Source organism: Triticum urartu, chromosome 5A (genome assembly GCF_056163025.1).
Source record: "Triticum urartu cultivar PI428250 chromosome 5A, HENAU_Tu73, whole genome shotgun sequence".
NCBI lineage: Eukaryota > Viridiplantae > Streptophyta > Magnoliopsida > Poales > Poaceae > Triticum > Triticum urartu.
The window spans coordinates 62337345-62409433 of NC_141877.1; the positions used below are offsets into that span (position 1 = coordinate 62337345).

At 44.6% G+C, this 72089-nt stretch overlaps 2 protein-coding genes across 2 annotated transcripts; both read left to right on the forward strand.

Moving 5' to 3' along the window:
- The first annotated feature begins 12436 nt into the window (after positions 1 to 12436).
- Positions 12437 to 19989, forward strand: VPS34 (vacuolar protein sorting 34). Its single transcript, XM_087525509.1, has 18 exons — positions 12437 to 12754; positions 12845 to 12932; positions 13753 to 13849; positions 13986 to 14144; positions 14244 to 14453; positions 14674 to 14852; positions 15152 to 15299; positions 15502 to 15597; positions 16258 to 16393; positions 16538 to 16659; positions 16755 to 16949; positions 17067 to 17237; positions 17910 to 18047; positions 18194 to 18348; positions 18864 to 19007; positions 19098 to 19242; positions 19343 to 19500; positions 19606 to 19989. Exons 1-17 carry the CDS (start codon positions 12604 to 12606, stop codon positions 19478 to 19480), a joined length of 2472 nt encoding a protein of 823 aa, XP_087381635.1. The 5' UTR covers positions 12437 to 12603; the 3' UTR covers positions 19481 to 19500; positions 19606 to 19989.
- A 1476-nt stretch (positions 19990 to 21465) lies between these two features.
- TPR3 (Tetratricopeptide repeat (TPR)-like superfamily protein) lies at positions 21466 to 27015 on the forward strand. Its single transcript, XM_048672404.2, has 8 exons — positions 21466 to 21724; positions 23638 to 23731; positions 23820 to 23870; positions 24488 to 24661; positions 25000 to 25179; positions 25373 to 25492; positions 25861 to 25994; positions 26614 to 27015. Exons 1-8 carry the CDS (start codon positions 21585 to 21587, stop codon positions 26687 to 26689), a joined length of 969 nt encoding a protein of 322 aa, XP_048528361.1. The 5' UTR covers positions 21466 to 21584; the 3' UTR covers positions 26690 to 27015.
- Positions 27016 to 72089: the final 45074 nt, after the last annotated feature.

A 72089-nucleotide genomic window follows, 5' to 3' on the forward strand; every position in this document is an offset into this window, starting at 1 on the left:
GTGCGATATCCCCACGGTGGGCGCCAACTGTCGTGGGTTTGTCACGGCAGATGTCCTCGTGAAAGGACTTAGTTGTGGAGCCATCGCAACGGGTTAGCTTAAAGGGGTTAAACCGGACAAGGGGACACGGGAGTTTATACTAGTTCGTCCCCTTCAATGAAGGTAAAAGCCTACGTCTAGTTGTGATTGGTATTGCTAGGGTTTCGAAGGCCAGGGAGCGAATCCGCTTTGTCTGGCTTTCGAGTTGTTGTTGTCTGTCCCTAAACCGCGGCCGGGTCATTCCTTTATATACATAGGTTGACGCCCGCCGGGCTACAGAGTCCCGAAGCCGGTTTATAAACGTATCCGGTTCGGCCTCTCTCTTTCTATCTTACTATACAAGTTACATGACTAGGCCGGTTTACATTTACATACTGTAACTCGCCTTTGGGCCCTCTGTAAAGCGCTAGCATCTTTACGTCTTCATGGGCTTCTAATCTTCAAGGAGTCAACCCGGCTACATAAGGTCAGTTTACCTCCAGTAGTAATATCCCCAACAGGTAGGATTTCGAAACAACGAATGAATTGATATGATAACGAAGGAAGAGAAATCTAGAACAAACCACCGTAAGAATTAAAAATGAACGAAGAAAAGATAAAGAAACACCGGGAAGAATTAGCAAATGAACGAAGATGCTTGAGAGAATTTAGATGCAAGTGAACAAAGAGATTCCGAGCTGATTAGAGAATACTTGAATGAAGCACCGGTAAGATTTAGAGAATGAGAGCTGAAAGCTGAGAATGAATAAACCCGAAATGATGGCCTCCAAAGAATCAGACTGAAAAGACTCCTGAACTGCTCCAGATGGGTGAAAAGAATTCTCACAAATGAAAACAATTATGAGAGGATGGCATCAAGCTTGAACTACACATCTTGAGAGAACGTGTAAGATTTGGAGGAAAAACTCTTCTTCGGTCTTCAAATGTTGAGAATGACGATAAGAAACACCACCATGAGTTGTTGAGGCACTCCAGAATGAAAATTAGAAAGGTTGAACCAACGATAGAAATAATTTGAAAACGATCTTGGAGAAGGCATTTGACTGATGATAATTCATTCTTACGTCAAACTTTGAAAGATTTGAGAATAGCTCTGGTAAAATTAGAAGAGTCAGGTAAGATCCTGGAAAAAGACCTGTGGGTTAGGGCCCACTCAAAAGAAACACCGTTGAACGATTATTTGAAAGGGAAATTGCACCAGTAAGAATTAAATGGCTTGAATGAGATAACAATCTCGAAAAGGCTTGAACGAATACAGAGTGGAAGCATGAATCTTCGAGATATCTTCAGCACTCCAGAACAAATGAATAGCAAGGAGTGGATGATTAAGAGGTGCACCGGCATGAGAAAGCATTTGAAATGAGGAAAAGGGATATGATCAACACCAAAAGCTCGATTTGAATCCACCGAAGAAGATAAAAGAAACGAAGAATGATGAACTTGAAGCTCCGTTAGTATCTTCCTGAGAATCACCGGATAAGAATATTGACAAAAAAGAATAGAGAGACTTCACATCAATAAGATGGATACTTGATTAAGAAATCTGAGTCCTTGAAGAAAAAGGGTGGGAGGGCGGGAAAAGAAAGGCAGCTTGGGACGGAAGAAATGAGCACCGTTGAGAAGAACTAATAATTGATCTTGCGGACGTTGAAAATGATCGGATCCACTTGAAGAGAAGCACACCAGTTGAAAAGGATTGACATGAAAATCTCGATTATCATGAAGGATTAGTATTCCCATAGAAGTATGAGAACACCGCTTAGGAAAAGTATGGAATCAACACTTGACATTGAAGCAACTCGAATACCACAAGAAAACAAAACAAAGGATTTGGCTTGCAGGATCAACCGGTAACAAACATATGATAGATCCCATATCGTATCATGTGTCTATTGGAAGGATATCCTACGATATACTTGAATTCCCACTTATAAACTCCCAAAACTTTCTGGTTATACAATCAGGTGTTGGGGATACATGGGAAGCATAATATCTCACCCAAAACTAGCAAATCCTACATCCAGCTGTATCCATCCCTCAACACATAACCAAGAAACCTTCAGAAATCGTGTACCTCAACCTTCGAAAAGCATCCGTCATACGAGTTATGGCAATACTCCCAAACTCCCGCCCCAGTACTGGGTGGCGTCGAGGTTATCTCACCAACAACTGCATAAAAGAGATTTTCGATGTCGGCGAACTCAGGTATTCCAGAACTGCAACGATAAAATTGTGACGACAACACCTCGGAGCTCAACTCCCCAGGACACTGCCACAACCCTAAATGTCAGGAGGCACCAAGAACAATGTTCTCATCACAAAACCATCGAAACGATTCCAAGATACCCGCGTGATCCTAAAAAAATTAGTGAAATTTGAGAAGAGAAGAGTTAAAACTCTACGTCAGGAGGCCTCACCAGAGCAACGAAGGGACTGAGGAGTAAAAAGAATCCTACTCTTCGATATATATAATCCTATAAGACTCAAAACATTTTTCTAGACTCAACAACGTCAGCGATTCGATCAAGCAGGGGGCTCCTAAGTCGGGGAAGGCTCTGATTACCAACTTGTAACACCCACGATGCGGCTATATCTCCCACGTGTCGGAGCACGACTTAGAGGCATTACTGCATAGTAGGCATGTCGCAAGAGGGGTAATCTTTACACATCCCATGTATTGAACAAGAAAGGGATAAAGAGTTGGCTTACAATCGCCACTTCACACAATACATAAATATAGCATACATCATCCAGAATACAATCAAGGTCCGACTACGGAACCAAAATAAAGAAACACAACCCCAAATGCTAGATCCCCAATCGCCCCAACTGGGCTCCTCTACTGATCATCCGGAAAAGACACATAGTAATGGCCTGAATCCTCGTCGAACTCCCACTTGAGTTCGGTAGCGTCCCCTGCACTGGCATCATCAGCACATGCATCTGTTTTGGAAGTACCTGTGAGTCACGGAGACTCAGCAATCTCACACCCTCGCGATCAAGACTATTTAAGCTTAAGGTAGGGAAGGGGTAGTGAGGTGGAGCTGCAGCAAGCATTAGCATATATGGTGGCTAACATACGCAAATGAGAGCAAGAACAGAAGCAAAGCACGGTCGAGAAGCTAATAGTGATCAAGAAGTGATCCTGAAGCTACTTACGTTCAAGCATAACATGAGACCGTGTTCTCTTCCCGGACTCCGCCGAAAAGAGACCATCACAGCTACACACGTGGTTGATTCATTTTAATTTAAGTTATGTGTCAGGTTTTCTACAACCGGATATTAACAAATTCCCATCTTCCCATAACCGCGGCCACGGCTTTCAAAAGTTCAAACCCTGCAAGGGTGTCCCAACTTAGCCCATCACAAGCTCTCACGGTCAACGAAGGATATTCCTTCTCCCAGAAAGACCCGATCAGACTCGGAATCCCAGTTACAAGACATTTCGACAATGGTAAAACAAGACCAGCAAAGCCGCCCGAATGTGCCGACAAATCCTGATAGGAGCTGCACATATCTCGTTCTCAGGGCACACCGGATGAGCCAGACGTTGGGTTGGCATAGATCCTAGTTGCCCAGGGGGCGCCGGACATCGCTCAGGTTGGACCAACACTTAAAGAAGCACTAGCCCGAGGGTTTAAAATAAAGATGACCCTTGAGTCTGCAGAACCCAAGGGAAAAAGGCTTAGGTGGCAAATGTTAAAACCAAGGTTGGGCCTTGCTGGAGGAGTTTTATTCAAAGTGAACTGTCAAGGGGTTCCCATAACACCCAACCGCGTAAGGAACGCAAAATCAAGGAACATAACACCGGTATGACGAAAACTAGGGCGGCAAGAGTGGAACAAAACACCAAGCATAAGGCCGAGCCTTCCACCCTTTACCAAGTATATAGGTGTATTAAAGTAAACAAGATATAATAGTGATATCCCAACAATAACCATGTTCCAACATGGAACAAACTTCATCTTCACCTGCAACTAGCAACGCTATAAGAGGGGCTGAGCAAAGCGGTGACATAGCCAGACAACGGTTTGCTAGGAAAGGTGGGTTAGAGGCTTGGCATGGCAATATGGGAGGCATGATATAGCAAGTGGTAGGCATCGCAGCATAGCAATAGAGCGAGCAACCAGCAAGCGAAGACAGAAGTGATTTCGAGGGTATGGTCATCTTGCCTGAAATGAACTCAGAGTTGACGAAAGCTTGATCCTCGTAAGCGTACTCAACGGGTTCCTCGATCACGTACTCGTCTCTCGGCTCTACCCAAAGCAAGAACACAATTAAAGTACCAACAATCAATCACGGTGCAATGCGCAAGCAACATGATGCAAAATATGGCATGATATGCGAGATGTGATATGCAATGCATATGCGTGCTCCGGAAGAGAAAGATTGAACAAGGAATCAAATTGGCAAACCAAGTGTGCCGCTGGAAAGATGAGTTGATTTCGGTCGAAATCGATATAAAGATCACCGGAATCGGATGCACGGTTTGCAAATGGCAAGCAAAACAAGAATGGCACAATTCTGCGATTAACAGCACGACGCCAACTAGAATGCAACAAGAAACTAAGCTACTGCACTCCAACATAGCAATAAAGCACATGGAAGTGATCTACTCAAAATGCTTGACAAAAGATGAACACGGAGCTACGTCTAAATCACACAAGAGCAGGTTCAAACAAGCATGGCAAAAGAGCAAAAGATATCAGCTTCACAGACTTAGTGAAAATACTAACATGCCAGAAATTAACATCAGGAAGCAATGTTTAGAGCAAGCAAACAACATGCTACAGGAATAGAACATAGCAAACAAAGGCATGGCATGAATATGCTCAAAGCATAGAACAAAAGTCCCTTATTGACCATAAGCCAAAAAGGATTAGCAGATATGATGGCACCCATGTAAACATAGCAAGTTTCGTTAACTGATTCAGACTGCAGAAAACTGAGCATGGCATAAACAGAATTGTGAAGGCATCTTTGCGAGCTATATTCACTCAACACAAGGCATTGCATGACAATAAGCATAGCATCAGCAAGAAGACATGTTCAAGAAGCTAACCAAGGCAATAGCAGGTTTATAGCATGTATGGATCAACTAAAACAAGCATGGCAAAATTGATTAACATGTAAACAATCTGCCAGGAACATTTTGTAGCAAAAGTATAGCAAGATTGAGACATGCTAGGGCACTCCATAATTGAAAAAAGGGGCATGGATGGATAGAGCACAACCATATTTCCAAATCATCCTTACTGAAGCAACTCAAATGAAGCATGTATCTCACTATAGCAACATGGATACATGGCATAAAAATAACAGCAGAGCAATGACTTAGTGAAATTCTAAGTCTCTGAAATCAGCAATATCACGAGAGCTACTTTTCATGCTTGCGCTAGTCACCACAAAGATCACAAAAAATACATGGCATACACCCCTATAAAGATGGCATTGCATAGATCAAAACACATGTAGAGCTCATGCCCATACGCAACACACAACAAATGTAGCAAAAATGACAAATCCTCATACTTTGCTAAGAATCAACATCTAGCATTCTATAGCACTCTTGCATCAACGATTTAGGCATCAAGATGGACTCAAACAAGCATGTCACAATGGAACAAAATGAAGAGCACATCATGATGAACATTTTGATATATAATGCGCATGAAACGGAGCTACGGATGAGAAGTTATGATGCGATGAATAGGGTCTGAAAAATGTTAGGGAAAAAGGACTTAGACGAAAATATACCCTCCGGATCTCAGATCTAGGGTTTGACTTTGGAACGGAAACCGAGGTTTGTCGGAGATGCGCCGGAGTTGGGGCCGGAGTTGGGGCCGAAGACGGAGAAGGAGACGGCCAGAGAGGTGGTTCACCGGAGGACTTGCCGGAGACGGGGAACCGAGGAGGCAGCGCGGGCAGCCGGTGGCGCAGGTCGCCGCGGTCCGGATCGACCAGAGGAGGTCGCCGGTGGCGCAGGTCGCCGTGGTCCGGATCAACCAGAGGAGGTCGCCGGCGGCAGGTGCGGGCTCCTGCCGTGGCTCGGGCGCCATGGCGGCTGTGCTCGCCGGCCGGGGCGAGGGAGGTCCTTGCGGTGCGGGGCGGAGAAAAGGAGGCGGCGACACGGGCTCCCGGGCGGCGGGGATGGCGCGGTCAGCGACGAAGGCGAGCGGTGCGGTGGCGAGCGACGGTGCAGGCGCGGCGGCGGCGCTAGGGAGCGGCGGCCGGCGGCGAACGGCGAGGCGGCGGAGGCGCGAGGCGGCGACGCAGGGGAGATCCGGGCGGTGGAGCGTGGGGGCCGATCCGGGCTTTGGCGGCGGCGGTTCGGGCCCGTACGGGCCTGCGATGGGCTTCGCGGGCCGGCGGCGCGGGGACGGCGGAGGAGGACAGGTGGAGACTCCGGATTCGCCGAGGAGGCGGTGCGGACATGTCCGGCGGCGGGGTGGACATGTCCGTCGGCGGGAGGAGGAAGAAGCTAGGGTTTCGTCCGCGAGATTTCGGAGGGAGACACATATTTATAGGTAGGAGGAGGTAGGAGTGTCCAAATGGAGTGTACTTTTCGCCCACAAGATCGTGATCCGACGGCGGAGGACATGGAAGAGGTTTGGATGGGTTATTGCGCCGTTTTGAAGGGGTGTTGGGCTGCAACACACACGAGGCATTTGCCGTTCCCCGGTTATCCGTTGGAGCATCAAACGGACTCCAAATGGCACGAAATTTGACAGGTGGTCTATCGGTGGTATACCAAGGCCACTTGAAAAATCTCGGTCCAATCCGAGAAAGTTTAACACCCGCTCACGAAAAGAGACAAAAGGGGGCGCCGGAGGACGTAGGAGTGTCAGATTGCAAAACGGACAATGGGAAAAATGCTCGGATGCATGAGACGAGCACGTATGCAAATGAGATGCATATGATGACATGATATGAAATACATGACATGAACAAAATGCAAAACGAAAGACAAAAACCCAACCACGAAGGGAAACTCATATCGCATCTCCGGAAAAGGCAAGAATCGGAGTTACGAATATGGAAAGTTGTATCCGGGGTGTTACAAACTCCATGGGAATTATTTTCAGAATAAATAAAAAATATTGGGCGAAAGAAGTACCAGAGGGGGGGCACCCGCCGTCCACGAGGGTGGGGGACGCGCCCTACCCCACTGGGCGCGCCCCCTGCCTCGTGGGCCCCCTGGTGGCCCTCTGATGCCCATCTTTGGCTATATGGAGTCTTTCGTCGAGGAAAAAATCATAAGCTAGCTCACGGGACGAAACTCTGCCGCAACGAGGCGGAACCAATCTAGGGCTCCGGTGGAGCTGTTCTGCCGGAGAAACTTCCCTCCGGGAGGGGGAAATCATCATCATCGTCATCACCAACGATCCTCTCATCGGGAGGGGGTCAATCTCCATCAACATCTTCACCAGCACCATCTCATCTCAAACCCTAGTTCATCTCTTGTATCCAATCTTTGTATCTAAACCTCAGATTGGTACCTGTGGGTTGCTAGTAGTGTTGATTACTCCTTGTAGTTGATGCTAGTTGGTTTACTTGGTGGAAGATCATATGTTCAGATCCATTATGCATATTAATACCCCTCTGATTATGAACATGAATATGCTTTGTGAGTAGTTACGTTTGTTCCTGAGGACATGGGAGAAGTCTTGCTATAAGTAGTCATGTGAATTTGGTATTCGTTCGATATTTTGATGAGATGTATGTTGTCATCCCTCTAGTGGTGTCATGTGAACGTCGATTACATGACACTTCACCATTGTTTGGGCCTAGAGGGAGGCATTGGGAAGTAATAAGTAGATGATGGATTGCTAGAGTGACAGAAGCTTAAACCCTAGTTTATGCGTTGCTTCGTAAGGGGCTGATTTGGATCCATATGTTTCATGCTATGGTTAGGTTTACCTTAATACTTCTGTTGTAGTTGCGGATGCTTGCAATAGGGGTTAATCATAAGTGAGATGCTTGTTCAGGTAACGGCAGTACCCAAACACCGGTCCACCCACATATCAAATTATCAAAGTACCGAACGCGAATCACATGAACGTGATGAAAAATAGCTTGATGATAATTCCCATGTGTCCTCAGGAGCGCTTTCCTTTATATAATAGTTTGTCCAGGCTTTTCCTTTGCTACAAAAAGGATTGGGCCATCTTGCTGCGCCTTATTTACTTTTACTATTTTTTACCTGTTACAAATTACCTTATCACAAAACTATCTGTTATCAATAATTTCAATGCTTGTAGAGAATACCTTACTGAAAACTACTTATCATTTCCTTCTGCTCCTCGTTGGGTTCAACACTCTTACTTATCGAAAAGGCTACGATAGATCCTCTACACTTATGAGTCATCAAGTACTGGAGAGTTACGGGAATTTGTATTGAGCCTTAATGGGCCATACGGAAAAGGAGAGAAAGGCCTCAAGGGTGGTCGCGCCCCTTCCCCATGGACTGGTCCGAATTGGACTAAGGAAAGGGGGCGCCCCCTTCCTTCCTTCTCCTTCTCCCTTCCCTTTTTCCTATTCCATGTAGGATGTGGAATCTTACTAGGACTAGGGAGTCCTAGTAGGACTCCACACTTTGGGCGCGCCCTATGAGGGCCGGCGTCCTCCTCCCTCCATCCTTTATATACGTGGCCGGGGGCACCCCATAGACACACAAGTTGATCATTGATCCCTTAGCCGTGTGTGGTGCCCCTCCATCATAATCCACCTCGGTCATATCATTGTAGTGCTTAAGCGAAGCCCTGCGACGGTAGCATCATCATCACCGTCATCACCCCGTTGTGCTGACGAAGCTCTCCCTCGACACTCAGCTGGATCGAGAGTTTGTGGGACGTCACCGAGCCGAACGTGTGCAGATCGCAGAGGTGCCGTACTTTCGGTACTAGGATCGATCGATCGTGAAGAAGTACGACTACATCAACCACGTTATCATAATGCTTCCGCTTACGGTCTACGAGAGTACGTGGACAACACTCTTCCCCTCTCGTTGCTATGCATCACCATGATCTTGCGTATGCGTTGATTTTTTTTTTAAATTACTATGTTACCCAACACCATTACCATCTTAGTGGCTACCGATTGTCATCACCCTGACCCATTGTGTTATTGAACAACGTTGGACCAACATTAGTGATGCTCGGCCACACATGCGACCGGAACAAGGGTATCACGACTGAAGGGCATGGCCGCTAGGTTTGTTGTGGGTAGGTGCCCGTGAAACAGGGGTAGATTTTGGATAAATCTAAATTAACTGATATTTGTATTTGAGAAAATGCATATCCGTATTTGAAACATCCACATCTGAAATAAAATGGAATGGAAGATATCCGGATATATTTGAAAAATACAAACACAAACATGGTACGGAACTTTAACACAAATGTAAACATGGAAGTGGATATATCTGTATCCTGATAATATCTCATGAGCTAATTTAAGCAATTCTAGCCCAATATGCCAATATCCAACATAAAAGCTTAACAAGTTATCAATTTTACTTTATTATCTGATTAAACTTAGGAATAATTATGCATTATAGTAGAATTTATTCATAAACCTGTTCATCATTGACTTGTTGTATGTTGCAACTTGATTATTTTGTGTCACATAGCTATTGACTTATTTTCTTTAAATAATATATCATTGTTATTCGTATCTGTTTTGAATCAAGTAAACATCCGATATATATTTGTATATTGGAGCAACATTCGATCCGCATATGTATTTGTATTCGCATTTGTTTAGGAAATCCTCTATAACACTAAGCTCCCTAATTTTAAAGAGCCGACATTCAATTAAGGTCTTCAATTAGAACTGGGTCACCTGATTTTTGACTGGATCAACAGTTTCTCAAAGCTCTCTCATTCAAATTTTTTATATTATACAGTATGCTTCCTAATTTTTATAGCCTCACAATTAATTGAAGCATTCAATTTAGAATTGGGTTTCGCTGTTCACTGGCGTTAGAGAAGCAAACTTGGCCGTCTGCTGGCTCCCTCTCCTCTCCTCTGTTCCAGATCATGCACGCGTGGGAGAAAAACAGTCTGGAACTTCATTGGTCATCAACTACCGCGTTGTTGCCGCGCCGACCGAGAAGGTCATCTTCATGGAGTTCTCGTCGATGTCGACGATCGCCGAGTACGTGACCGCTGTCGGTGCAGCGAGGCAAAGAGCGAGAAACCTGCGCCGACGTACTGCATGACATCAATGGCGAGGTCAAAGTAGGGATTAGAGATCACCGTGTAGATGATCGTACTGGCGTGGCGGAGTCTGAGAGCTAGAAAGCTCCCCTGAGGTACTGCACCACATCGATGTAAGGTAGGGGATTAGAGATCCCGCTAATCATGTACTAGAAAAATAGATCCCTAGAAGTTTAGAAGTCCCACGTGCATGATTTTGTATCAGAAACGGTTTATTCTTTCGGTTGTTGTTTTATAGTAGGTATATGTATATAGATTATTTTAAATCTCGACCGTTAATCTTTTATTTATGATTAACATAAATTAATGGATATAAAGGCGTGACCTATGAAGAACTATGAAAGGCACCGTTCTTCAATATTATTAGGTAAAGATAAAGATTATGCATTGCAGCACTCCCTCCATTCCTAAATATAGGTCTTTTTAGATATTTCAATAAAAACTACGTATGAATGTATATAGACATATTTTTGAGTGTGTATTAACTCATTTTGCTCCGTATATCGTCCGTATTTGGAATCTCTAAAAATAATTATATTTAGGAACGGAGGGAGTAGTATTTATTATTATAAACATGTCTACCATTTGACTTATTGTATATTGCAAGCTGATTATTTTGTGTCACAAAGCTATTGACTTACTTTATTTAAAAAATATGTCACTATTATTAAAAGGCTCTTTGATGAAAGGGATATCTCTATTGCTTATGTAAGTAGGAATCAGAACGTTGTTAGCCACACACTTGCTGCTTTCGGACGATCGGAAGGCCGAACTACAGTTTGGTTGTGCTCTGGACCTGCAGACGTTCCTCTCCTATGTAGGAACGAATATTCCAACAGTTGAGCAATGAAATCCTATTAACCCCGCAAAAAATAGTATGTCACTATTATTATATCCGGTTCGAGTTGAGTAAACATTCGATATATATATATATATATATATATATATATATATATATATATATATATATATATATATATATTCGTACTGGAGTAGCATCCGATCTGCATATGTATTCGTATTCGTATATGTTTAGAAAAAAAATGAAACATGAAGTGGTGAGAGCAAGAGCAACTAATTAACGAGCGCTCCTTTGGGAGCCTCGCAATGATCAGCGTCACTTAGAAAAAAAAATTGCATGAAAAAATACGTTTTTTTTCTTTCACGAGAGTCATGGTTTTGCTTCCGTGAAAGATACAGTTGTGCTTTCACGAGAGTCATGGCCGTGCCTTTCGGAAACAAAAAAAATGAGTTTCTTTTCTTTTGTGAGAGGCATGGTTTTGCTTCCGTCAGAGGCACGCTTGTACTTTCGCGAGAGTCACAGGCATGCCTTTCGGAAACAAAAAAAATCACGTTTTCTGTTTTTTTCTTCTGCGAGAGGCACGGTTTTGCTTTTGTGAGAGGTACAGTTGTGCTTTCACGAGAGTCACGACCATGCCTTTCGGAAAAGGAAAAAACACATTTTCTGTTTTTTTATTTTCGTAAGAGGCACGATTTTGCTTCCGCGAGAGGCACGGTTGTGCTTTTGCGAGAGTCACGACCGTGCCTCTCGAAAACGAAAAAAACACGTTTTCTGTTTTTTCTTTCCTTCCACGAGAGGCATGGTTGTACTTTCGCGAGAGTCACGGCCGTGCCTCTCGGAAACGGAAAAAACGCATTTATTTTTTTCCTTTCGCGAGAGACACGGTCATGCGTTCGCGGGAGGTACGGGCGTGCCTCTTCCGGAAAAGAAAAACTCGTGCTTCCGGGACGGTTTTTTCGTCTGGTTTTTTTGTGAAAAAAAGTTTGTCAAAACCTATCAACATGGCATCTAATTTTAAAAATTTCGACACAAGGAATCAAATAGTGAAAACATTTCAAGATTTGAACGCACGGTTTAAGAAATAAAACATTTTGAATAAATGAATTTACGAAAATAAAAATAAAAACTCTTATGTTGCGACAAGTGGCGCACATGCAGCGCGTTACTTGTCGTAACCTGAGGAGGTGGGAGTGATTTTTTTTAGGGGATTTTTAGTGATTTCGGGTGAGAGCACTATCCAAGGCCGTTTCTGGGCTATTGTACTTTCGTGAGGAATGATTGAGCCCAACATATAGAACCGTGAGGTGCTCTTTACGGGCACGAAACGGCAAGCCCGGCCCACCCAGGAGTCCTGTGTCCTCTCCGTCTCCGTCTACAGCACTTCTCCGTCCGTCTCCTTTTCCGCGAGCCGAGACGAGGCAGCCCGCACGCCACCTCCCCGCCGTGTTCCCCCGGAAAAAAAAGAAAACCTCCTCGCCGGCCCGACCTCTCCGTGCCCCTCGATTCCCCACCTCCGCTCGCCGGCCGTCCCCCCGGCCGTCCATGGCGGCGGCGGCCGTCGGCATCAGCAGGACCAGCGCGGCGGGGGCGGGAAGCACCAACAGCAGCGAGTTCCGCTTCTTCCTGTCCTGCGACATCAGCCTCCCCCTCACCTTCCGCGTCCTCCAGGCCCCCATCCCGCCCCCCGCTCAAGGCGCCCACTCTCGCTCCCTCCCCTCCCCCTCATCCCCAAAATCTCTCTTGTAGTGTTCACTTCTGATGTTCCTTGTCTACTTCCTCGCAGATGGTCTCGACAAGAAGGTCTCGGAGCTCTTCGTCGAGTGCAAGCTCTACATCGACGGCATCCAGTTCGGCCTTCCCGTCAACACAAGGTACTCTCGCTCTGTCCCGTCTCTCCATACGATCTGTATATACTAGACTAGATGGTCTGCCGAAACATGTGGATGAATAATCTTTGTTGAATGTGAAGTTGCAATCTAAGATAAATTCCCCTGGAATAAATTCGGTAAACTGAATTAGGAGGCCCATTCACAAAACACAAACGAGAAATCAGTGTTTTAGTCTAGATAGCACGGCTAAAGACAGCCATGTTGAAAGATGCAAGCTCATTAAGCAAAACTTGGACAATTCCATGTGTCAGTAATGGTAAGTGTTGATTCAGAACATTACAATTTGGAAGGAAAAGAAGCTTCAAAATCAATCTTGGAAGCTAAAAAGGGATTTAAAAGAGTTAACTAGGAAGTGACAAAACACAAAAGCATTGGAGCGATTGCACACTAAAGCGTGCTAAAAGTACATCTAGAGGTCGCTCAGTAGAGAATTTCACTACACACCATAACATTTTTATTAACTTGTGATTTCTCCTTCCTAGATGTAAACATAAAAAAACATAGGTAATTATGTGAGGATGTATAAATGAATACATTTCAGGCAATAAAAAGTGTTTCAACAATGGTGAGCAGTAAGCATATCTAGGAAAAACAATTTAGAAGGATTTGGAATGGCATACGTTTCATACAATATTGAAGAGTACAGCAGCCAGCAGGTTAGGTTACTGTTAGACTGTAGCAATCCAGAAACTACAGATCTAATATGATATCGTCATTATTCTGTTACTTACCAACCAAAAGTATGCAGTTACCTCTTATTCACATCGCCACCATTAGTAACTTCTTGTAACCTTGGTGCCAGGCTCGAATCTTCAGGACCGCCATACTGCTGGAACGAACTCATCACGCTGTGCACCAAATACAGGGACCTAACCTCCCTCGCGCAGCTCGCATTCACGGTATACCGTCTATATCTATCACGGACTTAGATGATTTTGAATTATAACAAAACGAAACTATCTTGACAGGTTGATATAACTCGTTAGTATGTTGTTTGACTTTTGAACTGTGCTTTTGTATTGTTGATTGATGTAGGTTTGGGACGTGTCATCTGGTGAGGGCAAAAGTGTTGTTGGTGGAGCCACCATATTTCTGTTCAACAGCAAGAAACAGCTTAAAACAGGGAAGCAGAAGCTGCAGCTATGGCCCCAAAAGGAGGCAGACGGAAGAGTACCTACCACAACCCCTGGCAAGGTGGGCAACCTTTTTTTAGGATCATCAATCTCTGCGTCTGGTGTTTGCTTCTATCACCTCAAGGCGAGCTTAACTTTTCGTATCGGTTAGTACCTGTAGGTTCCTAAGAATGAGCGAGGGGAGATTGAGCGGTTGGAGAGGCTCGTTAACAAGTACGAGAGAGGGCAGATACAACATGTGGATTGGCTGGACCGTCTGGCCTTCAGTGCGATCGACAAAGTTAAGGAGAAGGAGTGTGAAAGGCTGGAGAATTCTTTCCCGAGCCTGGTTGTTGAATTCTGTAGTTTTGAACACAGAGTTGTCTTCCAGGTTAACATCGATGCTCCGTTCAGTTTCTATGTGTCTTGTCTTCATTCTGCATGTTTCCATTTTTTCGTATGTGTGTTCTTTTCATTTTCTGGTAACTGTTCATAGATAAAGGAGAAAAAAATCTTTTCGAAATGTTGAGTAATCTGATATTTATTTAAATGCAAGAAATTTCATATAGTGATGTTCACAATAAATTCTACTCTGATTTTTTCCTGCTCAGGAATCTGGAGCGAATTTCTATGCACCAACCCCTGTATCATTATCAAACGAGCTTGTTACTGTGTGGGATCCTGAACTTGGACGAACCAACCCATCTGAGCACAAGCAGTTAAAGCTTGCCAGGAGCTTGACTCGTGGAATAATTGATAAAGATCTGAAACCGAGCTCAAATGAGCGAAAGTGAGTGCAAGCTGCAGTATGTTTTCTTTCATTTGTTGTTTCCCTGTCACCTTATGATCTTCATGTGGTACCACCATCATGCTGTAGTAGCACTCAGAGAATAGAAAGTCCCATGATGAATGCTGCTAATTTCAGTGGTTGCTAATATCTTGATTTTCTCAAATGAATTAATGAGGCAAACACATTTTTATGTTACCTGCATGAATCAGAAGTGGCAAGAAGCACAATTCAGGTGCTTAGCTTAACAGGAATATACAATTGTTGGTTTCTAGCTAAATAACTTTGTGCTTTGTGGGCAGGTCACTTCAAAGAATCATCAAATGTCCTCCTACACGGACTATACTGCCAGATGAGAAGCAATTGGTGTGGAAATTCCGTTTCTCTTTGATGTCTGAGAAGAAAGCTCTTACAAAGTTTCTCCGCTCAGTGGATTGGAGCGATATCCAAGTTAGTAAAAATATCAATAACTCAATTGATTGTTATACTTCATATGTGCATCAGAGGAAACCAGGGGATGTTTCTTTGCTTGCATGTGCTCTAAAGGACCTGGCAGACTGTTAAATTTTTTGGAGATACTAAATCCACATACCTCGATCTAATTTATAAATTATCTGGCAGCTTCTTATGTTTAGTATGTTATAATGGGCAGGAAGCTAAACAAGCTGTTGAATTGATGGGAAAGTGGGAAACAATTGATGTGGCTGATGCATTAGAGCTTCTCTCATCAGATTTTAAAAGCGAGGAAGTAAGCTATCTAGGCACCTCTGTCTGTGCTTCTGTTTTTAATAAATGTATGTGGGGTTGTTTTTGTATTGCTTTTTCATTGATAGAGGCTTTTGTTTGTTGCCCTTTCTTCTGTTAACTGAATTAGTCACCAATAATTATGCAATTCCCATTCTAGAATTTTTTGTGAAAAAACGTTGGTATGACATCTAGAAGACATGTGTTCCTTTTGTCGGGTCTGTTTATTCAGTTTTGCCATCACTTACACACACTTCTCTCATATATCGCTTGCTCTGGTGCAGTAGAGACACTGTCTGCTCTTTTTGTCTTGTATATTAGATTTTTGTAGCCGTCCTATTCTGTGTTTGGGATTGGCATGTTATATGAAAAATATTACTGGTGCTCTGGCTTCTTTACCTAGAGTACAAATTTGAGTTTTATTTTTCTATTTAGCCTGTGAGCTTTCATTTCTTAACCTTCTTTAAAAGAACTTTCTCCTGCATCGCTACTAGCACATTTTTCTTTCCGACCAAAAAGGTTTTCTTAAGGTTATAGATGATTCTCCCACCTCTTAGTAACTAAACAATGATCGAGTAACTAGTCCATGTGACTCTGGGTGACAGATTTTATCATCTCATGCCCTCCTAAATATTATATCCTAAGTTGTATTTTTTGTGCAAAGGTCCGTGCTTATGCTGTGAGCGTACTTGAAAGGGCTGATGATGAAGAATTGCAATGCTACTTACTCCAGTTAGTGCAAGCTCTTCGATTTGAACGATCGGACAAGTCACGCCTGGCACACTTTCTTGTAAACCGCGGTACGATCTATCCTTCTAATTAAATTCTACAATGAATGTGATCATGACTCCATTTGTCACATCTGGTTACTGTGATCAGCATTTCTTTGTTATGTGACTACTGAGAAAACTCAAGCATGTGTTATGATCTTTTGTTCATTTCAGCTTTATCAAACATTGAAATTGCTAGTTTCCTTCGCTGGTATGTGGTTGTTGAGCTCCATGATCATGCATATGCAAAACGATACTACAGTACGTATGACATGCTTGAAGATGAAATGATGAAAGTATGTTCCCTTCCTTTTTGGACACATCATGTTAGCTCTATCCTTCCTGTTCCTGATACGTAATTTTCATTATGTACCATTGTTTCTGTTAACAGATGGTTGCTAGGGAGGATGGCGATGAAGATGGGTTTCGACTGTGGCAGAGTTTATCACGCCAAACGGAACTCACTGCTCAATTATGTTCTATTATGAAGGATGTAAGAAATACTCGTGGTAATGCAGAAAAGAAAATCGAGAAACTGAGACAGTTGTTATCAGGAGTTCACAGTGAGCTTACCCACTTTGATGAGGTAAAACTTGTTACAAATGCTCACATTTACTGTTCTTCAATGCTAGAAAAACAAGGATTGTGTAGATTGACTTGTCTTAGTTGCTTGGATTGACTAATTCTGATAAATCCTTTCCAGCCAATTCGTTCACCATTAGCACCTACACTTCTCCTTACTGGTGTTGTGCCTCAAGAGTCGTCTATATTCAAGAGTTCCTTAATTCCATTGCGCCTTACATTTAAGACGGCAAATGGGGGAACGTCCAAGATGATTTTCAAAAAGGGAGATGACCTCCGCCAGGATCAATTGGTAATTATTCAAGTCTGATTCTCATTCAGTGGAAATCATTTTTGGCTTTTGTTATAGTCTGTATGTCGGCATGTATCACCATCTTTACATACTGGATCTTACATTCTGAACTAGTGGTTACATTGTGATATATTCCTGTGAAGCGGGCCAGTCATATCTTCAATCCTTGCTAACTTGCCACTTCAGCTATAAACAAAATTGAACATTACACATTGTATGTGATTGCATGCTGTAGACTTGAGTCTTCTTTCAAAGGCACATAACTGTGTCCAATCATTGTTTTAAATCAGTGACACTTTCTGCTTAAGCATCGATCTTAGTTCGCTCTTCTGTGTTACTCAGTCATGTTGAGAATACGGTGGTTATAGTTCCTACAAGAATACTAACCACGAGCTGCATATCACATTTCTGTTTTTTTGGTGCATGTATATGTAAATTTCAATGCATAGATAGCCTATGTTTAGCATAGACAGCATACCATTGTATAAATAGATACATCCTTTTTACAATAGTGGAGCTGCATATGAGGCAACATGCAGCATATAGATGCTTAAAGATATGGTGACCGTTCATGTGCTATTATTTAAACATTGGTCTCAGTGTACATCTCAGTACCTACCTACTTGTATGGAAGGTAGGGATATCATGACTAATTCGTGATTCACTTTGTAGGTCATTCAAATGGTCTCTTTAATGGACCGATTGCTCAAACTAGAAAACATGGACTTGCACCTTACTCCATATCAAGTTCTTGCAACTGGACAGGATGAAGGGATGGTTGAATTCATTCCTTCCAGCCCGCTTGCACAGGTAATTTGAGTATTTGAAGATCATGGAAGGCAGTAGCTGTCAGGTTTTCAGAAGACTGGTTATGTTTTACACAGTAACAAAATTTTCTACATATTGTAGATTCATTCTGAAATAGTTTGTTGATTTAAATTGTTGTTTGTTCGCAGATTATATCAGAACATCGCAGTATTACAAGTTACCTGCAAAAGTTCCATCCTGATGAAGATGGTCCTTTTGGTATAACTGCCCAATGCTTGGAAACTTTTATAAAAAGTTGTGCTGGTTACTCTGTCATTACATACATTATGGGTGTTGGAGACAGGTTGGTGCCTTCTCTTTTTTAAGTATCTGTATAAGAATAAGATAGCTAATCCTTTATGCTTAGAAATGAATATACAGAAGCATTTATTTCAGTTTTCTGTACATTCAGCAATCTTCAACTGTGGTGCTGCATGTCCAACTCCATTCATTTTCATTTAGAGGAAACTGAATTTATTCGAGTGCCCCACTTAATTTTTTTTTCTTGATTACTGTTCAGTGATGAAAATGGTTGTTTTTCATGTACCATTTTTTAAGGATTATATAGCTCAACTAGGTGTTTACTAATTGTGACCGATATTCTGATTTATAGCGCCAACAAGATGAAAATGCTCCTCATTCTTGTAAATCTGTCTATTGTCAGGGTATTTCTGTAGAAATTTTTATCAATAGCAAGGGTCTGGTTGGCTGACAATGGCATCCAGTTCTTTTTTCCAATCCTTTTGTCAACATGAGCTATATGCAGTTTGCGAGGAATAACAAATGGCTGATTTCCCCTCCCTCTCTGTTTCTCTCTAGGCATCTAGATAATCTTCTCATAAGAGATGACGGGTGCCTTTTCCATGTGGACTTCGGTTTTATTCTGGGTCGAGATCCAAAGCCATTTCCACCTCCAATGAAACTATGTAAAGAAATGGTCGAGGCCATGGGTGGCACAGAAAGGTAATTTGTTGATCCGTTCTGTCAATACTTGAATTATTATTCATTTGCTACAGCTCTTTGAATCGCTGCAACTTGCCTTTTGGATCTCAGCCAATACTATACAAGATTCAAGTCCTACTGCTGCGAAGCATACAACATTTTAAGGAATAACAGCAGCCTTATACTGAATCTCTTCACGTTGATGGAAAGATCAAGTATTCCAGATATCTCTACCGAGGAAAATGCGACCCTTAAGGTAATTAAATTGGTTTTATGAGTGGATTTTTTTTCTTCACAAAGAGCAGAGCGGCCTATAATCACATTTCGTTTCCCCTTTTATGGTGTGCATTGATCAGGTTCAGGAGAAATTCCGGCTGGATCTGGACGATGAGGAGGCTATACATTTCTTCCAGGGCCTTATCAACGATAGTGTCAGCGCATTGTTCCCTCAAATGGTTGAGACCATCCATAGATGGGCTCAATATTGGCGATGACCACTTCTCGTTTGTATTGGGTGAGTTTGGTGACGATGCCTGGCTTTGACATGATATTATCGCATAATAACATGCTCTTGCAATGGCCACTGATGACCTCCACTCTTTTATTTAATCTTCACCAGCTGCAGCGGACTATTAACAAATAACAACAGATGTCAAGCAGAGACTGAATGGTAAGAGGAGACGAATGCGATAGATTTACAGCATAACGTGGAAATAATGGACAAATGAGCACACGTACTTTATTTCCCCGTTGGACACTTCTAACTTACGAAATGCAAATTTGTGAATATGTCTTCTTTATGTAAATCGTCCTGTGTGTGATGTAATTAACAGGACAGTGGAGTGCAAATTTGTGAACATGCTAGCATTTAACTTGGTATATGTGTGATGTAATCAGCATATGTAATATGTGGTGGCAATGTGTTGATATAAGCCTAGGAAAAAAATGTAACAAGCGGTGCTTATTCTACTTTACCAAGCAATTGAGTGCTCATTCGTTGCCATCCGGAAAAATTCCTGAGATATTTGCTCATGCCACGTCATTGTTTCTTCACCGTGAAAAAGAAGTTGACGACTCGGTAGGTTATAGGCAGGTTTGTTGATAACCTGAGTGGCTTGCAGACTACATGCGGTGTTTGGCCTGAATGGTTGCATCCACCATTTGTTATGCCTGAATGGGTCTCACCAGCCAAGATGCAAAGTCCACGTCAAATACGGATTGTTGGATTTGGAAGGATCTTGAAACAGAGAAGAAGAAGAAGAAGAAGAAGCATGATCTGGTGAAAGTGCTTAGCGTTGTTTGACTCAGGAGGATAACAAAAGCTCAGAAGAGCATAAGCAAGAGAGCGCATTATCCGGTTCCCCCGTGTACATAGCGCGTTGAAATAAATACAGAGTCAGCAACAATTAATATGAATCAAAGGGAGTGGCAATAATCACAACTACCAGCACTAGATAACAAATCAGATTAACCACCGATTTGTTTGTCTTATCACAAATAACATGTTTCATTCAGAAGTCACGACAAGCGGCAAATAGCTAATAATCTTTGCATGAAGAACAACACACGGAAAAACACCAGACGGCAAAATAGCTAATAATCTTTGCATGAAGAACAACACACAGAAAAACAAATTTCACACATTTTGCTGGCTTGGTCTGTTGGTAGTTTGGCCTAGGATCTCAAGTTCTACTCGACCCTGGGGCAACACATCCATCCTTGCAGCGAGGTCCTCTCTCGCTTGGAGGTCTCGTTGTTGGCTGTCGACAATAGGAGACATGGTGGTGGCATTCCCGTCATTGCCATACAGGCGGGGGGGGGGGGGGGGGGGGAGGGGGGTTAGAAGGTTGCGGTGATGACATACCCATACCACTGACGTCGGGGAGGGGGACTGTTCTACCTTCTCCTGTCAAAGTGCCAAGGCTAGAAGCGTGATGATGGTCTCCCTTTCGGGTGAGATGCATCATTGTGGAGCTCCAATACCTCTCGAGAACCGGCCTTGTGGTTTTCAGGTGAAACCCTATGATCCAACTTACTTGATTGGACGATGGCATCTTGTCCCACGTCGCTATCTTCTTGGGACGTCGTTTTGGAAGACCTTCATCCTTTTTTATGAATTCCCTGTGTAATGGAATTGCGGTTAGCAGGATATCGACAGGCAATGTTGGTTGCTATCGTTGTGACTTGTGTGACAACGATGTTGATGATGCACAATATTCCGAGTTGTATCAATACTTCATAGTCAAGACTGAACTTGATAAACCAAATACATCCTTTTGAATTGTTTGGATTGCTTATCACATGTGTCGCGTGGTAAACCAAATACATCTTGTAGGTTTGAATGAACGGAGTAATACAAAAGAAGCTTGCAGTTTGAATCCAGTTCAAAATTTGCAGCTCCATGGCTACTCGCTACCTAGTGTACACTTTCGATGTGTGCGTGTGTACGTGTTAGAAAATGAAAAAAAAGAGGCAAAACTAGTCACGTGCTTTCTAGCCCGAGGGAAAAAAATGGAGGACTAAAAACTGAAAGAAGACGAGGAGCTCGCGACCCCAAAACCCTAACCCCTGCAACCCTCGGCGGCGGCGGCGGCGGCGATGGCGGACGGAGGCGGTGGACGGGCGGCGGAGCTGAAGGACCAGGGGAACGAGCAGTTCAAGTCGGGGAACTACCTCAAGGCCGCCGCGCTCTACACGCAGGCCATCAAGCTCGACTCCGACAACCCCACCCTCTACAGGTGCCCCCTCTCCCTCCCTTCCCATCTCCGCTCGTTCAGTGCGCGAAACCCTACTGCTCTGATCGATCTCCTCGGGCGGAGATGAGTTGAGATCGTGCGTGCGCTTGTTTGGTCAGCTGGTCAGATGGAATGAGGAAATGCGCGGCGTTAGCACATATGTTGCGCTGTTGTGGATTTAGGCTTTGGGATCGATGTGCCCTGAGGTTTGATTTGTGTGTCGCCGTGTTGCCGCCTGCCGAGCATTGCAAATTTCCATCCTATGAAGTATGAACCAAATGACATCTTTTTTCCTATAGGAATTGAGACACATACCATCTCATTTCCTATGGTTTTCCAATTCCTATAATATTCCTAGCATATGGACCAAAGGAGGACTAAATTCCAGAGCTTTAAACATAAATAGCTGTATTGGTGTTGAAACTACATTAACAGCTAATAAGCCTTTTGTGGTGTTGTTTCGATGTCAATGGAAATTAGCTTGTATGCTTCCAATAATCCGATGTTAGCGATTATTCACATTCCTGCGATATAGCCCGTCGATACACAATGTTTGCTGTGCTCTACCATGCGGCAGATTTAGTGTACATGTGACAAGACAAACCATTTCCAAAGTGCCTGTTATACAAGCCAAGACACAGAAAATATTCTTTCTGTCATTTCCTTGGGAAGATTTACTTCTGGATGCAACTAATATTCACAAATGTAGGAAAACCTTCTATTCCCAGCACCTTTTGCTCCAAGCAAAAAGATGTGACTTCTTCAGTTGTAATGTATAAGCATTCTAAGAGTCCTTACTTCGCATAGCCGGTTATGATTAGGTTATACCTTACATGGTATTGTTGTTGTGGAAGCAGTGCTGTTGATTCTATCACAAACCCACACTTTGCCTGTTTGACATAGATTGCAATATGACTATGAGGCCCATGATGATCGGTGAGAATGAGTGTGGAAGAAAGTTAAGCAACCCTACTAACTGATTTAGGCAGTCAGCACCTCAGCCCTCAGGCGAGAGACTGAATCCTAAACCATTCAATCACTAGGGGCGGGCAATGAAACTGCATTGAAAGAAATGAGGAGGATCTGTTATTGCATATAGATTAAGGAAGCAATCAATCATGTCATGTGATGTGTGCTAGACAAATCATTTGGTATTCTGTTTGAGAAGTTAAGTTGGGATCTATTATTGACAGAAATTCACAACATAACTCAGAAAACAAAGCTAATAAATTTGGTACCAATATTGACAATAGGCCATTTTTACAGCCTTACATTAGGTACTATTCAGAGTTGAATTTGTCAAAAGGAAATCTTGACCTGTGTTATGAATGTTGATTTGAAATTTTGTGACATGTTAGGTACCAATATTATCTGTGTCATGTATATAGTTTTCAGAATTTTTTGAAACTTTAAAGGATGTCAACTGGGACTGGGTCACCTGGTGCACCAGATATTCTCCCAGACAGTCAGTTAGAGATACTGAATCCTAAACCATCCAATCACGAGGGGCAGGCAATGGAACTACATAGAGGGAAGCGAGGAGGATCTGTTATTGTGTATATAGATTAAGGAAGCAATCAATTATGCAATGTGTTCTAAACAAATCATTTGGTAAATTCTATTTGAGAAGTTAAGTTGGAATCTATTGTTGACAATGTTTTTCTAGGCTTACAATAATGAAACGATTTGGGAGCTGACAAAATTTGGCAACGGCAACTTGAGGGTATCTATGCCGCTAAGCAGGTGTCAAATTAATTGGTCTGAAATCTCAAAAGGAAAAGAAAAAGGTCTGAGAGCCAAGCCAACTTTCAAGTAGTAAAAAGCAGGCATTAAGTTGGAGAGTTGTGATGTATTGATTTTATTGAAATAAACTTTTTGGAAACTTCTGATATCCTTTTTATTTAAATCACTGCCAGCAACCGAGCTGCTGCATTTCTGCAGCTGGTTAAGCTTAATAAGGCACTTGCTGATGCTGAGACGACAATAAAACTGAAACCAGAATGGGAGAAGGTATAGAAATGCCAAATCGCATTCTGCTTCACCTACTGTCATTTATTTTGCTATCAGGCTTTACAGCCTAACTTCTTCCACAATACAGGGTTATTTCAGGAAAGGATGTGTTTTGGAGGCCATGGAGCAGTATGAGGAGGTTAGAGTAAAAGGCGAATGACTTGCTACTTTTGATCGACAGGGGAGAGGGATTTGGTCACACCCTCTCTTTTTCCTTAATGTTCCGCAAAGTGTACACTTTGACCAAGTGTCCATGTCAACTATGTTGTAGCAAGTTGAGAAACAATCACATTAAAAAATTCGTGCTTTAAGTAGTGTTTCTATTGATTGCAAGTATGAAAAATAAAGATCTGAGGATGTAGATCAGATGACTACTCAGTTGATACCCTTTGTGGTGAAATTGATAAATAATAGGTGAACCAAGGTCTTAAGCTTTTTGAAAATGTTGTCTATTTCACTATATTACGTTATACTTGCTATTGTTCCAAAAAATATAAGATGTATCTTGTTCTTGAATGTGATTATTTTGTGTTGAGGTTTTATATGAACCATACAATGGCATTCCTTTATTGTTGCTGTTTGCATGCATTCACTTACGAAGCCTGTTTTTTGTGGCCAAATTGTTTAACTATGCCCATGTTCTCCTTTATCTGACCAAAATCTGGAAATTATCTGCTCAAACTGTATATTTCTGTATTGAGATGAACCAGTGTTAAATTCATAACTAAGATTATGTTACGTTATGTTCTCGTGCAGGCAATATCTGCTTTTCAAATAGCTTTGCAGCACAATCCACAAAATACAGAAGTCGCGAGAAAGATCAAGAGGCTTACTCAGTTAGCAAGGGAACAGAAGCGAGCTGTTGATGTGGAGAACCTGCGTTCCAATATTGACATCGGGAAGAACTTGCAGTCATTGAAAAAGGAGCTGGTGAGTTTTTTTATTGCAGCCATTGCTACCCTCATAAAAGTGCGGAAACAGGAAACAAGAAGTTTTATCAGCAAGGCATTCCGTGAATAATCTTTTCAATTCCTTTCTATTTTAATTTCATGTTTATACACTTTTAGCATGCCAATTCAGATGCACTTGAATACACTTCTCAAAATTCAAATATGCATACAGATGCACGTCGTAGATTAGATCACGTGCATAAAATATTTCGTGCTATGAGTTTGATTGTTGCATAAATTACAGAAGATATTGACATCTGTTGTAGACAAAACATGTCCTGTCATGTATGTTTCATGATTTATGTATTTCCATTGCAGGCTACAAAGTATGGAGATGCAGAAATGGGACAAAATATATTCTCATTTGTTATCAGTGTGATTGAAACAGCGATTAAGGCTTGGCATGACACAGGAAAGGTGGATGCAAAGGTCAATTTTCTTCTTGATGATCAGAAGACTGACACTGAAAAATATGCCCCAGTGGTTAACATTGAGAAGGTATTATGCTGCTTCAGGACTCTTTGCTCTTCTGCTTCTCAAACTTATACGGCACATAAACAATTGAAAGTCCTAATGTTTTATAGTACTAAGGATCTGTTTTAATTTGAGATTTCTATTTGTTAGTTCTCCATTATAACTTATATCACGAATTTACAACTTATCAACTCTTATATTTTCTCTTTTCTGGCAGGCCTTTGAGTCACCCCATACCCATGGCAGTTGCTTTGCATATTTGCGGCAATACTCTGAGGAGTCTTTTTCAAAGGCTGCTTGCATGGTAGCACCTAAGAGCATCATCTCCTATCCACAGGTTTGATTCACCTCTTCTCCGTGTTAGTGTGATCTGTGTTTCTATAGTGTGATGTTGTGTCCCTTGAACCGGTAGTTTTTCCTTTTTACAATTCATTATGTTTCATCCTTGATAAGTAATGATATCATGCACGGTATCTTTGGTGCTATAATGAACAAGATGGGACTAACATGACCACAGGTTTGATTCACCTCTTCTCCGTGTTAGTGTGATCTGTGTTTCTATAGTGTGATGTTGTGTCCCTTGAACCGGTAGTTTTTCCTTTTTACAATTCATTTTGTTTCATCCTTGATAAGTAATGATATCATGCACGGTATCTTTGGTGCTATAATGAACAAGATGGGACTAACATGACCCGTCATATGCAGGTCTGGAAAGGTCAAGGATCAAGAAAATGGAAGCTTGACCAGAGTGATGGATTCTTTGTACAATTTGAATCACCAATTTTACGGAAGATATGGTTTGTTGCTAGCACAGCAGAGAAGGGACGAGCATTGTGCAGGTAATTCTCCTTCTTCAGTCCGAAGATCCATATATGTATTCATCTACCTGTGACTTGGCAATTTGAAAGCTGCCAAGTCAAAATCTTATCCGAATATGTCTCTATTGTAGATCCTGTTGTCATGATTGCCTATTTATTAATGTTGCTTGTGCTAAAGTTTTGCCGATCCTTTAAGATTCCTCTTAAATTCAGGATAGGGATCGACAGCATTAGTAAGTCAACACGGCAATCAAATAATCAACTAGTTGTACCACCGCATTATTAATTTTTGTTAGCAAGGCTCAAGCAACCCAGGATACGAACATAATGCACTCACATGGATATTCTTCTAGAAGTCTACCGGTATTTCTACATGCTTAAAAAGGAAACTGCTAGCCTTCCATTTTTAGCTGGCATGTATCCAGTTACGCATTGCAATCTTGTGATGCTCAACAACACCTTTCTTGTGAACTTTAGATGCATCTGCTGTTGCACCGCTAAGTGCTTTACAACCTTGAGTTGATGCCTTTGGGGGTTGCTTTCGCAGCCTGTTGGATAACCATCACTCTTGCCTGCCCTTTATGGTAATCACAAGCTTTAATAGCGTACCATGCCTCTTCTTTGGCACTTTTTTTGGCAGGAGCCCTGAGCCCTTGGACATTACCATCCACGAGATCCTTCCTCGTATATTCAAAGAGAACGAAACCAGTGCTTGAACGACAGGTGCACCGTCGACGAGATCTTGATTCCACCACCCCTGACTGCATGATCTGTATTGCTCACGGTGGTTTACGGTTGAGAAGGGGGCAGGTTTTTTCTCACACAGGAAGAAGTGAATGCCATATATCTTGTAAACCGACGATCCCTGTGTCGGTGTTTTGTACACCCAGGCACTCCAATTTTGTTGCTGTGTGGTTTTTGCTGTATGCAGTGTATACAGGATATGCTGGGGTTATATGCTAGTAGTTGCATCTCTTTCGTTCGTGAAAAGATTTATATTCCAGGATGCATTAGATGCTTGTGCTCTGATTTTATTGTGTTATGGCTGGCCTCGCACTTTTTTTAATAGATATAAGTCCCACAGTGTTGTGATGTAGAAGCATACCGAAATTCTCTCCTGATCAATCTGCATGGATGGATAGATAATGATGAAACGGCACCCTAGAAATATGGCAAGTGATGCATCGCCATCCGTTGCTTTTCAGGCGCATGATGGTTTGATATAAAGATAGTAGAGCCGTACCCGCATGGAGAGCTAATTAAACTTAACTAAACCCGTGAGCAATTTGGTGATATATATGTATTGGATCTTTTGTCTAAATCATGAGATACTAGAGTGCGTGTGTAAATTGACTAACTAAAATGTGTACAGCTGCAATGATTAGCATTTCGCGTCCAAACTATATACCAGCACTATATATTCGTACGCCATTATAATCTGGCCCCATCTAAGAATAAGATGTACGTGGATCACTCCAGTCGGCACGCAAAATATTTTGTACTAATTATGATATAAAATAGTAGTATGTCAAGTCGGTATCTGGTTAATCATTGGGGAGGTAGCAAAGCATTAGCATGAGCCTTTCTCCATACATGTAGAAAGGCAAGCCTGAGCCTGAGATGTGGCACTACTGTCTGTGTCGATTAGCTGCTGCTGCAAGCGATGGGCGGCTGCTTTCGGCGGCCGCCCTCCTCTCCGTTCCCGCCATGCTCCGTTTCCGGCGAGGCGAGAGCGACGCCGCCAGCGAGCGAGGAGCATGTGACCAAGCCAGGCTCGCTGGATGGATGGTAAGTGTAAGCGTGACGGGTATTAATGGGCGGCGTGGCGTGGCGAGGCGCGTATTTACGGTGTCACACGCGACCGATGCAGCTCTGCAGGCTGCTGCAGGCACCTACACCGTCGCCCAGGCCTAGGGGGAGGGGAGGGGGTGAGCGCTTTCGCTGTAGTAATGGATGAGATCGCTCTGTTCCGTTCAGTTCACCCAAGATCCACTCAAGATCCAATACAACCGGATCGGTGCCAGGGTCAGGACAAATTACACCCAAATAGTACACGATCCATAGTTTTCTTTTGTGTGTCTGTGATAGAGAGTGAGAGTTCAGTGACATGCCATGTGTGCACACAATACACGTATCCGTGTGTGCGCTGGCGCTAACTGATATATCGATGCATCGTTTTTCTTTTTACGGAAAAAATAGTACCAAGTAGGAGTACATCATGGATTCATGGACGATGTGCGCGTAGAAAGGACTGTGCGCACGTTACGTACCATGCGTGGACGAGAAAGAGAACAGGAATGTGGGCAAAAGCATGAGAGGACTCGAAGCATCGTAAAAGAAGACGCATGAGGCATCTGCATGCGCCGACGCGACACTGGCCGCGCCGGCCAAACTCGCCGATGGGTTTATGGATGCCGCGACGGGCGACGTGACCGCGGCTGCGCGCCGGCCGGGACGGTGGATAAAACGAGAGAGAAAAAGGTACACCGTACACATGCACGCATATGCCGCGAAAGTACGCACAACACAACCCGAACACTGATCCAAAGTAAAAAGGCACGCAGGCACAACACAACGCAAACACATCCGTCCGTGAATGCCCATCCGTCGATCCATCAGAAACTCAGGATCGTTCGCATGATCATCATGACCGTCAGCTTTAAATTTCGCTCCTCCTTTTGACGCAGTCCCGCTCCTTTCACGTTCTTCTTTGCTACTCTGCTTTCTTCCATGTCGTAAAATGGTAATGCGACCCCCCCCCCCCCCCCCCCCCCCAAAAAAAAAACAAAAACCTTGCGAAGCCGAGCACGAGGTGAGATTAGGCGAGGTGTCTGAATGCCGCACGACCTCATGAGATAGGTACACTTCTGCAAAAAAAAAAGAGAGGGGTTATTTTTCTTTTTTCAAAGAAAAAAGTACATTTTACTATCCTGAACAAAATTGGTGGTTCACATTACCCCTTGATCTATTTTTCGGTTCCTTTACCATCCCTAAACAATCTCATACCGGACAAAAAAAACACCCTAAGTGGTTTACCCAGACCGGATGGTGACGTGAACACGGTCAAAGGTGGTATTTGACCTGCGGGTGGGTCCCACTCGTCAGTTTGTTTTAATTCTTTTTAAAGAAATAGAAGAAATAGCAGCCGGCCGCAGCGGCGGCAGCCGGTGCGCATGGAGCCGGCAGGCGGCCGGGCCGGCGCCGGGGAGGGCGGAGACAGCATGCGCCGAGCGGGGAGGCCGGGCGCGACCAGGCGCGTGGAGCGATGCGGGCGCGGCCAAGCGTAGAGCGGCGCGGGGCGCAGACGGGTTCGCACGCGCGGGGACAGAGCGGCGTGGAGCGGCTTGGGCGCAAATGGGGCTGCACGTGCGAGAGCGGAGCTGGGAAGGTCGGAGCTGGCAGGCAACCGGGGACGACGGTGCAAGCTCGAGGAGGAGGCGTGGCGGCGCAGGCACGCAGCCGGAGCGGCGACGGGACGGATGGCGGCGGAGCCAACGTCGCGGAGGAGCGAGGCAAGGCCGACCGGGGCTAGCTCCTTCGCGCGACGGCAGATCTGACACGAAAAGAGAGGTGAGAGAAACTTGACAAGGGGCCCCACCTAGATCAAAACTGCCGTTGACTAGTGCTACGTCAGCAACGGGTTGAGACAAATCAACCAAAAGGATGTTTTGCCCGATTTTGGTTTGTTTGGGCTAGAAGAAGTCGAAAAATAAATTAGGAGGTAAAATGAACCATCCATTTTATTCAGGGTAATAAAATGGACTTTTTTCTTTTGCGAATAACCCGTCCACGGTCTATATGGTCACACCGGCTCCACGTGGGAGCGGCGGCATGCCTTCAGCCCCCTGATCTATTCGGTGTTTGTGGTGGGTCAAAGCCCCAAAAACCTGATTGTAATTTCGGTTTTCTTTGTGGAGCTTGTAAAATTGGCACTCTTTCATACTGTATATTTTTTATTTTGCAAAAAGTAATGTATATCTTTTCAAAAAAAATGTACATTTTTTTTGAAACAGAAAAATGTACATATTTGATAGGATAGATATTGACACTTTTCTCTATAAATTTGTTTAAAGAAATGCAATTTTCGCTTTTTAAATAATATGTATGCACTACATCATGTAACTGAAGGATGATCAAAAGAGATGACTTGTGGGTTACCATTGAAAGAAAAAAAGTAAAATAAAAGAAAGGACGAAGAATAAAGGGGCAACTGCGATAAAAAGCTTTTTCAGTTCTACAGTGATATCAAATCTCAATGAGACAAAAAAGTTATATTTCTCGTTTCTTTACTTCCTCTCGTAAGAGGTGGCTAAGGCGAACTCGTCCCCTCCAGGCTTCATCGACAAGTTTATGGTTCATTTCCCTTCTGCCTACAGCTTCGGCTGCCAATGACGGGTAGGAGAATCCTGATGCCTCGACTGCATCTAATAGTTCAGGTTAAGGTTTTTTACTCCTCAGAGGGTGACACTTCTTCATTTAGTTGGTGTTCCAGGCTACAATCTTGCTTGAGTTCGACTGTATGTACAGAGTGGACGAATATTCGTTGTACATTCCTATCATCTTCTTGGGGTGATAGGTTAGGATCTTTCACCGTGTCTACACAATGACCAGATCTGATGCCAAACACTTCAGATTGATTCAATTATTCAACGATGACAACTACGAGTATAGGGTGATGGTCCTTTGGAGCCACATGCACGGAGAGGTCAGGCCGCCTCGGTACAGAAGCGACGACAAAGACTTAGAGCATCTACAGCCGCTCTTGGCAAATTCGACCCCTCAAACGCCCACGAACACGATCGGACGCGTCCGCAGACAGTGACCGGTCATGCCTCAAATTTGGTGATATGCATCCGAGTTTCTTACATTTCATCCCCTAGATCCATACAAACCATGCAAATAAACCTACACACTACGCGACGCTAGCCACCACACTTCATCGTCGGAGAAGTCCACGACGTTGGTGAAAGAATCGATATGGTTGACCAGAGGGGGGGTGAATAGGCAACTACCAATTTTTAACTTTTCTTTATCAAATTAAACTTTGCATCAAATTAGGCTATCTAGATGTGCAACTAGGTGAGCAACCTATATGATGCAATAACAACAAGCATACAAGCAAGCAAGAGAAGTAACACTAAAGAGCTTGCACAAGTAAAGGTAAGAGATAACCAAGAGTGGATCCGGTGAAGACAAGGATGTGTTACCGAAATTCCTTCCTTTTGAGGGGAAGTACGTCTCCGTTAGAGCGGTGTGGAGGCACAATGCTCCCCAAGAATCCACTAGGGCCACCGTATTCTCCTCACGCCCTCACACGATGCGAGATGCCGTGATTCCACTATTGGTGCCCTTGAAGGCGGCGACCGGACCTTTACAAACAAGGTTGGGGCAATCTCCACAACTTAATCGGAGGCTCCCAACAAAACCACGAAGCTTCACCACAATGGACTATGACTCCGTGGTGACCTCAATCGTCTAGGGTGCTCAAACACCCAAGAGTAACAAGATCCGCTAGGAATGAGTGGGGGAATCGAAAATCCCTTGATGGAAGTGTAGATCGGGGCCTTCTCAACCACTCCCGAGCAAATCAACAAGTTTGATTGGCTAGAGAAATAGATCGGGCGAAAATGGAGCTTGGAGCATTTAATGGAGCTTGAGGGGGAAGAGGTAGGTCAAAGGGAAGAAGAGGACCCCCTTTTATAGTGGGGGCAACAATCCAACCGTTGCCCCCACCAACCAGCCCCGCACAGGGCGGTACTATCGCTAAGAGGGGGCGGTACTACCGCTAGGTTAGCGGTACTGCCGCTCCAGCCAGCGGTACTGCCGCGCAGAGAAGACTAGTAGGGAATATGACCCAACGCGGTACTACCGCGGTGGTAAGGGCGGTACTACCGCTCCTGAAACGGTACTACCGCCTCTACAACCGCAACTAGTGCCACAAAACCCGACACGAGAAAAAGAGCCCTCGAGTCGAGGCGGTAGGAGCCAGACAGCCCAGCGGTACTACGGCAGCGGGGTCACGGGCGGTACTACCACTGCGGAGCGGAACTGCCGCTTGTGACCCTTCGGCCGTACTACCGTTGGTAGTGCGGTACTACCGTTGGGACACAGAAGAGAGAGAGGATCTCTCCAAAGAGGCTGAGGACGAGGCAGTGGTGCCAGGCACCCCAACGGTACTGCTGCTGTGGAGTCACGGGCGGTACTACCGCTGCGGAGCGGTACTGCCGCTTGTGGCTCCTCAGCGGTACTACCGCTGGGTTGCGCGGTACTACCGCTGGGACCCAGACAGGACAAAGAAAAGGGAAGAGATCTCTTCAATGGAATGGAAGAGCTCGGAGGGTGAGAAGCTGATGTGTACATGTTGATTCCACCCAAGCAATACCCCAGCGGACCCCCTCTTGATAGTATGGTGCCCTCTACGCAACTAGTCCACCGAGAGAGAAACGAAAGAGCTACACCGTCTTGAAAGACACTCCGAAGGGAAGAAAACATCTCGTGCCAGGGATGAATTTGTGAACTACTCAAAGCACATGATTAGTCTGCAAACATGTTGTCATCAATCACCAAAACTACCTTGAGAGAGATATGCCGTAACAATCTCCCCCTTTTTGGTGGATTGATGACAACTAGGGATTTGCACAAGGAAAAGATATAATCGTAAGAAAACTAAGAACTACAAAATATAGACGGGCTCCCCCAGAATGTGTGCGCCTAGAAAGAGGAGAAAAAGGAAAGCAAGACACACACATCCGGATCAACACTCCCCCTATATTTTATAGTCCAACACACCTAAACACAAGATATATGAGAGAAGAGTATATAACAGGACAAGCATGCAACTCATAATATACTACAGTACTGAATAGACATAAGTAATAAGGTAGCGATAGGGAGCATATGTCTCACACCATATGTCTAGAACTTAGGTCTCACGGGCACCAAACCAAACCAAACACAAGAAAACATAAGACGACAAGACAACAAAACGACAAACTCAAAGCTCGGCAACACAAATCCCTACACTCTCTCCCCCTTTGGCAGCGAGACACCAAAAAGGGAAAAGAGCGACGCTACGACTCCAGGTGATGGCAAGCTGAGGATCTCGAACATCATATCTCAGCATGATCGTCTGCATCTCCGTCGTTGGTCGAAAACTGCTCGGCGTCGGAGTCGGTCCAAGGGCAATGCTGATGAATCCACTCCTCCTCTTCAGTGATCTGACCCTCAGATCCACTGGCAACTGTCGCTCCCATCTAACGCATGAGCTCCTTGTGGCGCACCCTGGCATGCTTCTCCGCCACATGAGTCATGTACTGACCATGAGACTCCATGCAGAAAAGCTTCTTCAACTTGTGTTTAAGCTTCTTCGCCCATGAGGGTTCAACACTAGAGGGCCCAAGATCCTCCTCGTGATCATCAGTGGCTGCCCCACCCTCGGTCTCCATGGCAGCAGCAGCAGCAGATGGACCCCCGGATTGAGGTGCCGGGGTGACCCAATTGTCCTTCTTCCTCAGACGCTTGATCTCATGGGAAACCAAGTCTCCAGTTTCCAGCAACACTCTGGGATAGATCTGTGCCCAGGCCCTCTCAATGAGCCTCATGATGAATGGACCATATATCGGGCACTTGCGCTCAGACACGACAGAGAGAAGTTCAGACCACATGACATGAGAAATATCCAGGCTCTGTCCAGTGTTTGCTTTCTTCTCATGCTGACAGAAAAGGAGCATGTCCACGAGGTAAGAGCGGACCATATCCAGATTCCCGATCCGAGGGAAGAGAGTCTCACGGAAGATGCGATGAAGAATGTCCAGATACGGAGACAGCTCATAGGTTTTCTTCTTAGTCACTGGGTGAACTTTCACAGTGCAGTAGGGCCAAAGGGCTTGCTTGTGGGTGGACGTAGCATTGCGATGAGGGCGGAAACCGACTGGAGTCTCAAGCCCGTGATCCACCACATCAAGTAACTCCATGAAAGCCTTCCACTTGACGAAAAGCAGGTTGCCATTGGTCATCCATGTCAGAGTTCTGTCGACATCCGTCCCAAGATGAACGGTGGCAAAGAATTGAGCCACCAAATCTGCATCGAAATCCTTGTTGAATTGCATGATCCTGAGAATGTTCAGCTGAGTGCACATCTGAAGGGCTTCGCCAAAGTACTCCGGGTCCTTCTCCATAGCATCAGTGTTAATGGAGCGAACATCAACAAAGAGATTCTTCTTGGCCTTGATCACATCAAAATAGATGGCAAACTGAAATCGGTTCCAGAATGGGCGGTTGACCAAAGTGGGTTCTTGGTCCACCTCATAGGGATTGCGGCGACGCCTTTCCCAAAACTCCTTGTTGGTCATCTTAGTCACAGTCTTCCCCTTTGGCTTGGTGACGGATCTCTTCGAGTGCTAAGGAGGTGGAGGAACACTTGCGGATGCACTTGCTGGAGGTGGTTGGGTGCTAGAGGAACCACCGGCTGGCTCAGAGGTGCGATAGCGTTTTGATGTTGCGCGCCCGGGGTTGATATGGCGAGCTTGATGCTCAGGATGTTCATCACCTGGAGCCAAACACAAGAACACGCAAAACAACCATAAAGAACGAGTATAAGCCAACAAACACAACAAAAGGATCAAAGAAAATGCAGGAATATGATGGAGCTTGGCAGGCAGCGGTAGTACCGTGACATGCTCGTGGTAGTACCGCTCCAAAGAGAGCAGTAGTACCGCTCGAGACGGGGAAACATCAGTTTCTTGCTACCGTGGTCAGATCCGGCACTACCGGCCTGCCAAATTCAAAAATATTCCTACCAAACTCTAATCAAGATAGTCTAGTTGCCTTCTCCAACCTACTCAAGCCTAGATTTAGCCAAAAATCTAGAGATGAAACCACCATTGCCCCTAAGAACAAGATCTGAAAAACGAGACAAAAGGAGAGAAGGAACGGGGGCAATACCGGCATCCATGGCAAGAGAACGAGGTGGGGATCGACTCCACCGAAGGAAATGGAGAGGGATGCCCCGGAGACGGAGATCCGCCGGAGCCCTCCCGCGGCGAGAGGAGGCTGGAGAGAGGAAGAGGAAAAAGAGGGCGAAGCGAATGGGTATGGGGGAGAAGAAACCTCCCCCTGCCCCGATATAACCCCCTGGTCCCATCCCTCCGCGGTAGTACCGCGCTGGGGGAGGTAGTACCGCTTATAAGCGGTAGTACCGCGCACCACCAGCGGTAGTACCGCCCAGTACGCCACGGCAACCAAACAACACAACTTAGCTCGAGGAAGAACAAAACAGCAAGAAAAGAGAGCACACCAGCAAACGGCCAAGACACACCTCTTCAAGAGAGGGCGGTGGTCGAGGCCACCTATGTTTGAGTCAAGAGGTATGGCGCCGCGAAGATTTTAACCTTGAGCCCATGACCAAAACTTGTCTTTGAAACACAACTACCATCAAACAATGGCTAAAGAGAAAGACTTGATCAATTTATGCATAATGGGGGGAGGGAGAGTTCATTGAGAGAACACCACTCCCCCTATGTCCATGCCTACACCTAAACTAGACAGCAAATTGAGCGTGGTGGGGTGTGCAAAGGTTCAAGCCACATTGCTCGAATCAATGATATTTAGCTCATGCCTTAACTCGCGAAATCTTGCTTCATCCAAGGGCTTCATGAAAATATCTGCAAGGTTGTCATGAGTGTTGACATAGTTGAGCTCGATCTCTCCTTGCCTAATGTGATCCCGGATGAAGTGATACCGAATCTCAATATGCTTCGTCTTGAAGTGTTGCACCGGGTTGAGAGAGATCTTGATGGCACTTTCATTGTCACACCAAAGAGGCACTTTGTCACAAGTGACATCGTAATCCTTTAAAGTTTGCCTCATCCATAGGAGTTGTGCACAACAACTACCGGCTGCTACATACTCCGTCTCGGTGGACGAGAGAGACACACAACTTTGCTTTTTGGAAGACCAACTTACCAAAGAGCAACCAAGGAATTGGCACCCTCCAGAAGTGGACTTCCTATCCACTTTGTCTCCCGCCCAATCGGAATCTGAGTACCCTACAAGCTTGAAGTTTGATCCTCTTGGGTACCATAAGCCAAAGTTTGGGGTATGAGCCAAATATCGAAAGATTCATTTGACTGCCACATAGTGACTTTCCTTAGGTGCGGCTTGAAACCGTGCAAAAATTCCCACACTCAACATGATGTCCGGTCTAGATGCACAAAGGTAAAGCAAGGATCCAATCATGTAGTGATATACCTTTTGATCCACCACTTTACCATTGGGGTCTAAGTCAAGTTGGCACTTGGTGGGCATTGGAGTGGAAGCCGGCTTGACGTCACTTAGCTTGAATCTCTTGAGCATGTCTTGAGTGTATTTGGATTGATTGATGAAGGTTCCTTCTCTTCTTTGCTTCACTTCGAACCCTAGAAAGAACTTCAACTCTCCCATGGAGGACATCTCGAACTTTGAGGTCATGAGAGCGGCAAATTCCTCATTGAAAGCTTTGTTAGGAGAACCAAAGATAATATCATCAACATATAATTGGCACACAAACAACTCCCCTTTGACCTTCTTAGTAAAAAGAGTGGGGCCGATTAGCCCAACTTCAAAACCACGGTCTTGTAACAACTCGGTAAGGTGGTCATACCACACACGTGGGGCTTGTTTAAGGCCATAGAGTGCCTTATCGAGTTGATACACATGATCGGTAAAGTAGGGATCCTCGAACCCGGGGGGTTGCTTGACGTAAACCAATTCATTAATAGGACCATTAAGAAAAGCACTCTTCACATCCATTTGTTGTAACTTAAAGTTATGATGAGAAGCATATGCAATCAACATGCCAATGGATTCAAGACGAGCAACAGGAGCAAAGGTTTCACTGTAGTCGATACCCTCGACTTGGGAGTAGCCTTGTGCTACCAAACGAGCCTTGTTGCGAATGATAATCCCATGGGCATCTTGCTTGTTCTTAAATATCCACTTGGTTCCTATGACATTGTGATTCCCGGTCAGTCTTGGCACCAATCTCCACACTTTGTTGCGCTCGAAGTTGTTGAGTTCTTCATGCATGGCATTGAGCCAATCCGGATCTTCTAGCGCCTCATAGACCTTGTGGGGTTCCACACAAGAGACAAACGCGTGATGCTCACAATAATTTGCTAATTGTCTACGAGTGCTTACCCCCTTTCTTAAGCTTCCAAGCACATTCGTCATGAGATGGTCCTTGGTGAAGAGCTTGGAGGCAACCTTGGCGGCACGACGCTCTAATTCCTCCTCGGGGGTGAGACGAGTGGTCACTTGATCATCTTGAGCGTCGTCTTGGGCTTGTTCTTGTTCTTAAACTTGCTCGGAGGAGAGAACTTGACCTTGGGCATCACTTGATGTGTCAACACCGTCTTGAGCATGATCTTGCCCTTGGTCATGTTCTTGAGGATGAGGGCCTTCATGTTGTTCTTCGGAAGTGTGTGGGCCTTGGGTTGGTGATGGCTCCACTTGAGTGGATCTTTGTCCTTCTCCTTCGGCCACAAGGGGTTCCTCAATGGGTAGGATAAAGCCAACACCCATTCTTCTTATGGCTTGGGGAGGAATTTCATCACCTACATCACAAGTGCCACTTTGCTCCACTTGGGAGCCGTTATTCTCATCAAACTCCACGTTACACGTCTCCTCAATAAGTCCCGTGGATTTATTGAGGACACGGTAAGCATGAGAGTTTGTAGCATAACCAACAAATATGCCTTCATAAGCTCTAGCCTCAAATTTAGACAACCGAACACCTTTCTTGAGAATGAAACACTTACACTCGAATACCCGGAAGTACTTGAGGTTGGGCTTGTTACCAGTGAGTATCTCATATGGAGTCTTGTTCAAGCCCTTGCGGAGGTAGAGCCGATTGGATGCATGACACGCGGTGTTGATGGCTTCGGCCCAAAAATTGTACGAAGACTTGAACTCCGCCATCATGGTCCTTGCCGCATCCATCAACGTCCGGTTCTTCCTCTCCGCAACACCGTTTTGTTGAGGGGTGTAGGGTGTGGAATATTGATGCTTGATTCCCTCATCACTAAGAAACTCATCCAAGGTGTAGTTCTTGAACTCGGTGCCGTTGTCACTTCTTATTGTCAAGATCTTTGCATTGTGTTGACGTTGTGCTTCATTTGCAAAGTCAATGACGGTTTGTTGGGTCTCGCTCTTCCTCTTGAAGAAATTGTTGGAAATATGCCCTAGAGGCAATAATAAAAGCATTATTATTATATTTCCTTGTTCATGATAATTGTCTTTATTCATGCTATAATTGTATTATCCGGAAATCGTAATACATGTGTGAATAATAGACACCAACATGTCCCTAGTAAGCCTCTAGTTGACTAGCTCGTTGATCAACAGATAGTCATGGTTTCCTGACTATGGACATTGGATGTCATTGATAACGAGATCACATCATTAGGAGAATGATGTGATGGACAAGACCCAATCCTAAACATAGCATAAGATCGTATAGTTCATTTGCTAGAGTTTTCCAATGTCAAGTATCTTTTCCTTAGACCATGAGATCGTGTAACTCCCGGATACCGTAGGAGTGCTTTGGGTATACCAAACGTCACAACGTAACTGGGTGACTATAAAGGTAGACTACGGGTATCTCTGAAAGTGTCTGTTGGGTTGACACGGATCAAGACTGGGATTTGTCACTCCGTATGACGGAGAGGTATCACTGGGCCCACTCGGTAATGCATCATCATAATGAGCTCAAAGTGACCAAGTGTCTGGTCATGGGATCATGCATTACGGTATGAGTAAAGTGACTGCCGGTAACGAGATTGAACGAGGTATTGGGATACCGACGATCGAATCTCGGGCAAGTAACATATCGATTGAGAAAGGGAATTGCATACGGGGTTGCTTGAATCCTCGACATCGTGGTTCATCCGATGAGATCATCGTGGATCATGTGGGAGCCAACATGGGTATCCAGATCCCGCTGTTGGTTATTGACCGGAGAGTCATCTCGGTCATGTCTGCATGTCTCCCGAACCCGTAGGGTCTACACACTTAAGGTTCGATGACGCTAGGGTTGTAGGGATATGTATATGCAGTAACCCGAATGTTGTTCGGAGTCCCGGATGAGATCCCGGACGTCACGAGGAGTTCCGGAATGGTCCGGAGGTAAAGAATTATATATAGGAAGTGCTCTTTCGGCCATCGGGACAAGTTTCGGGGTTATCGGTATTGTACCGGGACCACCGGAAGGGTCCCGGGGGTCCACCGGGTGGGGCCACCTGCCCCGGGGGGCCACATGGGCTGTAGGGGGTGCGCCTTGGCCTACATGGGCCAAGGGCACCAGCCCCAAGAGGCCCATGCGCCTAGGGTTCACAAAAGGGAAGAGTCCCACTAGTGGAAGGCTCCTCCTAGGTGCCTTGGGGGGGGGGGGGAGGGAAACCTCCCTTGGCCGCCGCCCCCCTAGGAGATTGGATCTCCTAGGGCCGGTGCCCCCCCCTTGGCCCTCCTATATATAGTGGGGGAAGGAGGGCTTTTCAGATAGGCCTTTGGTTGCCTCCTTCTCCCTCTCCAACACCTCCTCCTCCTCCATAGTGCTTGGCGAAGCCCTGACGGAGTACTGCAGCTCCACCATCACCACGCCATCGTGTTGCTGCTGGAGCCATCTTCCTCAACCTCTCCTTCCCTCTTGCTGGATCAAGAAGAAGGAGACGTTACGCTGACCGTACGTGTGTTGAACGCGAAGGTGCCGTCCGTTCGGTGCTAGGATCTCCGGTGATTTGGATCACGTCGTGTTCGACTACCTCATCCCCGTTCTTTGAACACTTCCGCTCACGATCTAAAAAGGTATGTAGATGCATCCGATCACTCGTTGCTAGATGAACTCATAGATGGATCTTGGTGAAACCGTATGAAAATTTTTGTTTTCTGCAACGTTCCCCAACAGTGGCATCATGAGCTAGGTCTATGCGTAGTTCTTCTTGCGCGAGTAGAACACAATTTTTTGTGGGCGTAGATGTTGTCAACTTTCTTGCCGCTACTAGTCTTATCTTGCTTCAACGGTATTGTGGGATGAAGCGGCCCGGACCAACCTTACACGTACGCTTACGTGAGACCAGTTCCACCAACTAACATGCACAAGTTGCATAAGGTGGCTGGCGGGTGTCTGTCTCTCCTACTTTAGTTGGAGCGGATTCGATGAAAAGGGTCCTTATGAAGGGTAAATAGAAGTTGACAAATCACGTTGTGGCTTTCACGTAGGTAAGAAAACGTTCTTGCTAGAACCCTACTTCAGCCACGTAAAACTTGCAACAACAATTAGAGGACGTCTAACTTGTTTTTGCAGCAAGTGCTTTGTGATATGATATGGCCAAAGTTGTGATGAATGATCTATATGTAATGTATGAGATGTTCATGCTATTGTAATAGGAATCACGACTTGCATGTCGATGAGTATGACAACCGGCAGGAGCCATAGGAGTTGTCTATATTTTCTGTATGACCTGCGTGTCATTGAGAAACGCCATGTAAATTACTTTACTTTATTGCTAAACGGGTTAGCCATAGTAGTAGAAGTAATAGTTGGCGAGCAACTTCATGGAGACATGATGATGGAGATCATGATGATGAAGATCATGGTGTCAAGCCGGTGACAAGATGATCATGGAGCCCCAAGATGGAGATCAAAGGAGCTATGTGATATTGGCCATATCATGTCACTATTATTATTTGATTGCATTTGATGTTTATCATGTTTTGCATCTTGTTTACTTAGAACGATGGTAGTAAATAAGATGATCCCTCATAATAATTTCAAGAAAGTGTTCCCCCTAACTGTGCACCGTTGCGACAGTTCGTTGTTTCAATGCACCACGTGATGATCGGGTGTTTGATTCAAATGTTCACATACAACGGGTGTAAGACAGATTTACACATGCAAACACTTAGGTTGACTTGACGAGCCTAGCATGTGTATAGACATGGCCTCGGAACACAGAAGACCGAAAGGTCGAGCATGAGTCGTATAGAAGATACGATCAACATGAAGATGTTCACCGACGTTGACTAGTCCGTCTCACGTGATGATCGGACACGGCCTAGTTGACTCGGATCATGTTATACTTAGATTACTAGAAGAGAGATGTCTATCTAAGTGGGAGTTCATTATAATTTGATTAGATGAACTTAATTATCATGAACTTAGTCTAAAATTTTACAATATGTCTTGTAGATCAAATGGCCAACGTAGTCCTCAACTTCAATGCGTTCCTAGAGAAAACCAAGCTGAAAGACGATGGCAGCAACTATACGGACTGGGTCCGGAACCTGAGGATCATCCTCATAGCTGCCAAGAAAGATTATGTCCTACAAGCACCGCTGGGTGACGCACCTGTTCTCCCTGCAGAACAAGACGTTATGAACGCTTGGCAGGCACATACCGATGACTACTCCCTCGTTCAGTGCGGCATGCTTTACAGCCTAGAGCCGGGGCTCCAAAAGAGTTTTGAGAGACATGGAGCATATGAGATGTTCGAAGAGCTGAAAATGGTTTTCCAAGCTCATGCCCGGGTCGAGAGATATGAGGTCTTCGACAAATTCTTCAGCTGTAAGATGGAGGAGAATAGTTCTGTCAGTGAGCACATACTCACTATGTCTGGGTTACATAACCGCTTGACTCAGCTAGGAGTTAATCTCCCGGATGATGCGGTCATTGACAGAATCCTCCAGTCGCTTCCACCGAGCTACAAGAGCTTTGTGATGAACTTCAATATGCAGGGGATAGAAAAGACCATTCCTGAAGTAATTGCTATGCTGAAATCAGCAGAGGTAGAAGTCAAGAAGGAACATCAAGTGTTGATGGTCAATAAAACCACTAAGTTCAAGAAGGGCAAAGGTAAAAAGAGCTTCAAGAAGGACGGCAAGGGAGTTGCCGCGCCCGGCAAGCAAGCTGCCGGGAAGAAGCCAAAGAATGGACCCAAGCCCGAGACTGAGTGCTTTTATTGCAAGGGAAGTGGTCACTGGAAGCGGAACTGCCCCAAATACTTAGCAGACAAGAAGGCCGGCAAAACAAAAGGTATATATGATATACATGTAATTGATGTGTACCTTACTAGTACCCGTAGTAGCTCCTAGGTATTTGATACCGGTGCAGTTGCTCACATTTGTAACTCAAAGCAGGGGCTGCGGAATAAGCGGAGACTGGCAAAGGACGAGGTGACGATGCGCGTCGGGAATGGTTCCAAGGTCAATGTGATCGCCGTCGGCATGCTACCTCTACATTTACCTTCAGGATTAGTTTTGAACCTTAATAATTGTTATTTAGTGCCAGCTTTGAGCATGAACATTGTATCGGGATCTCGTTTAATTCGAGATGGCTACTCATTTAATCCGAGAATAATGGTTGTTCTATTTATATGAGAGATATGTTTTATGGTCATGCTCCTATGGTGAATGGTTTATTCTTAATGAATCTCGAGCGTAATGCTACACATATTCATAATGTGAGTCCCAAAAGATGTAAAGTTGATAATGATAGTCCCACATACTTGTGGCACTGCCGCCTTGGTCACATAGGTGTCAAACGCATGAAGAAGCTCCATGCGGATGGACTTTTAGAGTCTCTTGATTACGAATCATTTGACACGTGCGAACCATGCCTCATGGGTAAGATGACCAAGACTCCGTTCTCAGGAACAATGGAGCGAGCAACCAACTTATTGGAAATCATACATACTGATGTGTGCGGTCCAATGAGTGTTGAGGCTCGCGGTGGCTATCGTTATGTTCTCACCCTCACTGATGATTTAAGTAGATATGGGTATATCTACTTAATGAAACACAAGTCTGAAACCTTTGAAAAGTTCAAGGAATTTCAGAGTGAGGTTGAGAATCAACGTGACAGGAGAATCAAGTTTTTACGATCAGATCGTGGAGGAGAATACTTGAGTCACGAATTTGGCACACACTTAAGAAAATGTGGAATAGTTTCACAACTCACGCAGCCTGGAACACCTCAGCGTAATGGTGTGTCCGAACGTCGTAATCGCACTCTATTAGATATGGTACGATCTATGATGTCTCTTACCGATTTACCGCTATCTTTTTTGGGCTATGCTTTAGAGACTGCCGCATTCACTTTAAATAGGGCTCCGTCGAAATCCATTGAGACGACACCGTTTGAATTATGGTTTGGGAAGAAACCTAAGCTGTCGTTTCTAAAAGTTTGGGAATGCGATGCTTATGTCAAGAAACTTCAACCTGAAAAGCTCGAACCCAAGTCGGAAAAATGCGTCTTCATAGGATACCCTAAAGAAACTGTTGGGTATACCTTCTACCTCAGATCCGAAGGCAAGATCTTTGTTGCCAAGAATGGATTCTTTCTAGAGAAAGAGTTTCTCTCGAAAGAAGTAAGTGGGAGGAAAGTAGAACTTGATGAAGTGTTACCTCTTGAACCGGAAAATGGCACAACTCAAGAAAATGTTCCTGAGGTGCCTGCACCAACTAGAGAGGAAGTTATTGATGATGATCAAGATGCTTCTGATCAAGCTCCTACTGAAATTCGAAGGTCCACAAGGACACGTTCCGCACCAGAGTGGTACAGCAACCCTGTCTTGAAAATCATGTGGTTAGACAACGGTGAACCTTCGAACTATGAAGAAGCGATGGCGGGCCCGGATTCCGACAAATGGCTAGAAGCCATGAAATCCGAGATAGGATCCATGTATGAAAACGAAGTATGGACTTTGACTGACTTGCCCGTTGAACGGCGAGCCATAGAAAATAAATGGATCTTTAAGAAGAAGACAGACGCGGATGGTAATGTGACCATCTATAAAGCTAGGCTTGTCGCTAAGGGTTATCGACAAGTTCAAGGGGTTGACTACGATGAGACTTTCTCACCGGTAGCGAAGCTAAAGTCCGTCCGAATCATGTTAGCAATTGCCGCATTCTATGATTATGAAATATGGCAAATGGACGTCAAAACGGCATTCCTTAATGGTTTCCTTAAGGAAGAATTGTATATGATGCAGCCGGAAGGTTTTGTCGATCCTAAGAATGCTAACAAGGTGTGCAAGCTCCAACGCTCGATTTATGGGCTGGTGCAAGCATCTCGGAGTTGGAACATTCGCTTTGATGAGATGATCAAAGCGTTTGGGTTTACGCAGACTTATGGAGAAGCCTGCGTTTACAAGAAAGTGAGTGGGAGCTCTGTGTCATTTCTCATAATATATGTAGATGACATACTTTTGATGGGAAATGATATAGAACTCTTGGACAGCATCAAGGCCTACTTGAATAAGAGTTTTTCAATGAAGGACCTTGGAGAAGCTTCTTATATATTAGGCATCAAGATCTATAGAGATAGATCAAGACGCCTCATAGGTCTTTCACAAAGGACATACCTTGATAAGATATTGAAGAAGTTCAATATGGATCAGTCTAAGAAGGGGTTCTTGCCTGTGTTGCAAGGTGTGAAATTGAGCTCAGCTCAATGTCCGACCACGGCAGAAGATATAGAAGAGATGAGTGTCATCCTCTATGCCTCAGCCATAGGTTCTATTATGTATGCCATGCTGTGTACCAGACCTGATGTAAACCTTGCCGTAAGTTTGGTAGGAAGGTACCAAAGTAATCCCGGCAAGGAACACTGGACAACGGTCAAGAATATCCTGAAGTACCTGAAAAGGACTAAGGAAATGTTTCTCGTTTATGGAGGTGACGAAGAGCTCGTCGTAAAGGGTTACGTCGACGCTAGCTTCGACACAGATCTGGATGACTCTAAGTCACAAACCGGATACGTGTATATTTTGAATGGTGGGGCAGTAAGCTGGTGCAGTTGCAAGCAGAGCGTCGTGGCGGGATCTACATGTGAAGCGGAGTACATGGCAGCCTCGGAGGCAGCGCATGAAGCAATTTGGATGAAGGAGTTCATCACTGACCTAGGAGTCATACCCAATGCGTCGGGGCCGATCAAGCTCTTCTGTGACAACACTGGAGCTATTGCACTTGCCAAGGAGCCCAGGTTTCACAAGAAGACAAGGCACATCAAGCGTCGCTTCAACTCCATTCGTGAAAATGTTCAAGATGGAGACATAGAGATTTGTAAAGTACATACGGACCTGAATGTAGCGGATCCATTGACTAAACCTCTCCCTAGAGCAAAACATGATCAACACCAGAATTCCATGGGTGTTCGATTCATCACAATGTAACTAGATTATTGACTCTAGTGCAAGTGGGAGACTGTTGGAAATATGCCCTAGAGGCAATAATAAAAGCATTATTATTATATTTCCTTGTTCATGATAATTGTCTTTATTCATGTTATAATTGTATTATCCGGAAATCGTAATACATGTGTGAATAATAGACACCAACATGTCCCTAGTAAGCCTCTAGTTGACTAGCTCGTTGATCAACAGATAGTCATGGTTTCCTGACTATGGACATTGGATGTCATTGATAACGAGATCACATCATTAGGAGAATGATGTGATGGACAAGACCCAATCCTAAACATAGCATAAGATCGTATAGTTCGTTTGCTAGAGTTTTCCAATGTCAAGTATCTTTTCCTTAGACCATGAGATCGTGTAACTCCCGGATACCGTAGGAGTGCTTTGGGTATACCAAACGTCACAACGTAACTGGGTGACTATAAAGGTAGACTACGGGTATCTCTGAAAGTGTCTGTTGGGTTGACACGGATCAAGACTGGGATTTGTCACTCCGTATGACGGAGAGGTATCACTGGGCCCACTCGGTAATGCATCATCATAATGAGCTCAAAGTGACCAAGTGTCTGGTCATGGGATCATGCATTACGGTATGAGTGAAGTGACTTGCCGGTAACGAGATTGAACGAGGTATTGGGATACCGACGATCGAATCTCGGGCAAGTAACATATCGATTGAGAAAGGGAATTGCATACGGGGTTGCTTGAATCCTCGACATCGTGGTTCATCCGATGAGATCATCGTGGAGCATGTGGGAGCCAACATGGGTATCCAGATCCCGCTGTTGGTTATTGACCGGAGAGTCATCTCGGTCATGTCTGCATGTCTCCCGAACCCGTAGGGTCTACACACTTAAGGTTCGGTGACGCTAGGGTTGTAGGGATATGTATATGCAGTAACCCGAATGTTGTTCGGAGTCCCGGATGAGATCTCGGACGTCACGAGGAGTTCCGGAATGGTCCGGAGGTAAAGAATTATATATAGGAAGTGCTCTTTCGGCCATCGGGACAAGTTTCGGGGTTATCGGTATTGTACTGGGACCACCGGAAGGGTCCCGGGGGTCCACCGGGTGGGGCCACCTGCCCCGGGGGGCCACATGGGCTGTAGGGGGTGCGCCTTGGCCTACATGGGCCAAGGGCACCAGCCCCAAGAGGCCCATGCGCCTAGGGTTCACAAAAGGGAAGAGTCCCACTAGTGGAAGGCTCCTCCTAGGTGCCTTGGGGGGGAGGGAAACCTCCCTTGGCCGCCGCCCCCCTAGGAGATTGGATCTCCTAGGGCCGGCGCCCCCCCCTTGGCCCTCCTATATATAGTGGGGGAAGGAGGGCTTTTCAGACAGGCCTTTGGTTGCCTCCTTCTCCCTCTCCAACACCTCCTCCTCCTCCATAGTGCTTGGCGAAGCCCTGACGGAGTACTGCAGCTCCACCATCACCACGCCGTCGTGTTGCTGCTGGAGCCATCTTCCTCAACCTCTCCTTCCCTCTTGCTGGATCAAGAAGAAGGAGACGTTACGCTGACCGTACGTGTGTTGAACGCGGAGGTGCCGTCCGTTCGGTGCTAGGATCTCCGGTGATTTGGATCACATCGTGTTCGACTACCTCATCCCCGTTCTTTGAACGCTTCCGCTCGCGATCTACAAAGGTATGTAGATGCATCCGATCACTCGTTGCTAGATGAACTCATAGATGGATCTTGGTGAAACCGTATGAAAATTTTTGTTTTCTGCAACGTTCCTCAACAGAAATACACCCACGTGTACCTTGAGTAGTCATCCACAATCACCAAGCAATACTTCCTACCTCCAAGACTATCGAAGGATGGAGGCCCAAAGAGATCCATGTGAAGGAGCTCCAAAGGCCTCTTTGAATAAATGATAGTCGTGGGAGGGTGAGCCTTCTCATGTAGCTTTCCTTCGATACAAGCACTGCAAGCACGATCTTTAGCAAAACTAACATTCGTTAGTCCACGGACATGGTCCCCCTTGAGGAGACTTTGCAAAGATCTCATATTGACATGGGCTAAACGGCGATGCCAAAGCCATCCCACATCAACTTTAGCCATTAGGCACGTCGCGGTCTTAGTGGGTCACTCCGAAAAGTTAATCACATATAGACTGTTCTCGACATGCCCAACAAAGGCTACTTTAAGAGTCTTGCTCCACAAGAGGGCCACGGTATCGATATCAAAGAAAGTGGCAAAGCCCATGATTGCAAGTTGATGAACGGAAAGTAAATTGTATGCAAGGGACTCAACAAGCATGACCTTCTCTATCGTGAGATCATGAGAGATGACCACCTTGCCAAGTCCCAATACCTTAGAAGATGAGGCGTCATCCCACTCGACATTGGTGGGCATAGATGGAACCTTGTGCACATCCACCACCAAGTCCTTGCTTCCGGTCATATGATTTGTAGCTCCGCTATCGAGCAACCATGATCCCCCACCGGAAGCAAACACCTACAAGAGATCAATGCTTGGTTTTAGGTACCCATTTTGTAATGGGTCCTTTGATATTAGTAACAAGGGTCTTTGGAACCCAAATAGACCATTCAATGTATTCATGAAGAGAACCAACAAATTTGGCATAAACATGCCCATCACTAGCACGGCATAAAACACATAAGAAGGATTAAAATCGCCGACTTTGTTGGGAGGGGTGACATTGCCTTTCTTGACATTACCACCCTTTGCATTGTTCTTCTTCTTCTCCTCGGAGGCACTCTCTCCCTCCTTCACAAAGGTTTGCATGAGAGGAGGAGGTCGTTTGGTCTTGTCATTCTTCTTCTTGTTCTTGGAGTCGGGCACGTACCCAACCCCTTCCTTGGCCACAACTCCCTTTTGGTTGATCAAGAGATCGTTGAGGTTCTTCTTGCCTTGTATGCAAGTCGCAAGACCTCTCTCAAGTTGCCCCTTTAGCTTAGCGTTCTCCTCAACGAGATGCACATGCTCACAACACGGGTTAGTAGCATTTTCATTATCAATTAACATCATACGAGGGAAAGTGGCTTTTTCCTTGGTTAGCTTTACTTGAAGTTGATCATGAGACTCTTTGAGGCTAGCATGAGCACCCTTCAAGACCTTGTGAGCCTTGTCAAGTAGATCAAACTCCTCTTTGAGTCTAGCAAGATCAACCTCAAGTTCGGCCTTCTCGGAGTTTAGCACATGAGAAACTATGAGGACATGATCATAATCTTTCTTTAACTTAGCATGATCAACGTTGTGTGACTCCTCAAGAGCCAAACGAAGACCACGCTCTTCCTCAAGAGCATTGGAAAGATCTGAAATCTCATCGGCATAGTCACGACTATGCCCTTCCATCTTAGTGATGGTGTCTTCGTGAGCCTCGATCATGTCATTGGCTTCACCAAGTTGTTCCAAGAGAGCAACAAAGTGCTTCTTGGATTTTCCCTTGAGTTTGCCCATAAAGGCCTCAAACTCATTAGCCTCCACATTAGCTCTCTCAAGTTCATTAATGCTATCCGTTGGAGAAGGATGATTAATGGTGGTAGTTTTGATGTTGGGGGTTACCTTGTTGGTGGTTTTAGCCATGAGGTACTTGGCGGCGATGCTCTCATTGGGTGAGTCAAAGAGAGACACCCGTGAAGTCGTCGCAATGGCAACGGAGGCCATGGCAACCGACTCATCACCTTCATCATCGTCATCATCCTCATTGTACTCTTCTTGTACCACCAATGCCTTGGGAGGAGTCTTCTTGGTGAATTTGCTCTTGTTGGGGAATGACTTGGCCTTGTCCTTTCGGATGAGCTTGCCACCATTGTCTTCCCTCTTCTCATACAGGCACTCCGCAACAAAATGACTCGCGTTGCCGCAATTGTAGTAAGTCCTTACACGTTGCTTGCTCTTCGTGCCACTTGAGTTGTTTTTGCTAAAGTTTGGCCTCGAGTTTTTCTTGCTCCAAAATTGCCTTGAAGCAAGTGCCATGTGTTCATGATACGCATACTTCGTATCTTTAGTGTTGCTCTCCTCTTCTTCCTCTTCAACGGTGAGCTTGGCCTTCAATGCAAGGTTAGGCTTCTTTGCCCGTTGAGAACGGAGCACCGCATTGTCGGCGGTCTTGTCCAAAATGTTCATGGACACAAACTCATCCAGCACTTCACTTGAGGTCAAAGTGTGGAAGTCCGGTCTTTGACGAATGACGGAGAACATGGCCTTGTGGTAGGGCATCATTGCCTTGAGGAATTTGCGCTTGATCCAATTGTCATCCGTGTCCTTACTCCCGTGATCTCGTAGTGAGACCGCGAGTTTGGTTATTCTCCGATAAAGCTCACGAGGTTCTTCATCTTCTTTCATAGCAAACTCATCGGCCTCATCTTGCACCACTTCATAGTTGGAGCGTTGAATGCTTGCGCTTCCCCGGTAGAGAGAGACAACACAATGCCATGCATCTTTGGCCAAGGCGAAGGGACGAAGATGAGGTAGGTCTTCGGGTGGAATTGCATCTTGAATTATGAAGAGAGCATTCTCATTGAATTGATTATCCGCGGCTTCTCGAGGAGTGAAGTTGCTTGGATCATGTGGATAGAAACCTTCTTCAATGATTCTCCAAAGGTTAGTGTTCACATGATTTAAATGACGTTTAAAGCGGTAAACCCAGGAATCAAAGTCCTCATTTTTCACAATCTTAGGGGGAGGACCGGCATGATTCAAATGAGTAGAAGGAACCGGTCCACCATAAACAAGTGGTGGTTCTACATGAGAAAAGATGCCAGTGCCATTTTTACCACTAGAAGAAGGAGCCTTTTCACTACTAGCTTCCCCCTTGTCGGGGATAGCATCCGTCACCTTGTTGGTGGGGTCCCCACTTTCAACGGTGCGGTGGATAGTTTAAGCCCCTCAAGAAATTTAGTAAACATGCTTTCAACCTCTGTCGTCATGGAGGTCTTCAATGTCTCTAAGGCCACATTGAACTCCTCACGAGAGACTGAGGTTCCCCCATCGCCCGTAGACAAGATCGGATTCACACCGGAGTGTTCCTCCACACCGTCTACGGTATCAACCATACTCTTTGGATGGTAAAGTCCTTAATAAAGAGACGAGGCTCTGATACCAATTGAAAGGATCGATATGGTTGACTAGAGGGGGGTGAATAGGCAACTACCAATTTTTAACTTTTCTTTATCAAATTAAACTTTGCATCAAAGTAGGTTGTCTAGATGTGCAACTAGGTGAGCAACCTATATGATGCAATAACAATAAGCATACAAGCAAGTAAGAGAAGTAACACTAAAGAGTTTGCACAAGTAAAGGTAAGAGATAACCAAGAGTGGATCCGGTGAAGACGAGGATGTGTTACCGAAGTTCCTTCCTTTTGAGGGGAAGTACGTCTCCGTTAGAGCGGTGTGGAGGCACAATGCTCCCCAAGAAGCCACTAGGGCCACTGTATTCTCCTCACGCCCTCACACAATGCGAGATGCCGTGATTCCACCATTGGTGCCCTTGAAGGCGGCGACCGAACCTTTACAAACAAGGTTGGGGCAATCTCCACAACTTAATCGGAGGCTCCCAACAAAACCACGAAGCTTCACCACAATGGATTATGGCTCCGTAGTGACCTCAACCGTCTAGGGTGCTCAAACACCCAAGAGTAACAAGATCCGCTAGGGATAAGTGGGGGAATCAAAAATCCCTTGGTGGAAGTGTAGATCGGGGCCTTCTCAACCACTCCCGAGCAAATCAACAAGTTTGATTGGCTAGAGAGATAGATCGGGCGAAAATGGAGCTTGGAGCATTTAATGGAGCTTGAGGGGGAAGAGGTAGGTCAAAGGGAAGAAGAGGACCCCCTTTTATAGTGGGGGCAACAATCCAACCATTGCCCCCACCAACCAGCCCCGCATAGGGCAGTACTACCGCTAAGAGGGGGCGGTACTACCGCTAGGTCAGCGGTACTGCCGCTCCAGCCAGCGGTACTGCCGCGTAGAGAAGACTAGTAGGGAATATGACCCAACGCGGTACTACCGCGGTGGTAAGGGCGGTACTACCGCTCCTGAAACGGTACTACCGCCTCTACAACCGCAACTAGTGCCGCAAAACCCGACATGAGAAAAAGAGCCCTCGAGTCGAGGCGGTAGGAGCCAGACAGCCCAGCGGTACTACGGCAGCGGGGTCACGGGCGGTACTACCGCTGCGGAGCGGAACTGCCGCTTGTGACCCTTCGGCCGTACTACCGTTGGTAGTGCGGTACTACCGCTGGGACACAGAAGAGAGAGAGGATCTCTCCAAAGAGGCTGAGGACGAGGCAGTGGTGCCAGGCACCCCAGTGGTACTGCTGCTGTGGAGTCATGGGCGGTACTACCGCTGCGGAGCGGTACTGCCGCTTGTGACTCCTCAGCGGTACTACCGCTGGGTTGCGCGGTACTACCGCTGGGACCCAGACAGGACAAAGAAAAGGGAAGAGATCTCTTCAATGGAATGGAAGAGCTCGGAGGGTGAGAAGCTGATGTGTACGTGTTGATTCCACCCAAGCAATACCCTAGCAGACCCCCTCTTGATAGTACGGTGCCCTCTACGCAACTAGTCCATTGAGAGAGAAACGAAAGAGCTACACCGTCTTGAAAGACACTCCGAAGGAAAGAAAACATCTCGTGCCAGGGATGAATCTGTGAACTACTCAAAGCACATGATTAGTCCGCAAACATGTTGTCATCAATCACCAAAACTACCTTGAGAGAGATATGCCGTAATAGTTGGTGCCTGGCGCCGGGTAGATGGGCACGTAGGAGGGCTCTGGCTCCTCCCCGTCCTCATCCATATAAACGAGCATCTCGTCGACTTCTGTGGCATGCTCCGTCTCCGGCTCCTGCCGACGACGGCGTCTGGCCTCCGCCTCCGATTTCGACTAGAGGGAATCAAGGATTGTCTGCTGCTCCGCCTGCAATTCTGCATCTCCAGCACCCCCCTCCTCCTCCTCCACCTCCAAGTCTTCCTTCGGATCCGCCGCGTCCGGAGGTAGCCCAACGACAATCCAGGCTTCACGCCTTGCCCAGATATGCTCAAGGAGCTGCAGCGAGCGCTCGAGCGTTAGATATGGGTATGTCCTTCCCTGACGGCGTGGGGACATGGCTACTAGTGGTGGCTGACGACGATTGGAAAATGCGGTGACGATGGACGGGAGGGAAGAAATGTGGACACGTAGGGTTTCGGTGCCGACGGTCGGCTTAAATAGCCCGGCTAGGCACTACGTGACGGAGGAGATGAGTTTCGGACCGTCGGATTTTAAATTGTTTTTCTATGGGACCGCATCGTCAGTCCGACGTGGTGTACTCACCCGAGTCTGCCCATATCTGGGCTAGATATGAGGGATGCCGGCCGCTCGGGCATTTGAGACGGCTTTGAGACGCCCGGCTGTAGATGCTCTTAGCGCCTCGTTTTGACCATGGCAATGGTCGTTTGGTAGATCTCCGACCTCAATATAATTTTTATTATGTTTGAGGTGCTTCATTCTTTAATAATAGAGGCAGGTCTTTTCAAAATAAAATAAAAAAGTTTATATTAATGGAGGAATATGCATGCGGCACGGGCGCGCCGGCCAAACAAACCGATGGATTTATGAGGCCGCGACGCGTGACGTGACCGCCTCTGCGCGCGCCCGGGGATGGAAACAAGAGAGGAAAAGTACTGCACATGCAGATGCCGGCCGGCACAAAGTACGCACAAAGTAAACACATCCATGAGTATGGATGGATGGATCAAAAACTCAGAAGCGTCGCATGACCCGTCGGCTTTAAGTTTGCTCCTCCGTCTCTCTTCTTTTCACGCCCTCCGGTCACCGATGTCGTACAGTACTACCTAGACACACACACATGTTCTCCGCTCTTTTCCCTTTTTATTTTCCCATGTATTATCCGTGCAAAATTGCTAGCCGTAACATTTCTCAGATTTTAACCGTGAACAGCTACCTCGTCCCCTGGTTGATTCATCGGCCCGTAAAAAAGAAACTTTCTGTAGACGTAGCATGCTGGTTCTCTGACGTGCAAGTAGCACAACGGCCTTGCGAGCAGAGCAGAGCGCATGCATGATCCCGAAAATTCTTCGAGTTCGACTGGCGGTGCTGACGTGCTATACCTGGATGGTGATGTGGCAGTGTGCCGGGGAGGTCTTGGTGTGGGGTCTCCATGCCAGTGGGCCGGGGACCGTCCGATTATATGTCATCCCATCTGTCGAGCAAAGCCAGGGCAAAATAAGTAAAGCGCACGCGGTCAAAGCTTGAGAAGTGAGAACCAATGAATCTTCGTTCCGCTTTGTGAACCCATGGTCAAAGAGAGCCACAAAGTCCAAGCAAGAAAAAGCAGAGCCAAAAAGGATAAGAGCATCTAAGGCAGGGTGTGGCAAATCCGGATTCTCAAACGCCCACGGACATTGACCGGTCACGGCTCAGGGCGTGTTTGGTTTCAATAAATCACCTGATTTATAGGCCAGGTGACTTAAAATCAGTAACTTATAAGTCACGCCTGATTGGTTGTCACCTGACTTATAAGTCACTTGACCACACCTTTCCATCTTAATTTTTTTTATGTAAAGGTGATGAGACCCACGCAAAAGGGGTGACTTATAAGTTTTAAGTTGGGATGGAGCAACTTATGACTTATAAGTTGGGGTGACTTATAAGTTGGGTCTGTTTGGCAAAATAAGTCACTTTTTTTTTACTTTTCGACTTATAAGTTGGTGACTTATTTGAAACCAAACATGCCCTCAAACAATGCATTTCATATCCGAGTATCTCATATCTGACACCCTATATCCATGCTACGCGTGCAACGTGATGAACTATTCTACATGATCAAACAACGGACAACGAAATCAAGATCAAACGGACAACCAAATGCACATAAACCCACTCTACATCATCCAAAAGATCATCGAAGTTCATGGCCGGACATGTTCTTAACTTAAACGACTGAAAAAACGATAATAAATGGAGGAGCGTTGTAACACCCCCGTGTCATGCTACAGAAATCCCCTATTAATGATGCCATGTCATCACATCACTGTTGCTAATCTTCACTTGATCCAAATCACAATTCAAATTCAAATCCAATCTAAAGTTAAAAAAAATCATATTTGCTCAAACATGAAAACTAAAATGTTCTAAGTGTGGCAAATAATCCCAGGATAATTGTCTTGAGATCCAAAAAGAGAAAAGAAGCCATCTAGCTACTAACTATGGACCCGTAGGTCTGAGGTGAACTACTCACACTTCATCGAAGGGGCTATGGTGTTGATGTAGAAGCCCTCCGTGATCGATGCCCCCTCCGGCGGAGCTCCGGAACAGGCCCCAAGATGGGATCTCGTGGATACAGAAAGTTACGGCAGTGGAATTAGGGTTTTGGCTCCTGTTCTGATCGTTTGGGGGTACGTGGATATATATATAGGAGGAAGGAGTACGTCGGTGGAGCAACAGGGGGCCCACGAGGGTGGAGGGCGCGCCTGGTGGGGGTGGGTGTGCCCCCTACCTCGTGGCCTCCTATTTTATTTCTTGACGTAGGGTCCAAGTCTCTCTGGTCTTATTCGTTGAGAAAATCACGTTCCCGAAGGTTTCATTCCGTTTGGACTCCGTTTGATATTCCTTTTCTTCGAAACCCTAAAACAGGCAAAAAACAACAATTCTGGGCTGGGCCTTCGGTTAATAGGTTAGTCCCAAAAATAATATAAAAGTGGATAATAAAGCCCAATAATGTCCAAAACAGTAGATAATATAGCATGGAGCAATCAAAAATTATAGATACGTTGGAGACGTATCAAGCATCCCCAAACTTAATTCCTGCTCGTCCTCGAGTAGGTACATGATAAAAACAGAATTTTTGATGCGGAGTGCTACTTGGCATAATTTTAATGTAATTCTTCCTAATTGTGGTATGAATATTCAGATCCGAAAAATTCAAGACAAAAGTTCATATTGACATAAAAATAATAATACTTCAAGCATACTAACTAAGCAATTATGTCTTCTCAAAATAACATGGCCAAAGAAAGTTCATCCCTACAAAATCGTATAGTTTAGTCATGTTTCATCTTTGTCACACAAGAATGCTCTCATCATGCACAACCTCGATGACAAGCCAAGCAATTGTTTCATACTTTAGTAATCTCAAACCTATAAACTTTCACGCAATATATGAGCGCGAGCCATGGACATAGCACTATGGGTGGAATAGAATATAATGAGGGGAGTTATGTGGAGAAGACAAAAGGAGAAAGTCTCACATCAACGAGGCTAATCAATGGGCTATGGAGATGCCCACCGATTGATGTTAATGCAAGGAGTAGGGATTGCCATGCAACGGATGCACTAGAGCTATAAATGTATGAAAGCTCAACAAAAGAAACTAGTGGGTGTGCATCCAACTTGCTTGCTCACGAAGACCTAGGGCACTCGAGGAGGCCCATTGTTGGAATATACAAGCCAAGTTCTATAATGAAAAATTCCCACTAGTATATGAAAGTGCCAAAACAAGAGACTCTCTAACATGAAGATTAAGGTGCTACTTTGAAGCACAAGTGTGGCAAAAGATAGTAACATTGTCCCTTCTCTCTTTTTCTCTCATTTTTTGGGTCTTCTCTCTTTTTTTATGGCCTTTTCTTTTTTTGGGCCTTTTCTTTTTTATGGCCTTTCTCTTTTTTTTATTCCTCACTTGGGACAATGCTCTAGAAAATGATGATCATGACACTTCTATTTATTTACAACTCAATGATTACAACTCGATACTAGAACAGAAGATGACTCTATATGAATGCCTCCGGCGGTGTACCGGGATATGCAATGGACCAAGAGTGACATGTATGAAAGAATTATTAACGGTGGCCTTGCCACAAATACTATGTCAACTACATGATCATGCTAAGCAATATGACAATGATGAATGTGGCATGATGAACGGAATGATGGAAAGTTGCATGGCAATATATCTCGGAATGGCTATGGGAATGCCATAATAGGTAGGTATGGTGGCTGTTTTGAGGAAGATATAAGGAGGTTTATGTGTGAAAGAGCGTATCATATCACGAGGTTTGGATGCACCGGCGAAGTTTGCGCCAACTCTCAATATGAGAAAGGGCAATGCACGACACCGAAGAGGCTAACAAGGATGGAAGGGTGAGAGTGCGTATAATCCATGGACTCAACATTAGTCATAAAGAACTCACATACTTATTGCAAAAATCTACAAGTCATCAAAAACCTCGGTACTACGCGCATGCTCCTAGGGGGATAGATTGGTAGGAAAAGACCATCGCTCGTCCCCGACCGCCACTCATAAGGAAGACAATCAAATAACACCTCATGTTTCAAATTTGTTACATAACGTTTACCATACGTGCATGCTATGGGACTTGCAAACTTCAACACAAGTATTTCTCAATTTCACAACTACTCAACTAGCACGACTTTGATATTATTACCTCCATATCTCAAAACAATCATCAAGCATCAAACTTCTCTTAGTATTCAAAACACTCTTAAGAAAATTTTACTAACTTTGAATACCTAGCATATTAGGATTTTAAGCAAATTACCATGCTATTAAGACTCTCAAAATAATCTAAGTGAAGCATGAGAGATCAATGGTTTCTATAAAACAAATCTACCACCGTGCTTTAAAAGATATAAGTAAAGTACTAGAGCAAAATTATATAAATCAAAAGATATAAGCGAAGCACATAGAGTATTCTAACAAATTCCAAATCATGTATGGCTCTCTTAAAGGTGTGTACAGCAGGGATGATTGTGGTAGACTAAAAATCAAAGACTCAAATAATACAAGACGCTCCAAGCAAAACACATATCATGTGGCGAATAAAAATATAGCTCCAAGTAAAGTTACCGATAGAAGTAGACGAAAGAGGGGATGCCTTCCGGGGCATCCCCAAGCTTTGGCTTTTAGGTGTCCTTAGATTATCTTGGGGGTTCCATGGTCATCCTCAAGCTTAGGCTCTTGCCACTCCTTGTTCCATAATCCATCGAATCTTTACCCAAAACTTGAAAACTTCACAACACAAAACTTAAAGTAGAAAATCTCGTGAGCTCCGTTAGCGAAAGAAAATAAAAGACCACTTCAAGGTACTGTAATGAACTCATTCTTTATTTATATTGGTGTTATACCTACTGTATTCCAACTTCTCTATGGTTTATAAACTATTTTACTAGCCATATATTCATCAAAATAAGCAAACAGCACACGAAAAACAGAATCTGTTAAAAACAGAACAGTCTGTAGTAATCTGTAGCTAGCGCAAGATCTGGAACCCCAAAAATTCTAAAATAAATTGCTGGAAGTGAGGAATTTATCTATTAATCATCTGCAAAAAGAATTGACTAAATATCACTCTCCAAATAAAAATGACAGCAGTTCTCGTGAGCGCTAAAGTTTCTGTTTTTTACAGCAAGTTCAACAAGACTTTCCCCAAGTCTTCCCAACGGTTCTACTTGGCACAAACACTAATTAAACACAAAAAACACAACCAAAACAGAGGCTAGAAAAATTATTTATTACTAAACAGGAGCAAAAAGCAAGGAATAAAAATAAAATTGGGTTGCCTCCCAACAAACGCTATTGTTTAACGCCCCTAGCTAGGCATAACAAGCAAGAATAGATCTAGGTATTGCCATCTTTGGTTTTCAACTTTTTAGCGGAATCAAGCTCGAATCCGGGAGGTTCTTTACGTTTCCCTTCATATTCTGAAATTTTTAGATCTAATGAATCCAACCGCTTATTGCAAAGGGTAATCAACATATTCATGCGGTGAATATTTCCACTAATGTTCTTAAGAGGTTCAAGAGATTTCTGCAAGATTTTAGTAACTTCACAAATTTTTTCAAAAACTCGTGTCTCTTCCTGAGTAGGATGAGGCCCCTTTTGTGGAGGTAGTGTTCCCACTATACCTTCTATAATTTCAAGTGCAATATGGGGATCGATTTTAGTAAAATTGCCTTTGGCAACGCAATCCAAGAGTTGTCTATGAGACATATTTAATCCAACATAAAAATTGCGAAGCAAAATTCTCAGGTTTATTTCAGAGGTACAATTATGATAAGACTCCATTATTCTCAACCAGGCATCTTTTAAGTTTTCTCCTAGTCTCCGTTTAAAGTGAAAGATTTCGAACTCAGGAGTCAACGGAGAAGATAAGGGACTACCCATAACGACAAGCAAACAGACTAACACACAAGCAAACAGAAAGCAAGCGAACAAAAAGAGGCAAATAGAGAGGGAGGATAGAGAGAGAGGGCGAATAAAACGGCAAGGGTGAAGTGGGGGAGAGGAAAACGAGAGGCAAATGGCAAATAATGTAATGCGGGAGATAAGGGTATGTGATGGGTACTTGGTATGTTGACTTTTGCATAGACCTCCCCGGCAACGGCGCCAGAAATCCTTCTTGCTACCTCTTGAGCACTGCGTTGGTTTTCCCTGAAGAGGAAGGGATGATGCAGCAAAGTAGTGTAAGTATTTCCCTCAGTTTTTGAGAACCAAGGTATCAATCCAGTAGGAGGCTACGCGCGAGTCCCTCGCACCTGCAGAAAATAAATAAATCCTCGCAACCAATGCAAATAGGGGTTGTCAATACCTATAGGGCCACTTACGAGAGTGAGATCTTATAGATATGATAAGATAATATTTTTGGTATTTTTATGATAAAAGATGCAAAGTAAAATAAAGGCAAAGTAAATAGCAAAGAAAATAACTAAGTAGTAGGAGATCAATATGATAAAGATAGACTCGGGGGCCATAGGTTTCACTAGTGGCTTCTCTCAAGAGCATAAGTATTCTACGGTGGGTGAACAAATTACTGTTGAGCAATTGACAGAATTGAGCATAGTTATGAGAATATCTAGGTATGATCATGTATATAGGCATCACGCCCGAGACAAGTAGACCGACTCCTGCCTGCATCTACTACTATTACTCTACTCATCGACCGCTATCCAGCATGCATCTAGAGTATTATGTTAAAAACAGAGTAACGCCTTAAGCAAGATGACATGATGTAGAGGGATAGACTCATGCAATATGAAGAAAACCCCAGCTTGTTATCCTCGATGGCAACAATACAATATGTGCCTTGCCGCCCTTACTGTCAACGGGAAAGGACACCGCAAGATTGAACCCAAAGCTAAGCACTTCTCCCATTGCAAGAAAGATCAATCTAGTAGGCCCAACCAAACTGATAATTCGAAGAGACTTGCAAAGATAACCAATCATACATAAAAGAATTCAGAGAAGATTCAAATATTATTCATAGATAGACTTGATCATAAACCCACAATTCATCGGTCTCAACAAACACACCTCAAAAATAAGATTACATCGAATAGATCTCCACAAGAGAGGGGGAGAACATTGTATTGAGATCCAAAAAGAGAGAAGAAGCCATCTAGCTACTAACTATGGACCCGTAGGTCTGAGGTGAAATACTCACACTTCATCGGAGGGGCTATGGTGTTGATGTAGAAGCCCTCCGTGATCGATGCCCCCTCCGGTGGAGCTCCGGAACAGGCCCCAAGATGGGATCTCGTGGATACAGAAAGTTATGGCGGTGGAATTAGGGTTTTGGCTCCTGTTCTGATCGTTTGGGGGTACATGGATATATATAGGAGGAAGGAGTACATCGGTGGAGCAACAGGGGGCCCACGAGGGTGGAGGGCGCGCCTGGTGGGGGTGGGCGCGCCCCCCTACCTCGTGGCCTCCTATTTTATTTCTTGACGTAGGGTCCAAGTCTCTCTGGTCTTATTTGTTGAGAAAATCACGTTCCCGAAGGTTTCATTCTGTTTGGACTCCGTTTGATATTCCTTTTTTTTGGAACCCTAAAACAGGCAAAAAACAGCAATTCTGGGCTGGGCCTCCGGTTAATAGGTTAGTCCCAAAAATAATATAAAAATGGATAATAAAGCCTAATAATGTCCAAAACAGTAGATAATATAGCATGGAGCAATCAAAAATTATAGATACGTTGGAGACGTATCATTCCCAAGGTAGGACCTTTACCTTATGACCATGTCAATGATATCCCAAAGCATATCTGTGGTACTCCGATTGTCAACAAGAACATTGGAAGCGCAATGCTAAATGTTTCTTGATCGATTATCCAAACCATGTTGTATGGGTAACAACATGAATTCCCTCGCCCCTTTACCTAGTTGGCTATCTACTTACTATCCTGCCATGGATATCGTCCTCTGCTTGTCCTTGGGAAGGGAATACTCCTTACAATTGTGTTTAAACACATTTTCCCTTTCTATTGTTCTGATTAAACTAACAATCATATTTTCCCTTCCATTGTTTTGTTTAACCTTTCATATAAATTATGAGATCTAAGCAGTAATAGTTCCCTGCTTATGTAAACACCTCGGTGTACAATTTGGCAGTAAGACCCTCCTATTATTGCTGTTGACATTCCGGTAACCACCGATGGACGAGAACTTTTCCTATTGGTCCGCCTCATTTCAATGAGCAGGAAAATGGTTCTCTTCGTCCCTCACCCTTGGTATCGACGTTGTTGTTGACATGACTGACAGATTATTCTCTGACATGCCTTACTATATGACCATGCAAGATGTCATCCCCTTTTCTACCTTTAACCCACATGGTGGGCCCATAACCCACAGTTCCACAGGATCGAAACCTGGCTCTCCTGTATATCTTTGATCCCGAAATATTCTTGCATTTGGCTTCGTATCTTGTCACGAGCCACCTTCTGAGAGATGATCTATTCCCGATGCTCTGAACCCCTCTCTCGCACTCTATTGAGGTATAATCGTTTGTCCATTCGCTTGAAACTTCCTATTGTACCTTCATACTTGCTCTCGATGTTTTATTTTCAACTCGAGAGATACGTCTGCCTCATTACCTGAATTGTTCACCAGATAATTAACCCTTTAAGGGTTAGTTCTCCCAAAGTTACTATTTACTTCCCCACTTAAATCTCGGGACGAGATTTCTTGTAGTGGAGGAGATTTGTAACACCCATAGTGTCATGCTACAGTAATCCCCTGTTAATGGTGCCATGTCATCACATTACTGTTGCTAATCTTCACTTGATCCAAATCACAATTCAAATTCAAATCCAATCTAAAGTTAAAAAAAATTCATATTTGCTCAAACATGAAAACTAAAATGTTCTAAGTGTGGCAAATAATCCCAGGATAATTGTCATGTTGAAACACCATTTTTATAATGTGTTTAAATGCTCTCAAATGTTTAAAACAGGGGCTAGTTGTTTAATTTATAAAACTATAAAGAGAAAAAGGAAAAGAAGGAGGGAGTCCCCCTACCCCCCTAGACCTAACCCACTTGGGCCGGCCCAGCCGAATGGCCCATTCCCTCTCCCCGTTCATCACTCTCCTCCTCTCTGTTCATGCGACTGAGCCGTTCCCGCCGCACCCGGTCCGCCACCCCGTGCAGCCTCGATGGCGAGGGGATGAGATCCCCTGATGCCTCGGGCTCCCCTTCGCCTCCCTGATCCACTTTCCCCTGGCCTCACTCCTCCTTGGCGCCCTCCCTCCCAGATCCATCTTCTCTCTCTCCCTCGTCGGCATCTCCGCTCAACCGAGCGCCTACGTCGCCGCCATCGGCCACCACTGTGGCGGCCATCTCCCCTGTGCCTCTCCAACCTGTCCGTCTGCACCGCCGTCGTCGACTGCGTCCTCCCAGTCCACAAGATAGAGCTCGGACCCCCTCCATCGTCGAGCCGGCCCTCTTCTTCCACCTCCGGCCACCGTCGTCGTTCCGCTGCACCGAGCCTCCCCCGAGCTCGCACGAGCACATCTGCAGGTCTGCGGTGAGCAAAAACATCGACCCCCCTTCTCTCCTGTCGTTTCTCATGCCTGTAGACCTCGTTGCCGCCATGGTCGAACCCGCAGCCGCCAATGAGCTCGCAGCCATGGCCTCAGCCGTGGTCACACGCGCCTGATGCTCACCGTCGAGCTCCTGGGGTTCCCAGGAGCCTCACGCGCGCACGCACGCAGCCCCGCGACCCACCCTTGCCCCTGCGGTCGACCTTGCCGAGCTCCACCTCCGGCCATCGCCCATCGCCGTTGGCACGGTTAATTCCGACCACCCTAGCCGTTGTCGCTAGTGCAGATAGACGCGGGCGGGCCTCCCCGTTCAGTAGGTACTCACGGCGCTCGGTTTAGTCGCCGGATGCCGGGTCCCGCATGTCGCCGTCGTCGGACGTCGTCCCGGTTGATGCGCCCATCCCTCGGCCATGTCCGGTGCATTTGGCCTCCTAGGCGCATGCGTTGGCTTCGCCTGCCCTGCTCCCTGGCCGCTCGCCGCTGCTTCCGCCGCTGCAGCGCTCGTCTCCGGCCACGTCCCATGCTCGCCGTGCCTGCGCCAGCCGCGCGCCTCGCCCCTGCTGTTGCGGCCGCTCACTTGCTGTTGCTGTGCCCGCCTTGCCTCGCCTGCTTTTCCTCCTGCCGCGTCGTAGCCTTGCGCCGGCCCCGCGGTAGCTGCTGCTGCCTTCCCCGCCCTCCTGCGCGCCGACGCTCGTCCTCGCCGCCATAGCCGACCCGCCTCTGCATCCCCCGGTGCCCGTCGCCCCGCATTCCCTGCCACGACCTGCTTGGCCCCTCCGCTCACTGGCCGAGGCCCTCAACCGCCGCGGCCCCACGCCGCCGATCCACCCCGTGGCCACCTCCGGCGCCCGGCGCCGGTGCCCGCTAGCAAGTCCCCTCGCCCATGGCCTCGGGCACGGGCACCCACATCCACGCCCCCTGTTTCGCCCAGTGCCCGCAAACCCCCCTGGGCTACTTACACGCGGGCCCCAGCGCCTTGGCCTTTAAATATATATATATATATTGTGTGTGTTAAAAAAATAGTAATTAAATCAATCAATTAATTAATTAGATTAATCTGGTTTAATTAGGCTAATTACCTAGTTTAACTAATTAAAACTGTTAGTTAGTCAAATGTGTCAATGATAGGGGCCCCACCCCCTGTTGACCAGTCAAACGTTGGCTGGTCAACTGAGACCCCCTGGCCCACCTGTCAGCCTTTGGTACACTTCTGTGTACACAGAGCTGGGTGCACCTAGCATTTAGTCTTTAATTCGAGTTAATAATAAATCCAGAAAATGTTTAAATCTTTGAAAATTCGTAGAAAATAAAACGTAGCTCGGATCGAAAAACTTTATATATGAAAGTTGCTGAGAACGACGAGACAAATCCGAATACGCAGCCCGTTCGTCCTCCATGCGTCCCTAGCATAGCGAACATGCAACAATCCACCTCCGGTCCGTATGTCCGAAAACGCAGAACGCCGGGAATACTTTCCCGGGTGTTTCCCCCCTTTGCAGGTATCGCCTAGTACTGCGTTAGAACACTCCTAGTGCTGTGTATTGCCAGTTTAGGCCATATGATCCTTTTTTGCTATGTATTTACTGTTTCTCCCCCTCTTCTCTTCGGTAGACCCCGTGGCGGCTGCCGATGCCGCTGTGATCGACTACGTCACCGACGACCCCTCCTTCTTGTCTGAGCAACCAGGCAAGCCCCCCCTTTGATCATCCCGATATCACCCATTCCATTCTCTCATGCTTGCATTAGATTTTGCTACTGTTATTGTTTGCTCCTATTCTGATGCATAGCCTGCTTTTGTAACCTGCTTATTATTACCTACCTGCTTATCCTAAACTTCTTAGCATAGGTTGGTTAGTGACCCATCAGTGACCCCCACCTTGTCCTTCTTGCCCCTGCTTCATCATCGAAGACCCGATCAACGGGATTGAAGACCAGGCCCCGGCACCGCACATCACTTTCCCCTTAGTTGCTCGACACTACTGGGTTACTATCGAGTGCCGAGGGTGAGACCTCTACAACACTTCTGATATTAACCCTGTAGTGTAGCTATTCGGTCGTGGTCATCGAGGGTGATTCCGCCTTAACCACTTCCGATACGACTCTGTCGTGCAACCCCTCAAGTGTGAACCTCGGGGTTAGTTCCTCATACGTCCACCTTGATGATTACATTGGGTGGAATTCACCGGGGGTGATTCCTTGGGGTTTCCCCTTGATGTTTGGACACACAGTTACTATGGTTACTATGACTTTACACTAAACCATGTTACTAAAGACAGGTCGGCCTTGAGGGGTACCCGCGCGAGCTTAATTACGAGTGATGTGGAGACGGGTTGACCTGGAGGGTGCCCGCGAGATACTTACAAGGCGTGGTCGGGCATTCTTAGCCCTTGCCGCAAGTATTCGAGACGGGGCAATGGGGTCACATCGATCGTGAGTCTCTGCTCATTACCGCGTGCTCCTAATCCACTACGATTTGGATAGATCCGAGGGGCCTTTGGCCTCATAGCACTAACCATCACGTGGGCATTGTATGGGCGTTCTGCGTCGTATGCATCAGCCGAAGCTTAATAGACGTCAGCGACTGAGCGGCGCGCGCCGGGTTGGACTGGTAAGCACCTGCCTTTTTGAAGGAGGTAGCTAGGTCTGCTCACCGGCCGCGTACGTGATACGTCCATTTTGCATCATGCTTTTATATCGATATTTATTGCATTATGGGCTGTTATTTCACATTATGTCACAATACTTATGGCTATTCTCTCTTATTTTACAAGGTTTACATATGGAGGGAGAATGCCGGCAGCTGGAATTCTGGGCTGGAAAAGGAGCAAATATTAGAGACCTATTCTGCACAACTCCAAAAGTCCTGAAACTCCACGGAATACCTTATAATAAATAATGAAAAATCCCCGCGAAAGATGAAGACCAGGGGGCCCACACCCTTTCCACGAGGGTGGGGGGCGCCCCCCCTGGGGCGCGCCCCCTACCTCGTGGGCCCCCTGGTGGCTCTCCGATGACCATCTTCTGCTATATGAAGTCTTTCGTCGAGAAAAAAAATAAGAAGCAACCTTTCAGGACGAAACTCCGCCGCCACGAGGCGGAACCAATCCAGGGCTCTGGCAGAGCTGTTCTGCCGGGGAAACTTCCCTCCCGGAGGGGGAAATTATCGCCATCGTCATCACCAACGCTCCTCTCATCGGGAGAGGGCAATCTCCATCAACATCTTCATCAGCACCATCTCATCTCAAAACCCTAGTTCATCTCTTGTATCCAATTCTTGTCTCCAAGTCCGGGATTGGTGCTAGTAGGTTGCTAGTAGTGTTAATTACTCCTTGTAGTTGATGCTAGTTGGTTTAATTGGTGGAAGATCATATGTTCAGATCCTTTATGCATATTATTACCCCTCTGATTATGAACATGAATATGCTTTGTGAGTAGTTACGTTTGTTCCTGAGGACAAGGGAGAATTCTTGTTATTAGTAGTCATGTGAATTTGGTATTCGTACGATATTTTGATGAGATGTATGTTGTCTAGCCTCTAGTGGTGTTATGTGAACGTCGACTACATAACACTTCACCATTATTTGGGCCTAGAGGAAGGCATTGGGAAGTAATAAGTAGATGATGGGTTGCTAGAGTGACAGAAGCTTAAATCCTAGTTTATGCGTTGCTTCGTAAGGGGCTGATTTGGATCCATATGTTTCATGCTATGGTTAGGTTTACCTTAATACTTTTGTTGTAGTTGCGGATGCTTGCAATAGAGGTTAATCATAAGTGGGATGCTTGTTCAAGTAAGAACAGCACCCAAGCACCGGTCCACCCACATGTCAAATTATCAAAGTACCGAACGCGAATCATATGAACGTGATGAAAACTAGCTTGACGATATTCCCATGTGTCCTCGGGAGCACTTTTCCTTATATAAGAGTTTGTCCCGGCTTGTCCTTTGCTACAAAAAGGATTGGGCCACCTTGCTGCACTTTATTTACTTTTGTTACTTGTTGCTCGTTACAAATTATCTTATCACAAAATTATCTGTTACCACTTATTTCAGTACTTGCAGAGAATACCTTGCTGAAAACCGCTTATCATTTCCCTCTGCTCCTCGTTGGGCTCGACACTCTTACTTATCGGAAGGACTACGATAGATCCCCTATACTTGTGGGTCATCAAGACTCTTTTCTGGCGCCGTTGCCGGGGAGTGAAGCGCCTTTGGTAGGTGGAATTTGGTAAGGAAAAATTTATATAGTGTGCTGAAATTTACTGTCACTTGTTACTATGGAAAGTAATCCTCTGAGGGGCTTGTTCGGGGTATCTTCACCCCAACCTGTAGAGCAAAGAGTTGCTCCTCAACCTACTGAACCTATTGAAAATGAAGTTCCTTATGAGTATCCTTCGGGTATGATAGAAAAACTGCTAGCTAATCCTTTTACAGGAGATGGAACAAAGCATCCTGATGAACACCTAATATATGTGGATGAAGTTTGTGGATTATTTAAGCTTGCAGGTATACCCGATGATGTTGCTAAGAAGAAGGTCTTCCCTTTATCTTTGAAGGAAGACGCATTGACATGGTATAGGCTATGTGATGATATGAGATCATGGAACTATAGAAGATTGAAATTGGAATTTCATCAAAAGTATTACCCTATGCATCTTGTTCATCGCGACCGCAATTATATATATAATTTTTGGCCTCGTGAAGGAGAAAGCATCGCTCAAGCTTGGGGGAGGCTTAAATCAATGTTATATTCATGCCCCAATCATGAGCTCCCAAGAGAAACAATTCTTCAAAAATTTTATGCTCGGCTTTCTGAAAATAATCGCACCATGCTCGATACTTCTTGTGCTGGCTCTTTTATGATGAAGACTATTGGATTTAGATGGGATTTATTAGATAGGATTAAACACAACTATGAAGATTGGGATCTCGACAAAGGTAAGGAGTCAGGTATGACACCTAAGTTTGATTGTGTTAAATCTTTTATGGATACCGATATTTTCCGTAAGTTTAGCACTAAATATGGACTTGATTCTGACATAGTAGCTTCTTTCTATGAATCTTTTGCTACTTATGTTGATCTTCCTAAGGAGAAGTGGTTTAAATATCATCCTCCCATAGAAGTAAAAGTAGATGCACCTATTAAAGTTGAAGAAAAGACTGTCACTTATAATGATCCTATTATTCCTACTTGTTATGTTGAGAAACCACCTTTCCCTGTTAGGATAAGGGATCATGCCAAAGCTTCAACTGTGGTTTGTAAAAGAAATATTAAAACATATACACCTCCTGAGCAAGTTAAAGTAGAACCTAATATTGCTATTGTTAAAGATCTCTTGTCTCATAATATAGATGGGCATGTTATTTACTTCTGTAATGAAACTGCTAGAATTGCTAAACCCCGTGATACAGATAAACCTAGACCTGTGGTAGGCATGCCTGTTATTTCTGTTAAAATAGGAGATCATTGTTATCATGGCTTATGTGATATGGGTGCTAGTGCTAGTGCAATACCTATTGACTTATACAAAGAAATTATGCATGACATTGCACCTGTTGAGTTAGAAGAAATTGATGTTACTATTAAACTTGCTAATAGAGATACTATTTCACCAATGGGAATTGTTAGAGATGTTGAAGTCTTGTGTGGGAAAACTAAATATCCTGCTGATTTTCTTGTTCTTGGTTCCCCACAAGATAGCTTTTGTCCCATTATATTTGGTAGACCCTTCTTAAATACTGTTAATGCTACCATAGATTGCACAAGGGATGTTGTCACTATCGGCTTAGATGATATGACTCATGAGTTTAATTTCTCTAAATTTAGTAAACAACACCGTGAAGAAGAATTGCCTAGTAAGGATGAAATCATTGGTCTTGCTTCTATTGCCGTACCTCCTAGTGATCCTTTAGAACAATATTTGCTAGACCATGAGAATGATATGTTTATGAATGAAAGAAGGGAAATAGATGAAGTATTCTTTAAACAGGAACCTATTCTGAAACACAATTTTCCTGTTGAAATCCTAGGGGATCCCCCTCCACCCAAGGGTGATCCCGTGTTTGAGCTTAAACCGTTGCCTGATAATCTTAAATATGCTTATCTTGATGAAAATAAGATGTATCCTGTTATTATTAGTGCTAACCTTTCAGAGCATGGAGAAGAAATATTATTGAAAACTCCGAAGAAGCACTGTGCTGCTATTGGATATACTCTTGATGATCTTAAGGGCATTAGTCCCACTCTATGTCAACATAAAATAAATTTGGAAGCAGATGCCAAACCAGTTCGTGATCCTCAACGATGTCTGAATCCTAAAATAAAAGAAGTGGTAAGAAAAGAAATACTAAAGCTTCTGGAGGCAGGTATAATATATCCCGTTGCTGATAGTCAGTGGGTAAGTCCTGTTCATTGTGTCCCTAAGAAGGGAGGTATTACTGTTGTTCCTAATGATAAAGATGAATTGATTCCACAAAGAATTATTACAGGTTATAGGATGGTAATTGATTTCCGCAAATTAAATAAGGCTACTAAGAAAGATCATTACCCCTTAACTTTTATCGATCAAATGCTAGAAAGATTATGCAAACATACACATTACTGCTTTCTAGATGGTTATTCTGGTTTATCTCAAATACCTGTGTCGGCTAAAGATCAATCAAAGACTACTTTTACATGCCCTTTTGGTACTTTTGCTTATAGACATATGCCTTTTGGTTTATGTAATGCACCTGCTACCTTTCAAAGATGCATGATGGCTATATTCTCTGACTTTTGTGAAAAGATTTGTGAGGTTTTCATGGACGACTTTTCCGTCTATGGATCTTCTTTTGATGATTGCTTGAGCAATCTTGATCGAGTTTTGCAGAGATGTGAAGAAACTAATCTTGTCTTGAATTGGGAAAAGTGTCACTTTATGGTTAATGAAGGTACTGTCTTGGGGCATAAAGTTTCTGAAAGAGGTATTGAAGTTGATAAAGCGAAGGTTGATGCTATTGAAAAGATGCCATGTCCCAAGGACATGAAAGGTATAAGAAGTTTCCTTGGTCACGCTGGATTTTATAGGAGGTTCATTAAGGACTTCTCAAAAATTTCTCAGCCTCTGACTAATTTATTACAAAAAGATATACCATTTGTCTTTGATGATGATTGTGTCGAAGCATTTGAAATACTTAAGAAAACATTAGTCTCTGCACCTATTGTTCAGCCACCCGATTGGAATTTACCCTTTGAAATTATGTGTGATGCTAGCGATTATGCTGTAGGTGCTGTTCTAGGGCAAAGACTTGATAAGAAATTAAATGTTATCCATTATGCTAGTAAGACTCTAGACAATGCTCAAAGAAATTATGCTACTACTGAAAAAGAACCTTTAGCAATTGTATTTGCTTGTGATAAGTTCAGACCTTATATTGTTGATTCTAAAGTAACTATCCACACTGATCATGCTGCTATTAAATATCTTATGGAGAAGAAAGATGCTAAACCTAGACTTATTAGATGGGTTCTCTTGCTACAAGAATTTGATTTGCATATTGTTGATAGAAAAGGAGCTGAGAACCCCGTTGCAGACAACTTATCTAGGTTAGAGAATGTTCTTGATGACCCACTACCTATTGATGATAGCTTTCCTGATGAACAATTAAATGTCATAAGTACTTCTCGTAGTACCCCTTGGTATGCTGATTATGCTAATTACATAGTTGCTAAATTTATACCACCTAGCTTCACATACCAACAAAACAAAAAGTTCTTCTATGATTTGAGACATTACTTTTGGGATGACCCACATCATTATAAAGAAGGAGTAGATGGTGTTATTAGACGTTGTGTACCTGAGCATGAACAGGAACAGATCCTACGCAAGTGCCACTCCGAAACTTATGGAGGACACCACACGGGAGATAGAACTGCACATAAGGTATTGCAATCCGGTTTTTATTGGCCTACTCTCTTCAAGGATGCCTGTAAGTTTGTCCTATCTTGTGATGAATGTCAAAGAATTGGTAATATTAGTAAACGTCAAGAAATTCCTATGAATTATTCACTTGTTATTGAACCATTTGATGTTTGGGGATTTGATTATATGGGACCTTTTCCTGCCTCTAATGGATATACACATATTTTAGTTGCTGTTGATTACGTTACTAAGTGGGTAGAAGCTATTCCAACTAGTAGTGCTGATCATAACACTTCTATTAAAATGCTTAAAGAAGTTATTTTTCCTAGCTTTGGAGTCCCTAGATATTTAATGACTAATGGTGGTTCACATTTTATTCATGGTGCTTTCCGTAAAATGCTTGCTAAATATGACGTCAATCATAGAATTGCATCTCCGTATCACCCACAGTCTAGTGGTCAAGTAGAATTGAGTAATAGAGAACTTAAATTAATTTTGCAAAAGACTGCCAATAGGTATAGAAAGAATTGGTCCAAGAAACTTGATGATGCATTATGGGCCTATAGAACTGCATATAAAAATCCTATGGGTATGTCTCCGTATAAAATGGTATATGGAAAAGCATGTCACTTACCTCTCGAAATAGAACATAAGGCATATTGGGCTATTAAAGAGCTCAACTATGATTTCAAACTTGCCGTGAAAAGAGGTTATTTGATATTAGCTCACTTGATGAATGGAGAACCCAGGCTTATGAAAATTCCAAGTTGTTTAAAGAAAAGGTTAAAAGATGGCATGACAAAAGGATACAAAAGCGTGAGTTTAATGTAGGTGATTATGTATTGCTATACAACTCTCGTTTAAGATTTTTTGCAGGAAAACTTCTCTCTAAATGGGAAGGCCCCTATGTTATCGAGGAGGTCTATCGTTCCGGTGCCATAAAAATCAACAACTTCGAAGGCACAAATCTGAAGGTGGTAAACGGACAGAGAATTAAACATTATATCTCAGGTAATCCCATAACAATATTATTGAAACCGTAACCCCGGAGGAATACATAAGGGACACTTTCCAGAACGTTTCAGACTCTGAAAAGGAATAGGTATGTGGTACGGTAAGTAAACCGACTCCAAAACAATTTTTAAGGCAATATTTCTCCGTTTTGGAATATTTAGAAAAATAGAAAATTAAGTAGCAGTCCGGGAAGGACACGAGGGCCCCACGAGGGTGGAGGGCGCGCCCCCTACCTCGTGAGCACCTCGTGTGCCTTCCGGACTTTGTTTTCTTGCACGATACGTATTTCGGTCGGTAAAAATTCAATATATATTCTCCCGAAGGTTTTGACTCCCGTATCACGCAAATATTCTCTGTTCTTGTTTCGAGCTATTTTTCTGACAGATCTAGATCATCATGTCGTCCCCCTCCTCCAACAACGGTGACAAAGATGCCTGGCTAATGAAGATAGAGCTGAAGAGGGAAGAACCCATGGAGATCAACAAGGATGAAGGGATCAAGAAGGCCACGGAGAACCAAGCTCCGGCAACAGAAGACATCCTTCAACTTGATCACAACCTTCTTACCCCAACTGAGATCGAAGCTTTCCAAATGATTGAGTTAACTCGTATTCAAAACAAGTATCTCACAAGTGAAAATATTTTGTTGAAGGAGCATATCTTTGCACTCAAGGGCATTATTCGCAATCTAGAGGACCTCTTACGCTCGATGTGCGACTATCCATCACCTCCTTCTTCCCCAGCCAAAGAGATATAATAACATGGGTATGGGCACTTCCCTTGGCAACTGCCAAGCTTGGGGGAGATGCCCCGGTATCGTATCACAATCACAACTCCTATCTTTACCGTTTTCCTTAGTTCGATCCTGTTAGTAGTATTTTGATCTAGTAGAATAAATTTTATGGCATGATCTAGTTTTAAGTTTTGCTTTATGATCTCTCTATGTAATCGAGTCCATGAGCTATATAATAAAGATTAGTGTTGAGTCAAGGGCTTGATTTTCTTGCTATGATCTTGGGTGAATAAAAGAAAAGGGAAAAAGAATAAGAAGAAACAAAAGTTCATATTGATCTTATTGATAGTAATGACTTCACATAGAAAGAGTGTGATGATTAAAAGTTATTGGGAGTTGGCAGACATAGCTTTGGTCATCGTTGCAATTAATAGGAAGTA

Excerpts from the sequence above, each read along its gene's own strand:
- TPR3 (XM_048672404.2), top strand. The coding sequence starts at position 21,585 with ATGGCGGACGGAGGCGGTGGACGGGCGGCGGAGCTGAAGGACCAGGGG. Across the intron at positions 23,732-23,819 it reads TGAAACCAGAATGGGAGAAG|GGTTATTTCAGGAAAGGATG; the intron begins GTATAGAAATGC and ends TCCACAATACAG. Across the intron at positions 23,871-24,487 it reads CCATGGAGCAGTATGAGGAG|GCAATATCTGCTTTTCAAAT; the intron begins GTTAGAGTAAAA and ends GTTCTCGTGCAG.
- VPS34 (XM_087525509.1), top strand. The coding sequence starts at position 12,604 with ATGGCGGCGGCGGCCGTCGGCATCAGCAGGACCAGCGCGGCGGGGGCG. Across the intron at positions 14,145-14,243 it reads CTACCACAACCCCTGGCAAG|GTTCCTAAGAATGAGCGAGG; the intron begins GTGGGCAACCTT and ends TAGTACCTGTAG. Across the intron at positions 17,238-17,909 it reads ACCTCCGCCAGGATCAATTG|GTCATTCAAATGGTCTCTTT; the intron begins GTAATTATTCAA and ends TTCACTTTGTAG.